This window comes from Rhinatrema bivittatum, chromosome 2, assembly GCF_901001135.1.
Source record: "Rhinatrema bivittatum chromosome 2, aRhiBiv1.1, whole genome shotgun sequence".
NCBI classification, from domain to species: domain Eukaryota; kingdom Metazoa; phylum Chordata; class Amphibia; order Gymnophiona; family Rhinatrematidae; genus Rhinatrema; species Rhinatrema bivittatum.
Genome location: NC_042616.1, coordinates 556,802,337 through 556,874,425, shown reverse-complemented (window position 1 = coordinate 556,874,425; position 72,089 = coordinate 556,802,337).

The following is a 72,089-nucleotide window of genomic DNA, read 5'->3' as shown; positions in this document are numbered from 1 at the left end:
TGGCCACGTGCGTAAAGTTCCGGGACACATGTAAGTCCAGGGGCTTCGGGAAAGGGGCAGGGAGGGGTGGGACTGTATGGGGGTGGGGTGGGGCTAGAGGCCGCTGTGCCAGGGGATCACATGCCGGCAGGGTGCTGGCAGGTGCAAAGGTAAGATAAAGTTTTGAGGGGGCTAGGTTAGGGCTACGGGGCGTGTAGGTTAGGGGTAGGGAATGGGAGGTTATTGTAGTGGATTGGGAAGTTCCCTCTCAGTCCACTCCGAAATTGGACTGACTGGGAGGGAACTGAGGAAGGCCATGAGCGTCACCGTGCGCAGAATGCACGTGTGCACCCACTTGTGCACGCCGACCCCCGATTTTATAACTTGCATGCACCTGCACACGCATGTTATAAAATTGGGCATCCATTTGTGCGCACAAGGTAGCGCGTTCACATTGCTTCTTTGAAAATCTACCCCCAAATATCTGGTAGTGGCCTACAGTGGAATGATCAAACTCTCAATAAGGTGTGCGGAATTCGTGAAGCAAAGTTAAAAGGCTGATTTTATTTTCTTTTAGTGTGAAAGTGGCACCTGCTTATAAATTAAAGGATGAGCTAGTGGTGGGTGGGAGAGGGGTGGGAGAGTTGGGAAATACAAACACACTAACTTCTGCTTATTAGCTGCCTTACTATTAAAAGCACAAACATACAAACACACTAAATAATATACCCCAATAGTTTACTTCTCCCCAATACTTTGAAAAAACAATTCCCAAGCAAAACTTACTGATTCCTTTCAGCCACCAGTAAGGTGATCCTCTCCTCTCAGTGTTTTTTAATATATTTATAAATGACCTGGAAATGGGAACAAGTGAGGGGATCAAATTTTCCGATGACACAAATTTATTAAATGTTGTCAAATCACAAGAGAATTGTGAGAAATTGCAAGTGGACATTGCAAAACTGGGAAACTGGACTTGCAAATTTCAAATGAATTTTAATGTAGACAAGTGCAAAGTGATGCATTTAGGGAAGAGCAACCCAAATTATAGCTACAAATTCAAGGTTGCACATTAGGAGTATCACTCAGGAAAAGAATCTGTGTCATTGTTGAAAATACATTGAAATCTTCTGCTCAATGTGCAGCAACAGTTAAGAAAGCAAATAGAATACTAGGGATTATTAGGAAAGGAATGAAGAATAAAACAGAGAATATCCTAATGCCTCTGCATTGCTCCATGGTGCGACCTCATCTTGAGTATTGTGTTCAGTTCTGGTCACCACATCTCAAGAAAGATACAGCAGAATTAGAAAATATAAAGAGAATTGTCTGTATAGGTGGTATAAAAAAACTTTTAAATAAATAAATAAAGGGGGTAGACCAAATCCCCTATTAAGAAAGGATATAGAGGTTAGGACTCTTCAGCTTGGAGAAGAGGATGACTGAGGGGAGATATGATAGAGGTCTATAAAATGAGTGGAATGGAAAGAGTACATGACGCTAGTCATTTGTTTATTTTTTCAAAAAATACAAAGATCAGGGGACACACTGGGTAATACATCTAAAACTAATAAGAGATAATAATTTTTTACTCAACGCATAAATAAGCTTTGGAATTAATTGCCAGATGATGTGGTGAAAGCTATTAGTAAAGCTGTATTTAAAAAAGATTTGGACAAGTTCATGGAAGAGAGTCCTTTAACAATTGTTAAGGAAGAGTTGCAGAAATCCACTGCTTGGGATCCAGCCAGGTACTTGTGACCAGGCTGGGCCACTGTTGTAAACAAGATACTGAGCCAGTATGTCAAGCCTTATGTCTTAAATCTTTAATTATTATACCAGCAAGTTTTACAATAATTCTTCATTTGGTGATATTTATTATTGAATGATTTTGAAATGGAAGAGCTTTTAGTGAGGAAAAAATTGATTTCTTAATGCCAAACATGCAGTATTTCTGAACCAGAATGCTTTAATGAGTAAGATAATCATTTAATCATACAAAAACTGATTTTAATGTTCACCTAACAGGGCAACCACAATTCTCTGTTCAGCTAGTTACAAACACAGCATGATGGGTTTTCTGGTATCCAGCCAGTCTTGCAGAAAAGTCAGCTGTGTATCACTGATCCATGGACAGGTTAGAATATTGTGAAATTGGTTTCAATACAGTTGCAGTCATATTCTGTCTTCTACATTTTTATTTTGTGCTGACTGCTACTCCAGTTGGTTATTGAGGATTTTTTTCCAGTTCACTATTGTATCAAATTATTTTAGTGTTTCATAATTCTAAGAGCATAAGAGTCAATTTTAAGACCTGCACACGCGCGTCCATGTGCATTGCATTCCCACCGCACACACATGGACGTGCTGATTTTATAACAAGCACACAGAGATGCACGCATGTTATAAAATGTGATGCTTGTGTGTGCATGTGCACCGGACTTTAACATCTGCACGTGCATGTGCGGGCGTTCCGCGACTTGCAGGGGGGATTTTCAAATTACGAGCGACGATGCGATCACCCTTTTTCCCAGTTCCATCCCAGTCCACTTCAATTATGGAATGGACTGGGAGCGAACTTCCCTGACCCTAACCCTATCTTTCCCCTCTCCTCCCCAACCCCTAACCTAACCCTACCTAGCCACAATTTTTTTTATTTTTATACTTACTGTTCCTCAGGAGCAGAAGTAAACTCCACGCCCAGGCCAGCTGCCGGTGTGCTTCTCCAGGACAGTGTCCAATGGGGGTTACGCATGTGGCCAGGCCCTTCTGAAACATAACCCTCATAATTCACGTGTGCAGGGCTTTTAAAATGTACTTGTTAATTATTAGCAGCTGTTTTGTTATTTTATGATTTATGATTGTGTGCTATATTTGTTATTGAAATATGTCCTAAGTCACCTTGGGTGGTTTGGAATGGAAGATGTCTGATAAAAACAATGATGATGTTATCTTTTTATTTGATGGGGAATTCTTGTGGCAAATTGTGAACTATTTAGTGATATACTCCAACTTCCAATGAGTGAAGAAAATAGCTAATGTTATATTTGTACACTGTGGGCCAGATTTTATAACATGCACGCGCAGCCGCGCGCATGTTATTAAATCCGGGGTCGGCGTGCGCACAAGGGGGTGCAAACTTGTGCACCTTGTGCGCACCAAGCCCTAGGGGAGCCCCGATGGCTTTCCCCGTTCCCTCTGAGGCCGCTCTAAAATCGGAGCGACCTCAGACGGAACTTTCTTTCCGCTCCCCCCTCCCTTCCCCTCCCTTCCCCTATCTAACCCGTTACCCAGCCAGACCTAAATCCCCCCCCCTACCTTTGTTGTCTTAGTTATGCCTGCCTCTGGCAGGTGTAACAATCTGTGTGCTGGCTGGCTGCCGGACCGCGATCCTCTGGCACGGCCGCCGTGCTGGAGGCCTCGGTTCCGCCCCCTTCCCGCCCCTTTTTCAAAGCCCCGGGACATACGCGCATCCCAGGGCTTGTGCGCGTCGCCGAGCCTATGCAAAATAGACTTGGCACGCGCAGGGGCACTTTCTTGGGGTTATGCGCATAAGTTAGGCGCGTAACCCTTTGAAAATCTGCCCCTGTGTGAACTGTGGTGACATACTTCTATAGCATTATGCCATAAAGTACATTGATTTCAACTTTTTTCAACTTCTGTTTTCAAATACAGTTTCTATGGCAAAGAATCTTGCAGAGTTCAAGTCACCAAATACCTGAATAAATTATGGGCTCATTGGGTGACAGGATCAAATTTTAAATCATTCATTGGTGCAAGTCTATTGAGATTTCTGATATGCTTTTTAAGCTCCTTCCAAAGTTATTTAATTTTCCATTTCTATTCCACCTTTCATGACTGGACAACCACTTCAAAGGGGATTACAATAAGGTTAAGAACGCCGCAGGCAGCAGATTACAAAGGATATGTAATTCGATTAAGGGGCTAAGGCATTGAATGTATAGACATTTAAGGCATGTTTTCCATGTATACATTGTCTGAAAATTGAAACACACATACACCCTCCCTGCCCTAATGCAGCTAAAAGCTTGCACATTGCTCTGCCAAGTGCATACTTTCAGCTGTATTAAGAAGCATTTCAAGGGGTGAGTTTTGATCTGGGTAGAAATTATGTGTACACTTAATTTTCCAAACTATTTGCAGTATTTTCAATTCAAAAAGTACCCACACACAAAGTTTCAAATGGCCACAAGTACTTTCTACCCATTGCAATATTCAATGGGAAAGTATGCATGAGCTTTCACTTTGAAATGTGGAGAAAAGCCTGCCAGTAAACATACGAGCAGACTTTATTCCAATGCAGATATGTTGAGAATTGCCCTTATTTACATTAATTTTGCTTTAGATGCACCTATTGTTAGGGATGTGCAGAAGAAAGAAAATAGTTTTTGTTCATTCATTCATTCATTCATTCATTCATTCATTTCATTGGGATTCAAATTTGTTTCATTAGTTTCAAAACAACAAGAAAAAAAAATATTCATTTCATTAATTCATTTGTTTTCCATTAAAATCAATGGGAAAAGTATTGCAGCCTATTTTGGGCTCCAGAATTGTGGCTCTTACCAATTCTCATGAAATTTGTGGGAAAAAAATCACCAGAAGTGGAAAGAACTCCAGGGTACTTAGACCATGGAAAAGCGGCATCAAAATTAACTTGAATAGCTGAAGACTCTGCAAAGGGGCAAAAGGGTAACAGTACTGGAAGGAGTTCCACAAGCAACAGTGAAAGCAACAAAGAAGCAGCAAGAGGGTGAAGAACACTCCAAGACTCCAAAAGAGGGCATCAGCAACAGTGACATGAAATCACGATGGCATTTTGAGCTTCAACCTGGCACCAAAAGTGACATCAGCATCTTGAGGCAGCATGGAGAGGGAACAAAGCAGAAAAAGTGACCAAAAAAACCAACCCAAAACAATGAGGCACTGATAAAGAGGCCAAGGAGCACAAAAAGTAGCTTCAAGTCTCCAAAGCAACATGAGAGATTCAAAGCTGCCCCTAGACTTGCAAGAACTACTCACGTTGTAAAGTCTAGGTTACGACAGCAAGGTGTAGTGTCAAAGAGAACGTCAAGGCTTTTATTTGCACTGATTACAACAACATGCCTTATATATTATGCCATGTACATTTGAAAAATAGTGGTCATTAGTGAACCTTTGGTTTGAAAATACATTTTCAAGTGTAAATGTAAAACATTTTTGGAATGTTTTAGTGTGTATTGGTGTTACTTGTCTCTAGTCTCCTCCTTCTCCACTCCCTTGCTTCCCTGTCTTCTTCTCCATACCTCCATCATCTCCATAAGTAACCCCCAATTTGTCCTAACATTTTATGCAAGGCAGGTGATATGTTTTAGGCCTTAATAACTGTGTGTTAAATAGGGATGTGCATCATTTTTTGACGGATGAAGATATCGTACGATATTTTCTAATCCGCCCTGTATCGGGGGTCCCCAAAAATGATAGGAAAACCCCACAACATTTTCATGTGGTTTTCTTATCATTTTGAGGGGGGGAGAAGGGCACACAGGAAAATAAAACCCAAACCCACCCGACCCTTTAGATCTAATTATTTACAATCCCCCACCCTCACAACCCCCTCAAAACTTTCCTAAAGTACCTGGTGGTCCAGCAGGGGTCCCGGGAGTGATCTCCTGCCCTCAGGCCATCGGCTGCCACTAATCAAAATGGTGCCAATGGCCCTTTGCCCTTACCATGTGACATGGGCTATCAGAGCCATTGGCCGGCCCCTATCACATGGTAGGAGCAATGGATGGGCCTGCATCATTTTTTAAGATGGCGCTGGCCGTCCATTGCTCCTACCATGTGACGCCACCGACGCCATTTTGTTTACTGGCACCTGATGGCCCAAGAGTGGGAGATTGCTCCCGGGACTCCTGCTGGACCACCATGTACTTTAGGAAACTTTTGGGGGGGTTGTAAATAATTAGATTTAAAGGGTCAGGTGGGGGGGGGGGGGTTTGACTTGGAACAGCCGATAAAAAAACCCCATACAGACCACGTGTTAGGATCTGTTCCTCCAGAGGGGTGGAGCTAGCAATCTTGTTATAATATACTCCGCCAGAGGAGAGGAGTTAGCAATCTGTTAGGATCTGCTATGCTGATGAGAGGAGCAAGCTGATGAGAATTAGCAGTCTGTTGTGCTCAGCTCCTGAAGTGGGAGGAGGGAGCACTCTAATGTAAATAGGTGAATCCTTGGGCCGATGGCATATAACAGCGCCCCCAGGAGGATATCCTGAGAGGGACCACCGGCTATGCTTGGTTATGGAGATAGACACAGACAGTTCTTTATTAGACAGTTTAGTAGAACCACCAGAGGTGGAAGTAGTGAACTGATGTGCCCAGCAGGACTGAAGTCCCTCAGATACTGGAACTGCGATCTCAGGGTTGCTGAGCTGTAGAGAGACTATAGATAGTGAGTAGACAGGTATGCTGTATACATAGCCAGTAGTAGATGACAACACACTCACATAGATTCTTAAAGAGGCTCAGTAGCTGGAAGGAGTTAGGCCCTCGAGGAGGGAGTACCTGATCCCAGGGAAAGCTCCGAGAGAGCGATGGCAACTCTCGAATGTCTGTATCTGTGATAGCTTCCAGGCAGTAAAGAATCTTCAGAGTATTCAGGAACATGGGCCCTCGAGGAGCGAGTACCAGTTCCTATCTGCAATCTGAAATAGAGAAGAGAGAGTGAGGCCCCCGAGGAGCGGGTACCTCTGGTAAGTCCGGGGAGGAAGAGTAGCTTGGAAGAATTTGTATTACTTGACCGAGTTCAATTCTTAGTCCTTGCTAACTCAAATCGTAAGCATAAGTGAAGACCTTTTATGTTGGAAGCGGATGACGTCAATATAGGGAGACGCCCCTGAGGTTCGCGCCCTTGCTGGAACATACTTTGGAGCACGCACCCTTCGTCATTAGGAACATGGCAGATTCGCAGCGTCGAGCCGGTCCAGAGACGCCGGGGAGAAGCAGCAAGGATATGCTGCAACAGCAAGCCGTCCATCAGACCCGGAGGGAGTCACCACAGAGGTGGAGAGGGTGGGGCGAGGGCGTAGAGCAGGCACAAATGCAACAGTACCCCCCTTCAAAGGGCGATTTCCTCTTTGGGTACCAGGCTTAGGTTTCAAAGGATGCGCGAGGTGGAACTGATGAAGCATCTCTTTATCAAATATATTGGTCTGAGGCTCCCAAATGATTAAATTGGGGCCGAAGCCTTCCCAAACCAGAAAGTATTCAAAATTATTGCCTCTGTTATGAACATCCAGAATTTATTTGATCTCGAGTTCAACTTTGTCTTCTACAATGATGACAGGTGGATCTTGAGATTTGGAAGAATTTTGCAGAGTGTTATTGATGATAACAGCAGCAATAGGTGGAGCTGCTGAGGACATCACTGAGGGATTCAGTGGAAGTGGTGGTGTAGAAGAATGTCCAAAATCCCCTTCTAAAGATGACTCTCCAGTAGACGTAGCTGGATGATAGTTGATAGCATCACTAGCGAGAATGGACTGGCTGGTTGCTAGAGATATCGTCTTTGGATCTATTATGTGCTGTGGTTCATCAGGCACATCTTCTCAGTGAAACAAAAGAGACAGCGCATCTGCTCTGATGTTTCAATCTCCATGTCAATACTTAAGCACAAAATCAAAATGGTTGAAGAATAAAGATGACCTGGCCTGTCTGTAATTCAAATGTTGTGCGTGACAAAGATACTCAAGGTTTTTGTGATCCATGAAAATGGTTATTTGATGTTGAGCGCCTTCGAGCCATGGCCACCACTTCTCAAATGCAAGCTTTATAGCTAGGAATTCCTTGTCCCCGATTCCATAGTTCTTCTCAGCTGGAGAAAATCTTCGTGAGAAGAATGAACAGGGTTGTAAGCGTCTCCTGCTTAGCTCAACACAGCCCCTACCCCCTCAACTGAAGGATCAACTTTGACAATAAAGGGTCTGTTGGGGTCTGGATGCCGCAACCATGGTTCTGTGGAGAAGGCAATCTTCAATTTCTCGAACACGGAAATGGCCTCCGTTGACCATTTTGAAGTGTTCAAAATGGTCAACGGAGGCCATTTCCGTCAAGGCCATCGCAGTCAAGGGTACAGTCAAAGAAAATAGTTCTTAATAAAGCTGTGATAATAATTAGTGAATCCCAAGAATCTCCTCAAGGTTTCAGGCTGATGGGTTGAGACCAATTCTTGATACTTTCAAGTTTGTGAGGGTCCATTTGAAAACCTTCTTTTGATACTATGTATCCTAGAAAAGGCACAGAGTCTTTGTGAAATTCACACTTGGAGATTTTGGCATACAGCCGGTGTTCGCGGAGACGGTTGAGTACTTGCTTGACATCTGCAATGTGGGTGTCCAAATCCTGGGAGAAAATTAATATGTCATCCAGGTAGACCACAACGTTCTTGTATAGCAGGTCCCGCAAGATATCATTCATCATATTTTGGAATTTAGCGGGTGCATTGCACAACCCAAACGGCATTTCAAGGTACTTGAAATGGCCGTCTCGTGTATTGAAGGCCATTTTCCATTCATTGCCACTTCGAATGTGGATAAAGTTGTAGGCCCCCTTCAAGTCAAGTTTTGAAAATATCTTGGCCCATTGCAGCCTATCAAACATCTCTGATATTAATGACTAGGGGTAGCGGTCTTTGATCGTGATCTCATTTAGACCTCGATAGTCGATACATGGACATAGGGTACCGTCCTTCTTCCCCACGAAGAAAAAGCCTGCGCCAGCTGGTGACTTAGATGGTCGAATAAACCCTTTCTGGAGATTTTCTTTTATGTATTCAGACATAGTTTTATTCTCCAGAGCTGTGAGAGGGTACACCCGTCCTTTAGGTGGTTCCGAATTGGGCTTCAGTCTTATGGCACAGTCATAGGACCTATGTGGAGGAAGAATATCAGCCGCTTCTTTAGAGAATACATCCCTGAAGGATGAGTATTCAGGTGGCAGTCCTAGACCCACTGGAGTCATAGGCATGCAAATAGTAGACAAGACCTCCTTGAGGCATTTCCCATGACATTCAGGGCCCCATCGTGAGAGATCCAGGGAGGCCCAGTCAAATTGGGGTTGATGCAAATGCAGCCAGGGTAACCCCAGGACTACAGGGTGCATGGCCTTTTCCAGTACAAAGAAGGAGATTTTTTCCGTATGAAGTGCTGAAGCGTAACTGGTACGGTCTCGCAAGTCACGTCACCCGGCAAGGGCTCCCCGTGAATGGAAGACAACAGTAGTAGATTTTTTAATTTGATGAGAGGGATCCTCAAGCATTCCACTAAACATGACTGGTCCATAGGTCAGAGAGACTGGAAGAGAAAGTGGAGGAGAGGATGCGATAAGTCCCAAGAACAGTCTTTCCGCCGGACTTGAATTCATCCGTTCTCCAGGCAAAATGGGACATGTAGAGACATCACATCCAGGCTGACCACAATACATGCACAGGCCGCGTTTTTCCCAGAATCTTCTATCTTTACAAGTCAAGTGACCATGACTGAGTTGCATCAGTTCCTAAGAACATAAGAACATAAGAAAATGCCATACTGGGTCAGACCAAGGGTCCATCAAGTCCAGCATCCTGTTTCCAACAGTGGCCAATCCAGGCCATAAGAACCTGGCAAGTACCCAAAAGCTAAGTCTATTCCATGTTACCATTGCTAATGTCAGTGGCTATTCTCTAAGTGAACTTAATAGCAGGTAATGGACTTCTCCTTCAAGAACGTATCCAATCCTTTTTTAAACACAGCTATACTAACTGCACTAACCACATCCTCTGGCAACAAATTCCAGAGTTTATTTTATCAATAGCAGGAATTGCTGGACCCATCCAAAATGCAGGGGTACTGACTTGTTTCAACCCAGGTACTACCTTAGGTGGGAGTTCCTTCACCTTGTCCCAGAACCGACAATCAATCCGAGTAGCTAAGGCTATCAATTCTTCCAGCGAGTCAGGTGACTGGCGAGCGGCCAGCTTGTCTTTCACGCGGGTATCCAAGCCTCTGCAGAAGAGCATCTTAAGACATTAGGGTCCCAGTGAAGTTCTGCTGCAAGAGTTTTAAATTCAATGGCAAATTCCGCCAGGGATCTGTTGCCTTGCTTCAAGTCCACTAAAGCAAACCCAGCAGCAGACATACGAGCAGGGTCATCAAAAATGGATTTAAACAAGTCCATAAATCTTCCTATGTCCTGCAAAATAGGGTCCTTGCATTCCACAAGGACCCTATGCCCACAACAAGGCTCTCCCATCCAAGTATGACAAAATGTAGCTGGTCTTAGAGAGGCCCATGGAAAACAGTGAAGGTTGTATGGTGAAATGTAAGCTGCACTGGTTCAAAAAGCCCCAAGTTTCTGGAATTCTCCGGAGAATCGAATAGGTGCCGCCAGTGGAACAGCTGTCTTTAAAGTTACCTCCTATAACTGACCTTCTTGTGTAGAAGCTGTGCCTTGTATCTTCTGTGTGTGAAGCTGATGAAATGCTGCAGTAAGTTTCTCCAAGGTTTCTTGCTGTTCTGAGATGCATTGAGCCAGGCCCGGTATAGCCTGCAAAGTGGAGAGGTGAGCTGGGTCCATGGGTTACTGACATCCAATACCTTAAGCTGGATTCCCAGGAGTACTGCTTCTCCAATTTTTAAAGCTGGATTCACTGGAGTTAGCAATCTGTTATGATCTGCTCCTCCAGAGGGGAGGAGTTAGCAATCTGTTAGGAACTGCTATGCTGATGAGAGGAGCAAGCAGATGAGAGTTAGCAGTCTGTTGTGCTCAGCTCCTGAAGTGGGAGGAGGGAGCACTCTAATGTAAATAGGTGAATCCTTGGCCGATGGCATATGACAGCGCCCCCAGGAGGATATCCTGAGAGGGACCACTGGCTAGGCTTGGGTATGGAGACAGACACAATCAGTTCTTTATTAGACAGGTTAGTAGAACCACCAGAGGTGGCAGTAGTGAGCTGATGTGCCCAGCAGGACTGAAGTCCCTCAGATACTGGAACTGCGATCCCAGGGTTGCTGAGCTGTAGAGAGACTATAGATAGTGAGTAGACAAGGTATGCTTATTCATAGCCAGTAGTAGATGGCACACTCACATAGATTCTTAAAGAGGCTCAGTAGCTGGAAGGAGTTAGGCCCTCGAGGAGTGAGTACCTGGTTCCAGGGAAAGCTCCGAGAGAGCAGTTGCAACTCACGAATGTCTGTATCTGCAATAGCTTCCAAGCAGTAAAGAATCTACAGAGTATTCAGGTACATGGGCCCTCGAGGAGCGAGTACCAGTTCCTATCTGCAATCAGAAATAGAGAAGAGAGAGTGAGACCCCCGAGGAGTGGGTACCTCTGGAAAGTCCAGGGTGGCAGAGTAGCTTGGACGAATTTGTATTCCTTGACCGAGTTTAATTCGTAGTCCTTATTAACTCAAATCGTAAGCGTAAGTGAAGACCTTTTATGTTGGAAGCAGATGACTTCAATACAGGGGGGCGTCCCTGAGGTTCGCACCCTTGCTGGTACATACTTCGGAGCACGCGTGCGTATCCTACGTCATTTATTTATTTATTAAAGGCTTTTATATACCAACTTTCTTGATACAAATCAAATCAACTCGGTTTACATCGAACTAAGCAGTAACTATAACCAACCAATCAACAAGAGACAATTTGAAGGAGCATAAAGTTACATTATAACAAGGATGCCTTAACTGGGAGTAGGAAATAAGAAATGGAGAATGAAGATAAAGTACTATATACAAGAGAGAATGGGAGGGAGGCAAGGAGCCGTCCTCATGATAACTTGTAAGCGTGATTTAGCGTGTGTTTATTTACATAATTGCTGGAACAATTATGTAAATAATTGTAAATAAACAATTATGTCATCAGGAACATGGCGGATCCACAGCATCGAGCCAGTCCGGGGACACCGGGGAGAAGCAGCAAGGAGACACCGCGACAGCAAGCTGTCCATCAGACCCGGGGGGAGTCGCCACAGAGGTAGAGAAGGTGGAGCGAGGGCATACAGCAGGCACGAAAGCAACACCGCGGGAAACGGAATTTCCTGCGGGTCCACGATACCAAAACCGGAACCGATTCCGGCACCCGATTCACATCTCTAGTGTTAAATAGTGTATGGAGGTGAGCATACTACAATTTTTAGTATGCACTCTCTAAATCCTCATTTCCATCTGATACTCCTTCACTGGCATGCCTTTTGTGATTATTTTAGTTCATGCATATTAGGAATGTGCAAAGCCTGAACCAAAAGGTTCAGGCTTTGATTTTGAGCTGCCACGGGAAATATTGTATTTCCCATGGTTCGGGCCTTTGAAATTTGGGGGAACCCGAATTTTGAGTTGGTGCGTACTAACTCCCGTTAGTGCATGCTAACATTTTAACGTTAGCATGCACTAACTCCTGTTAGTGCGCACAAACCCGAAATACAATTTTTCCTGAAATTTTGGGAAAAATTCATTTGGGTTTTTGGGTCCCTGAACCAGTACGAATTAGGCAATTTTGTTGAAATTGCCTAATTCGTCCTGAACGAATGCACATCCCATTAACATTTTATCAGATTGTTTTCGTATGCACAGTTGGGCCTTTGTCCATAGCACATTATTTATTTATTTGAATGTATTTCACATACCCTTCAGTGTTCAGGGCAGGTTACATAAATATCATACAAAAGAAAACATTTCATGACTTCATAATAACAAAATGCTGCTAGAAATATAATAAAACTCAGCGACCTAAAATAATGAAAACTGTGTAAGACAAGTATCAGTGGTATAATACTGTAGAAGAATTAGGAGGCTAGTGGACACACCTTGCAGATGTTGTGGTTATAATGAACTAATTTTGTAGCAACCCAGATAACAGACAGCTATGCAGAGAACTATGATACTACAGCCATTTAGATAGAAACATCTTTAAATAGCCAAAGTTCAAAGGCTTTCTTAAACTCTTTTGAATCTTAAGGAACATATAGGATTAGGACGAGAATTCAAAAAAACTGACCCAGCTATAGAAAATGCTCTTTCCTGTGTTACTGGCAATCGTATATTGCAAGACTATGGAATGTTTAGCAGATTTTAGTTAGAGGACTGAAGTATCCTTACAGGGATATAAAGCCTGAGGAGTGAACTGATCCAGGGGAAGCTAATGTTGTTAAGAAGACTGAGCTAGATCTTAAAATTGTTGCTCGCCATGCACGAGCAATACGGTTGTTAAGAAGCCGCTAAGTATGCGCATACATACCCATGTGTGAATCAAGAATAAGTGATTGGAAAGGGGGCGGAGCCAAGACATATGGGCATAAGTCGTATTTTAAAAAGGCTGCCTATGGCGCACATTAGCTTGTTTTCCATGTAACTTTACTTCTGGTCCTGATGAGGAGCAAGTCTGGAGATCTCAAGTTTTAAGGCATTTAGCACAGAGTGAGGGTTTGGGGTCAAGTAGGAGGCTTGCAGGATGAAGATCCAGAGGTGTTTTAAAGACCTCATTATGAACTGGTCAAACTTGTGGACTACTTTGAAAAACTAGTTTTTCCCTCACACAAGCATGTTTTAAAATCTGCCGGTATATGCACTTAAAAACTGCTAAAGCCCTAGCAGAAATATAAGCAGGACCTTTACTCAAGCCAACTCTTAAGACCATGCACATATATTCCTTGCAGGAGGGGTATCACATACTTGCAAGCACTATTTAAAAATTGCAGTGTGTCTCCGCTCGCATGCTGATATGCGTCTTTAGGGTGTACACACGTTTCTTTTAAAATTACTGTTACAATATTTTTTGTGCATGCTAAGCAGCCTTAGCCTGAACACTAAGCTTTAGTTCATAGACCTCATGGTGGTTGCTAGAAAAACAAGCATTTAAAAAATTCTGCTTGAGTGTAAACATGGACGTGCCAATTTTATAACATATGCTTGTGGACTGGGAGGGAACTGTCTTAAATTCCTTCCTACCCTGCCTCCCTTTTCCTCTCTCTAACCCGACCCCTAAAACCCTTCTACCTAGGGGTTTTTTTTTGTTTTTATACTTACCTGCTCCCCCGAAAAGTAGTATATAGCATGCACCAGCTGCCTGCTGGTGTGTGCTTCCCTGGGACAGGGCCTAATGGCCGCTGTCCCAGCCGGGCCTTCACACTGTTGGGTTTGTGACATATTGTAGACTCTTGGTTGAAGTGGCAATGACTCTTCCCACGGGGAGAAGACCCGTGGGGAACCACAACGATTGGCTAGACTCTTAGTAAGCAGACACTGAGGAAAGAAAGTTTTATTATGCTGCTGTTGAAGAGTTGAATCTTGCCCAAGGAATGGGCAGTACTGTAGTCCAGCGATAACACAGTAAGCTCAGACAGTCTCTGTAGAAGATGGTCTCACCCAGATGTAGCAAAGGTCTGGTAGTGTTTCGCAGCGCGGGATAGGCCATGAACCTGAAGGGTGGAATGAGGAGAGCTGGAGCATAGTATTACTCACAGAGTAGCAGTGCTGATAACTTCCTTTGGTAGTTGAATGAGGAAAGGGACCCGAGGCCCGAGGTGCAGGATACCTGAGCAGATTAGGCCCTCTAGGAGCGAGTACCTAGGAGAGATTAGAGTTCCTGAAAGAAAGCAGACAGGACACCCAAGGAGAGGGTGTCCTTATGGTTAGGCAGATTAACCCCAGAGGGCGAGTAGAAGCGAGAGACCCCCGAGGAGCGCGTACCCAGAGCTTCCATAGGAGCGAGATATACCGGAGGGTAGTGAGGAATCCAAGCGAGTTGCTTAGAAGCAGTCAGAGTAGCAAAACTGAAGTCCTTGCTAACTCGTTGAATTGGAGCGGAGCAGAGGTTTAAATACCCGGAGGTACTGACGTCATGCGGTGGAGCCTCCCCCGAGGTTCCCGCCATGATGTATTCATAAACATAGGCAGTGTGCGCGCGCGTGCCCTAGGAGACCTCAGGAAGAAGCATGGCGGATGGGGATGCCCATGCTGGCTCGGAGACGCCGAGGGTTTTGGCAAACAGCAGTGGAGGCAGCAATCCTTCCAAGGCAGGAGGAAAAGGGTAGAAGAGAGGTGAGGCAGAGCAGTCACAGCCGTCTGCGACCGACGGACGCAACACACCCCACCCCCAGAACATCCCTTTCACATAGCCAAGCAGTACAGTGCATATCGGGGGATAAGCACGTGGCTGGGCCATTTGTAATATGCACTTGTTATGTGAGCAGCCAGGCTACGCACGTATCCCCCAGTTTTTGTGCATGTGGGCATCTAAAAATTCTGCAGGATCAACTGAAGCAGGAAGTTATTAACGGCTGTAATTCAGCCTTCTAAATGTTACTGACTTCTGCAACAAAATATGTGGTGGCAAACAACTTTAGTAAATATTTATAGAAGACTTAATTCATCCTCAATTATGATGTTGTAAATTTTCCAGAAAAAAATATTGTTTGCTGAGTTAGGTTAATAGCTATTAATATTTTGTATATTAAAAGGTAGTTGAAAGACTCCATGTATCTCAAAGATGCTGAATACACCCCCTATTACATATGTTTTTAGACTGAACACTATTCTCCAACACCTAATTCATCATCAGTTTCATTGCAATATGCATGAGTTCCATTATCCCTATTTGCTCAATGGAAAAATAGCAACAAAACCAACCCACACTGCTAAAATAATTTTTAAAAAATCCCCTAGCTTGACATTATTCACTCTATCAGTGGACCTTCACCTGGCAGGAGCAAGCTCCAGTCACTCCTACCCTGCTAGTGCTATATTTAAAAATTACTTGTTACCAAGATTTAGATCCTGTTCTTTGGGATCTACCAGGTATTTGTGACAGAAACTGGTCACTGGCATCAGGATGCTGAGAGCTAGAGATTCAAGAAAAGTTGAGTTGAGCTGTTGAACCCGGAGAGGCCTGTGAGTGTTCAAACTTATACATCTGGTTATCTGTTCCTGTGAACTGGAGAGTATTGTAGAAGTTTTATTTAAAGTATTGTAAAGTTCATCTGCGTTGAGTACTTAGAAGACTGATAAAGTTGAGTTAACCGACCTGGACTGGATCTTAGTTTGCATTAGCCTTATGCTGTACAGTTTTATCCTGCAGAAATGTAAGTCAGATTGCTGTTTTGGTTCTATTTAAATAGTTCTTAATAACCCTCTGCTCATAAATATTGGTTTGGACAAACACATTGTAGGAAGCTTCTCAACATGGCAGGGGTTTACTTACTAAGCCGAGTTAAAACTGGCACAGTAACATCATTTAGCAATCAGTTTTAATGCTCACATTAGATTGATATGTATATATTTATTGGTATTTTTTATTTCTGAAAAAAATAAAAAAAACTCCAAACAATATTGTATCACATTCCAATTATTTTTTTATTATAAAAAAAAACTATGTACTGAACCGATATGGCACTTGTGTAAATTAATGTCTCAGCATCCCTATCTTTATGTGCCCACTGTAAACCGTTGTGACGGAAGCTACTTAACGACGGTATAGAAAAGTCTTAAATAAATAAAATAAATAAATAAATGTATTAGAGATGTGCATTCATTTTAAACAAATTAGACAATTTCAATGAAATTGTCAAATTTGTTATGGTTCGGGAGCGCTCAAAAATGAAAGGAATTTTTCTGAAATTTCGGAAAAATGTGTATTTCATGTTAGTGCGCACTTACAGGAGTTAGCGTGCATTAACTTTAAAATGTTAGTGCGCATAAACGGGAGATAGTGTGCACTAACACAAAATTCGGAAATCATGAAAAAAAATCTCAAACCGCAGAAAAAACAAAATAACCCATGAGGGACTTGAACCGAATAAAAAAAACAAACAAAATACATCTCTAGTATTTATATCACACTTTCTTCAAAAAAACATGCTCAAAGAATTACAACTGTTACCTAAGCAGCATCAAATCACATAAAAACAGCAGACAATGTAAAATAATGTAACGAGAAGCAGAAAATATCATTAGGGCTCTCAACTCTTCTTAGGCAGAAGGGAGCACCTGAGAAACTCAGTCTAGGTATTAAAGTATGTTGTGCTTATCCCTGAAATTGGGCAACAAAATATAGATTTACCTCTTGGGATCTGCAGCTACTTTCTTGAGATCCAGATTAGACACTGTCTGAAACAGGTGCTGGGCTCAATGGACTATTACTCTGACCCAGCATCACACTTTTTATGTTTCTATATAATTTGACATTTGATTCATGCACATTGTTTACATTTGTGCATTAAAATTTTGCATGTTAACCCCTTTAGTGAATTGGGAATTAGGTAACATGCACATTAATTGCATGTAAAGCATAACACATATTAATGATAGATCCTTATATAGTAACAATTTGCTTTCTTTTTTGTTACAGTGCAGAATTTGTGGAATTACACTTGTTACACTTTGACTCTACCACTCCCATTGTTTGTCAGCTTTTTCTTCCCTGTAGGTGTCATTGTAATAATTGCTTACTGAACTGTCAGAAGTGGCTTAAGGATAGAATTCAATAATTGTTGGTTGCTTGTCTATCTTTTTTTCAGTCACTCAAAGGACATGCTTCTCCAGATGGAGAAGCACAAAATGCTAGAGAGAAAGTGTTCCCTCAGCCCTCCTAGCAGCAGTCCAGTTGGAAGCCAGAGGGAGAACCTCGGCCATAGTCCCAAACTCTATTTTAGAGCCAGCTATTTTAATAAAGATTCTATTTACATGAGTGTGGATGTCTGCTGGTGTTTCTAGCATGAACTGTGTACTATAGCAGTACAATATCTGAGTGATTAACTGTTAAGTATTTTGAGGTTAAGAGAGAGGGAAATGAAGAGTGACGGAGAGCAAAATTATCCTTAAATGAGGATAACAGATGTGAACATATTGAGAGTGAATGGAGGCATAAAAATCAAGACCAGTACATTTTTAAAAGCCAAGTGCCATTATCTCTGATGGCAAAAGCATGTAAAGTGGCCTTAGTCATGCCAAAGTCTAGCCAGGTAGGTTTTTGTAGAGGAAGGTTTTTCAGATTTCCTTTTGATGGCCTTTGATAGAATAATATGGCACAATGTGTTCTTGGTAGGTCTCTTTGCCATTAGAGTTAAAAATGTGTCCAAACCCTCCTGTTGATTATAAGAGTTACATAGCTGTGGCTGCAGCAGTACTCTTGCCTGGAAATATTCCAAACTAACTGGGGTAATGCATCAAGCCGTGTTAGAGCACAAATGTACCTTATATCACGTATATTGCACGATATCGCTGTGATAGTGTTCTATCTTGGCAATAGAGCAATATTTTGCATCTCCCTGCCCAGATACCCTTCACTATTACAGTGACTTTCTTTGCATGTGATTTGCATTCATGAATGATGCAAATGCATGCAAAGAAGGTCATGCATAGTTAATTTGATGTTAATGTTTTATCTCGGCCAACTGAGAAGGAGGTCAGCTGCAACAAAATAACACCTATTGTAAATATTGTGTTTGGCGGGAGACCAGGGCCCCTAATGCAGGTCCCAAGGCTCCTGCTGCACATTTTAAGCAACACGAAAAATATGGCAAAAGGAGGGGTTGAGGGGGGTGGGGGGTCAGTGCTGATCCTCATCTTAATCCAGGGCCACCAATCAAAGTGGTCCCCACTTCCCCCCAAAAAGTAAAATGTAAAAAATGCATCCATGTGGTGATGGTCCCAGCCCCCCTCAAATCCTAGGAATAAATTAAAGGATCCAGCCCCTCCACCCCTTCCCATATCCACCCCCACCCCATAAGTGAAACAACCAACCACCCCACTAGTGATGACCCTCCTTCCCACCCCTCAAGTGACACAACCGATCCCCCCCTGATAGTAATGACCCCCTAAAATGACACAGCCATCCCCGATAGTGATAAATCCCTACACCTACCCCTAATTGACAAGGCCACCCCACAATTTAAAATATTTAAAATTGATCCTGAGCCCCACCCTAGACCCAAAAAGGAAAATAATTATAGTGTTCCATCCCCCTATACCCCTTCGCTCCATGCCCTGACCCCCTCTCATACCACCCTGAACCTTCAAATGGATCCCGCTGTCAGGGCCAGGTGGTCCCTTGCATTTGACTCAGTTGGTGCTATTTATCAAAATCACACCAACCTGACCTTATCCCAGTCATGTGTCCGGGGTAAAATCCAGAAATCAGACCCAGGCTGTGTGGCGTGAGTGCATCCTCGTTCCTTACCCCTATTCCTTACCCCAGGCCAAATATCCTTCTGACCACAGCATGTTATCTTCTGAATATTTCTAATTAAAAACTCAAATATATGGAGATACTCACTCTACAGAACCCCAAAAATCAAGGGCCAAATGAAATCCAACAGGAGAAAGTGTTCACATCACTCCAATCTTCAAGAAGTAGATGGTCTATTTATGGCCATTTTCTATTATACTTTGTAAAGATTACTCAAGGAATGAGTCCTGAAAATGCCCACTTAACTAAGACATTCTACTTATAGGCCTAAGAACAGACTAAAAATGCTGAAGTCAAGGCCAGTGCTTCCATAGGCAAACTAGACAGTCACTTAGAGTCCCAAAATGTTGCCAGCATGAGGCCCAGAGGGAGTGCTGTGTTGGAGCCTCTACTGCTCATAGGAGGGAGCTCTGTGCTGGAGCTGCTGCCAATAGGTGAGTTGTGGGGTGAATGACTGAAGGTTCACCTAGGGTGTCAAATAGTCTTGCACTGGCCCTGACTGGGTGAAATAGTGTATCAACAGTGATGCAGAGATTTAAATTGCAAAAGTGCAATGTACTGAAGAAAACATAGCAATTGAGTGAGGCTTAAATATTTGGTTCTCTAAGTCTCATCTTGGAGAGGAAAAGGATTCACACTGTGAATAAATACAGTGTGTGTATGTGGCATGCTGTTTAGTTTATTTCTTGATTTACTGCAAATCCAAGAAAATTTCAATGCAGTTTAAATGAAAAAATATAAGAATATACAGTTTACAAAATTAAGCATAAATACCCAAACACAAAACTCCAAAACTGATGAAACCTATACACATTTAGAAACTCAAATTAAAATCCCTACAATAATAAAAATCCCACATAAAACTGTGAATACATAAAAGCATAAAAACACAATAAAAGCTGGAACAGCCCATAATTTACGAAAAATCAAAAGATAAAGCATGCTTATCCAAATTAATACAAATTTAAAAATCTAACACTTGTGTAAAAAGCCAAAGCTTTACTCCTCTTTTTCCATAAACTGAACCATTAACTCTAGAAAATAAGCAGTACTAATACCAGGCACTAGTTAGATAGGCACTGGCATTACCTCAAAGTGGCATGCTTTTGAAGAACAGTGTGTGTGTGTGTGTGTGTGTGTGTGTGTGTGTGTGTGTGTGTGTGTACACCTCTGTACATTTCAGTAGTCTCTGCCTCTGTGTGATTGACCTTTTTAGTCTTCACACTGTGGTATATGTGTGCGAGTAAAGGAGTGTACACACTAACACTATCTCTAAAAGTCAAACACCTTTCCTTAGGAACTCCAGTAGTGACTGTGTCAAATTTACATGTTGACATAGAGAATAGAAGGAAGAGGACAGGACATTGCTATGGTAACAATGGATAAGATAGAGCGAGAGAGCTTTGCAGATTCAAGTACATCTGGTAGCACTAGTAGTATCAGCACACTCCCACCCCAACTAAAGAGAGATTATTTTCACAGTGGGAAATCACAGGCACAGGCAGCACCAAACAAGAAGAAGCCGGGGCCTGAAGGCATGTGCTGCCTCCTGTCCTTGTTAGCCCTATTATTGTGGTGCCGAGGCAGGAAAAGGCAGTCTGAAGAAGGTGGCCTTGGCACTGGCAGTTAAAAGGCAAGGGCAATATTAGAAGCAGAGCAGCAAAAAAGCAGTACAACACTCCTCCCTGATGCTTCCTACAAAAATGTATTGTTTCAGATAAAACATGTGAGGCCTTCTCAGTCTTGGAAGAGACAGAACAGCTAGTAGATAAGGAGAACATGGGGAGTTTATTTATTTATTTATTTGCTGTTTTTATATACCAACATTTGTTTAGTAACCTCACTTCGGTTCACAATTAACAGAAACATTGCAGCTGTGCCAAATAGAACGAACATGTGCAACAGTGCTTTACAATAAACAATAAACATTTACAATAAACAATAAACTTTACAATAAACTTGTTAATGAACATATGCAATAGTGCTTTACAATAAACTTGTTAACTGGGGGGGGGAGGGGAGAGAACAGTGGAACAATGAAAGGGAAAAATAATATAGAGGTACAAAGCAGATTGTTATCTCACTGAATTTATAAGTCTATAAATAAATAGAATGAATTTATAAGTCTATAAATAAATAGAATGATTTTTATAAAAACACAATTGGAAAAGAGAAAAGATGGGTATGAGAGAAAGAAATGGGATAGAAGTCATATACAATTGATATACAATTGATATACAATCGATATGAATAATTGCCAACAAAAAGTTAGGTGTGGAGATAAAGAAATAGGGGATGTACATTAGTGGGCAAGGCTGTAGGAGTAAGGGAGAGAGGAGAGCGTAAGGGTTAAGTATAAGCCTATAGGAAAAGCCATGTTTTCAGTTTTTGCTTAAATTTTATTGGGCATGTTTCTTGCCGTTACTCCGGTGTCATATTGTTCCAGCAGTTCGGTCCGGCTATGGTTATCGCACGTTTCCTAGTTGACTCAAGAGTGGTGGTTTATGTGTGGGGCATGTGTAAGGTGGCTGCATGTTGTGTTCTAGGGGTTCTGGAGTGTTTGTGGAAGTAAAGTTCATTATTGAACCATGTCATGTTTTCATTGTGTAGGGTCTTGTGTATTAGAGATCTCTAAGTATGGGAGTAATATGTTCCAATTTTCTGGTATTGGTGAGAATGTGTGCTGCTGCTGCATTCTGAAGAATTTGTAGTGGTAGAATGGTAGTTTTGGGTAGGTCTAGGAGAAGGGAATTACAATAATCAACTTTCGAAAAAATGAAGGATTGCAGTACAGTACGGAAATTGTGTTGGTAGAGTAATGGTCTTAATTTTTTAAGAGTGTGTAGTTTGAAGAACCAATCTTTAATAATGTTGTTGATATGTTTTTTAAAATTAAGGTGGTTGTCTAATGTGACTCCAGGGTTTTTAACAGTGTTAGAGAAGTCAGGAGAAGTGAGTGATGTGTGAGTGGCAGCAATTGTGTTCTTGTGATTCTGTGGGGAAATGACCATAAGTTCTGTTTTATCGGCGTTAATGGCCAGATTGATGCTAGTAAGGAGGGTACTAATGGCGGTGAGGGCAGTATCCCATGTTTTAAGGGCATCATTAAGGGAGTCAGTGATGGGGATGATAATTAGTACATCATCTGCATAGATGAAGTACATAAGGCCAAGTTCTGTTAGTAGGTGACAAAGAGGGAGGATATAAATATTAAAGAGAGTAGAGGAGAGGGCAGATCCTTGTGGTACTCCGTGATTTATATTGTATGGTTGCGATTCATGGTTTTCAAAATTGACTTTATATTGCCGTCCTTGTAGGAAAGCTTCAAACCATTGCAGTGGGGTGTTAGATATGCCTATTTCCTTGAGCCATGTAATGAGAATGTTGTGATTAATAGTATCGAAGGCCGCAGAAATGTCAAGCATGGCTAGTAGGAAGGATTGACCTTTGTCGAACCCCGTAAGTATGGTATTGATAAGAGAGATGAGTAGAGTTTCGGTGCTCATACATTTACGAAAACCATGTTGCAATGGTGAGAGAATTTCAAATTTTTCCAGGTGTTCAGTGAGCTGCGTGTTTACAATTTTTTCAAGGATTTTTGTTATGAAGGGAAGGTTGGAAATAGGTCTGTAGTTGGTTATGTCAGAGGCATCAGCTTTGGGCTTTTTTAGAATAGGTCTGATGATAGCTTGTTTAAGCGTGTTAGGGATTTCTCCGGAAGCTAGTGAGCAATTGATAATTTTAGCAATTGAGGGTGCTATGATTTCAGGGATGGAGAGAAGATGTTTGGTGGGTATGGTGTCACTTGGATGCGTGGCAGGTTTCATTTTTTTAATGGTATTTTGAATCTCTAGGGACGTGGTGGGTTCAAAGGCATTAAATATAGCAGAGGAATCATGTGGGATGGTTTTGGTCAGGGGATTATTGCCAGGGAACTGTGCCATGATTTTAACTATTTTCTCGTGAAAGTATTTAGCTAAGTTCTCACTTTTGGTTTGGGCATCTTTATTACAGGTGGGAGTGGTATTGATTTTAGTCATTTGTGTTACATACATGAAGAGAGCATTTGCATTAAATTGCAGGTCATGTATTTTTTTTGCATGGTAATTTTTTTTTGCGTTCAGGGTTTGTTCACGATAGATACTTAGGGTTGCTCTGTAAGTATTTCTTTTTGTGAGGGAGGGGTTGTTTCGCCAATCTTTTTCCAATTTCCTGAGGGTACGTTTTAGAGCTGTCAGTTCAGGGGTGTACCATGGTTTAAGTGAAGATTTGGAGTGGCCAATTATTTTAGTGCGAAGGGGGCAAAGGTCGTTGGCAATGTTCCCAGTGATATAATACCATGATGTGATTGCTGAGTTGATGTCAGCTAGTTCAAGATTATGAAGTTCTTTGTTAAATGCAACAGTGAGTTCATCGATAGAACATACTTTGCGGATCTGTATAGTTTTAGGTTCTGGGATTTGGGGTGAGGTGGTTCGTTTAAGGGTGAGGGTAGTGTGCAGGAGGTGGTGATCTGACCATGGAACAGCTGTGCTAATAGGGTCACTGGAGATGATGGGTTTGTTAATGAAAATCAGATCTAGAGTATGACCATTTTGATGAGTAGGGTCAGTGACGATCTGTGTGAAACCAATAGCTTTGAGGGATGATAGAAAGGTTTCACAGGCATTTGATAGTGGGAGGGAGTCTACAGCAAGAGGGGGGCTTTCCAGTCTATACCATTGAATGTCATATGTATGAAGGGTTAGGCCAGCCAATATAGTTTGTGATTCAATTATTAGAAATGTAGATAGCAGGGTGGCTGGTGGACGTGATGACCACCTGGTAATTTGCCTGCTTGGTGCGAAGATGACAGACCTCATGCATCACCTAGATAGGATTATGGACACTGCTGGGGAGGAGCCCACTGTCATGTACATGTTTGCACCAACGACATAAGAAAATGTGGGAGAGAGGTTCTGGAAGCCAAATTTAGGATTTTAGGTAGAAAGCTGCAATCCTGAACCTCCAGGGTGGCATTCTCTGAAATGCTTCCTGTTCCACGCGTAGGCCCCAGAGGCAGGCAGAGCTCCGGAGTCTCAATGCATGGATGAGACGATGGTGCAAGGAAGAGGGATTCAGTTTTGTAAGGAACTGGGGAAACTTTTGGAGAAGGGGGAGACTCATCTGAAAAGATGGGCTCCACCTTAACCTGAGTGGAACGAAGCTACTGGCACTAACTTTCGAAAAGGAGATAAAGCAGCTTTTAAACTTGAACAAGGGGGAAAGCCAACAGTTACTCAGCAGTGCATGGTTCGCAGGAATGTATCCTTGAAGGATACAAATGAAACAGGAGAGTTAGGGCATCTGAACAGAGAGGTTCCAATAAAAGGAAATGTAGTCCATATGCCTATATGTAAAAAATCACCTGAGCAAAAGATTTCCAAATTATCCCTATCAATTGAAAAGCAGGTTGTTAATACAAACGAAAAACACAGTTTGAAATGTCTGTACACCAATGCCAGATGTCTAAGAAGTAAGATGGGAGAGTTAGAATGTATAGCAGTAAATGATGAGATTGACATAATTGCCATCACAGAGACCTGGTAGAAGGAGGATAACCAATGGGACTGTGCTATATCAGGGTACAAATTAAATTGCAATGCTAGAAAGGATCAACTTGGTGGGAGTGTGGTACATTATGTTCAGAGGGGTACAGAGTCCATCAGGATAAAAGTCAAACAAGAGACTAAATGTTCAGTAGAATCTATATGGATAGAAATCCCATGGGTGTTGGGTAAGAGTATAGTGATAGGAGCATACTACCATCCACCGGGAAAAAATGGTCAGACAGATGATGAAATGCTAAGAGAAATCAGGGAAGCTAACCAATTTGGCAGTGCAGTAATAATGGGAGATTTCAATTACCCCTGGGTAAATGTAGCATCAGGACATGCTAGAGACATAATATTCCTGGATGAAATAAATGACTGCTTCAAGGAGCAATTGGTTCAGAAACCAATGAGAGAGGGAGCTATTTTAGATTTAATTCTTAGTGGAATGCAGAATTTGGTGAGAGTGGTAATGTGATGGTGCCACTTGGCAATAGTGATCATAACTTGATCAAATTTAAACTAACTGGAAGGGGAACAATAAGTAAATCTACAGCTCTAACACCACATTTTCTAAAGGGAAACTTTGATAAAATGAGGAAAATAGAAAAAAACTGAAAGGTGCAGTTAAAAAAGTTAAAAGTGTTCAACAGGCATGAACATTGTTAAAAATATAATCCTAGATGTGCAGTCCAGATGTATTCCATGCATTAAGAAAGGTGGAAGGAAGGCAAAACGATTACCATCATGGTTAAAAGGTGAGGTGAAAGAGGCTCTTTTAGCCAAAAAAAAAAATCCTTAAAAAATTGGAAAAAGGATCCATCTGAAGAAAATAGGAAAAAGCATAAGCATTGTCAAGTTAAGTATAAAACATTGATAAGGCAGGTGAAGAGAGCATTTGAAATGAAGCTGGCCATAGAGGCAAAAACTCATAACAAAAACTTTTTTAAAATATATCCGAAGCAAAAAACCTATGAAGGAGTCAATTGGACTGTTAGATGACCGAGGGGAGAAAGAAGCTCTTAGGGAAGATCAGGCCATTTCAGAAAGACTAAATGAATTCTTTGCTTCTGTGTTTACTAATGAGGATTTTGGGGAGATACTAGTTCTGGAGATGGTTTTCAAGGGTGATGAGTCAGATGAACTGAACCAAATCACTGTGAACCTGAAAGATATAGTAGGCCAGATTTACAAAATAAAGAGTAGCAAATCACCTAGACCAGATGGTATGCATCCTAGGGTTCTGAAGGAATTAAAAAATGAAATTTCAGATCTATTAGTTAAAATTTTTAACTATAATTAAAATCATCCATTGTACCTGCAGACTGGAGGGTGGCCCATGTAACACCAATATTTAAAAAGGGCTCCAGGGGCAATTCAGGAGACTATAGATTAGTGATCCTGACTTCAATGCTGGGAAATATAGTGGAAACTATTCTAAAGATCAAAATCACAGAGCATATAGAAAGACATGGTTTAATGGAACACAGTTAACATGAATTAAACCAAGGGAAGTCTTGCCTCACAAATATGCTTCATTTTTATGAAGGAGTTAATAAACATCTGGATAAAGGTTAAGCTGGTAGATGTAGTGTATTTGGATTTTCAGAAGGTGTTTGACACGGTCCCTCATGAAAAGCTTCTAAGAAAACTAAAAAGTCATGGGATAGGAGGCCATGTCCTTTTGTGGATTACAAACTGGTTAAAAGAAAGGAAACAGAGAGTAGGATTAAATGGCCAATTTTCTCAGTGGAAAAGGGTAACTAGTGGAGTGCCTCAGGGATCTGTTCTGGGACCCGTGCTTTTCGATATATTTATAAATGATCTGGAAAGGAATTTGATGAGTGAGGTTATCAAATTTGGAGCTGATACAAAATTTTTCAGAGTAGTTAAATCACAAGCGGATTGTGATATATTGCAGGAGACTGGAAGATTGGGCATCTAAATGGCAGATGAAATGTAATATGGAGAAGTGCAAGGTGTTGCCTATATGGAAAAATAACCCTTGCTGTAGTTACACAATGTTAGGTTCCATATTAGGATTTACTACCCAGGAAAAATATCTAAGCATCATAGTGGATAATAGGGATGTGAATCGTTTTAGGACGATTAAAATTATCGTCCGATAATTTTAATATCGTCTTAAACCGTTATGGAACACAATACAATACAGATTCTAACGATTTATCGTTATAAATCGTTAGAATCGTGAGCCGGCACACTAAAACCCCCTAAAACCCACCCCCGACCCTTTAAATTAAATCCCCCACCCTCCCGAACCCCCACCCAAATAACTTAAATAACCTGCGGGTCCAGCGGCGGTCCGGAACGGCAGCGGTCCGGAACGGGCTCCTGCTCTGAATCTTGTCGTCTTCAGCCGGCGCCATTTTCCAAAATGGCGCCGAAAAATGGCGGCGGCCATAGACGAAAAAGATTGGACGGCAGGAGGTCCTTCCGGACCCCCGCTGGACTTTTGGCAAGTCTCGTGGGGGTCAGGAGGCCCCCCACAAGCTGGCCAAAAGTTCCTGGAGGTCCAGCGGGGGTCAGGGAGCGATTTCCCGCCGCGAATCGTTTTCGTACGGAAAATGGCGCCGGCAGGAGATCGACTGCAGGAGGTCGTTCAGCGAGGCACCGGAACCCTCGCTGAACGACCTCCTGCAGTCGATCTCCTGCCGGCGCCATTTTCCGTACGAAAACGATTCGCGGCGGGAAATCGCTCCCTGACCCCCGCTGGACCTCCAGGAACTTTTGGCCAGCTTGTGGGGGGCCTCCTGACCCCCACGAGACTTGCCAAAAGTCCAGCGGGGGTCCGGAAGGACCTCCTGCCGTCCAATCTTTTTCGTCTATGGCCGCCGCCATTTTTCGGCGCCATTTTGGAAAATGGCGCCGGCTGAAGACGACAAGATTCAGAGCAGGAGCCCGTTCCGGACCGCTGCCGTTCCGGACCGCCGCTGGACCCGCAGGTTATTTAAGTTATTTGGGGGGGGGGTTCGGGAGGGTGGGGGATTTAATTTAAAGGGTCGGGGGTGGGTTTTAGGGGGTTTTAATGTGCCGGTTTTTTGATTTTTCGATTTTTCGATTTTTAACGATTTTTAACGATTTTTCACGATATTTTACCCCCCCAAACGGCAACAATATGATTCCCTCCCCCTCCCAGCCGAAATCGATCGTTAAGACGATCGAGGACACGATTCACATCCCTAGTGGATAATACTTTTCAATCGTCAGCTCAGTGTGCTATGGCAGTCAAAAAAGCAGATAGAATGTTAGGAATTATTAAGAAGGGAATGGTTAACAAAACGGAAAATGTCATAATGCCTTGGCATTGCTCCATGGTGAGACAGCACCTTGACTACTGTGTACAATTCTGGTCGCTGAATCTCAAAAAATATATAGTTGTTACCCAGGTAGAGAGTCCATCAAGCTAGGTTGAGAGAACATTGCACAAATCTCATCTTGGAGTGAGTTTCCTCACTCCTTAGGTCATCAAATCTTCACAAGAGACCACTTTTTTGTTCATATGTCTCATGTTGAATGTGAAAGTGGCCCCTAACCCCCTACTCTAATACTTAACCCTCACCTCGAGTTACTAGCTGGGCCTCCCATAGGGATACAAATACCTGTCTAGGGAGGCGGCACTATCAAGGCAGTGCAACAAACTGGAAAGTGTGTACTATTATTATTTATGATATCCACTCTAGAAAGCACATTTTAGATTTTCAGCTAACACTTTCGGTGCCTACCCAAGAGAACTTGCATATGTACTGGAATAATAAACACGTTGGCACTATGTACCAGAAGCATGTGCTATTCTGCCTTTCATACCCACCCAAGAGAGCTAACATTTGATTGTACAGTAGAATAGTATGCATTTTGGGCACCATGCACTAGAACCTGTTCACTATTCCACTTTTGGTCCACAAACCAGAGAGTATACATTTTAACATTTTAGCTTCCACTTTGGTTTGACTTTTATTTCAAACCTACCAAGCAACCAGCCTTTGCTGCATTTCCTGTCAGTGAAATTTTGAGCCAGCACCAATTGTGTAGGGATGAAGGAGTCATGGCTGCTTCCGGAAAACTTAGAGACAACACTAAGGATCTTCATGTCCACATTGTACACAACTGCATATTCAGCAAGTAGAAATCTTCCTCTTACTTTGTGACCTTTCTCGCCTGTGTGTGTGTGGAGGGGGGTGCCAATATATTTGACATGCCAGCTACGTATATATTGAAAAAGCATGCTTCATCTCCTGCTACTCCATAAGCTGCTGTTGAAATTGCCTAAATTGTTCTGGATGAATGCATATCCCTACTGCACACTATGATGATATTTGCAAACTTTGGGCCTCTTTCCAGCCAGCATGGCCCCCAGTGAGGGAGTCATGGGCCCAGTGAGGGACTCATGGGCCCAAGTGAGAACTGCTCTCCGAGAGCGACATGGAACAATGGTCTTCCCTTGGGAGGACACCAAGGTTGCTGCAAGACTTACTTTCACAGGATCCAAAATATACTGAGGTGTGTCAGGAGTCTCTTCGACCTCAGAGGAGCACGAGAGCGTGTCAGCCCGAACATTCTTAGAGCCGAGTCGATAGTGTAAGGTAAAGTCGAACCGATCAAAAAACAGCGAGCACCGGGCTTGTCTTGGATTCAGGCGTTGGGCTTGCTTCAAGAATGCTAGATGTTTATGATCGGTGTAAATCGTAACCGGGTGGTTGGCTCCTTCCAACCACTGTCTCCATTCCTTCAGGGCAAGTTTCATGGCTAGCAACTCTTTGTCACCAACACAGTAGTTTCTCTCTGCCGGGGAGAATTCCTTTGAAAAATATGAACAGGGCAACGATTGTCCAGAATCAGAGTACTGGCTCAGCACGGCCCCCACAGCCACATTGGAGGCATCGACTTCCACCACAAAGGGCCGGCTGGGATCCGGATGATGAAGGCAGGTGTCTAATAGGGATGTGAATCGTTTTTCAACGATTAAAATTATCGTCCGATAATGTTTATATCGTCTTAAATCGTTATAGAACACGATACAATAGAAATTCTAACGATTTATCGTTAAAAATCGTTAAATCGTGTTAGTGCACACTAACTCGAGTTAGTGCGCACTAACTCCCCGTTAGTGCGCACTAACTCGAGTTAGTGCGCACTAACTGAAAATGATACAAATAAACACTTTCCAGGTCACTGAAGGTCAGTTAGGAATGAATATGTGTTCCTATTGGCTGGCTGCCCTCTTATCTATTGATGTTACCAAGGTTACCACTGAGGTGATGGTTGGGGGGATGGGAAATGGAACTGGAAACTAACGAACACCAACAGAAAATGAAACAAAGTGTTCACACTTCCCAGGTCAGTAAAGGTCACTTAGGAATGAATATGTATGTATGTATTCCTATTGGCTGGCTGTGCTCTTATCTATTGATGTTACCAATATGGTTGGGGGGATGTGAAATGGAAACAGTTGGAAGCTTGACAAAAAAAGTAATGTAATGATCAGCACTCACGTGACTAGAACTTGTTTGTTTATTATTTTTGTTAGCAGGCACCTGAAATGCTAGTGCATGTTGAATTTGCCAATCACTGTGCATTTTAGAAAGGTGGTCCTGGCTGGAACTGTACACAGTTCAAATATATGTAATTGATTGTTGGTAAGTGTATTTTTTAAGTAGCCACACTGGCACCAGTATGTTTACTTTTCCTCCTACTTAACTCACTAGCTCAGCTTTGTAAGAAGGGCTTCTCTGCTTGTGTGTTGTTTTTGTTTGGTGTGAAGAGAGCAGAAACATCAGATCTTTATTCAATCTACTACAGTCATCTCTTACAGTGCCCTATCCCTATTAATACCAGGAGTGTTGTGATCTTCCTGCACACAGTGCCCTAACCCTGATACCAGTCTGAGACAGCTCCCTCCCTGCATTACTAGTGAGAGGCTGGCTTCACAGACAGGGGGGAGCTGCCTGACCCTCACTCCTGACTTCCCCCATGTCCCAGCTAGTGAATGGTGTGTGGGTGAGGGGGGGGGGGAGGATGGTGAAGTCTGAGACAGCTCCCTCCCTGCATTACTAGTGAGAGGCTGGCTTCACAGACAGGGGGGAGCTGCCTGACCCTCACTCCTGACTTCCCCCATGTCCCAGCTAGTGAATGGTGTGTGGGTGAGGGGGGGGGGGGAGGATGGTGAAGTCTGAGACAGCTCCCTCCCTGCATTACTAGTGAGAGGCTGGCTTCACAGACAGGGGGGAGCTGCCTGACCCTCACTCCTGACTTCCCCCATGTCCCAGCTAGTGAATGGTGTGTGGGTGAGGGGGGGGGGGGAGGATGGTGAAGTCTGAGACAGCTCCCTCCCTGCATTACTAGTGAGAGGCTGGCTTCACAGACAGGGGGGAGCTGCCTGACCCTCACTCCTGACTTCCCCCATGTCCCAGCTAGTGAATGGTGTGTGGGTGAGGGGGGGGGGGAGGATGGTGAAGTCTGAGACAGCTCCCTCCCTGCATTACTAGTGAGAGGCTGGCTTCACAGACAGGGGGGAGCTGCCTGACCCTCACTCCTCCGGGGTATTGTGATCTTCCTGCATGCAGTGCCCTATCCCTATTAATACCAGGAGTGTTGTGATCTTCCTGCATGCAGTGCCCTATCCCTGATACCGGGATGTGTGCAAGAAGATCACAACACCCCCGGTATCAGGAATAGGGCACTGTGTGCAGGAAGATCACAACACCCCCAGTATCAGGAATAGGGCACTGTGTGCAGGAAGATCACAACACCCCTGGTATTAGGGATAGGGCACTGTGTGCAGGAAGATCACAACACTCCTGGTATTAATAGGGATAGGGCACTGTGTGCAGGAAGATCACAATACCCCTGGTATCAGGGTTAGGGCACAAGTTCTAGTCACATTGACTGATCACATTACTTGTTTTGTCAAGCTACCAACTGTTTCCATTTCCCATCCCCCATATACTGTCAGTAGGAAACTTGGTAACATGAATAAATAAGAGGGCAGCCAATAGGAATACATATTCATTCCTAAACTGACCTTAACTGACCTGAAAAGTGTCAAATTGTATCATTTTCAGTTAGTGCACACTAACTCCCAGTTAGTGCGCACTAACTCCCGTTAGTGCGCACTAACTCGAGTTAGTGCGCACTAATCGGAAAAAACGATTTTTAACGATTTTTTAACTAAAAAATCGTGCCTAAGACGATTTTCTTGCCCTGCCACATGATTTCTATCGTTAAGACGATATGGAAAACGATTCACATCCCTAGTGTCTAACAAGAAGCTTTCCTTAAGGGTCTCAAAAGCTTGGCAGGCGGAAGCAAGCCAATCTACCACATTAGCCCCCTTTCGGGTGAGGGCAGTCAACGGGGCCATAATACGAGAGTAGTTAGGAATAAAGTGACGGTAGAAATTGGAAAAGCAAGGAAGCGTTGCAACGCTTTAAGACCCCTCGGCGGGGGCCAATTCTTAATAGCCGCCACTTTCTCAGGATCCATTTGAAAGCCTGCTGCAGAGACTATGTAGCCTAGGAACGGCAAGGATGTCTTCTCAAAGCTACATTTTTCCAGTTTCACGTATAGACCATGCTCCCTAAGTATTTGGAGCACTTGATGAACATGCTGATGGTGTGAGGGCAGGTCCTGGGAGTAGACTAACACATCGTCGAGGTAAACGATTACGCAGGTGTTCAGAAGGTCCCGCATCACCTCATTCATCAGGTGCTGGAACACCGCCAGGGCATTACATAAGCCGAAAGGCATCACGGGATACTCATAATGCCTGTCTCGGGTATTAAACACGGTTTTCCACTCATCTCCGGGGCGGATTCTGACTAAGTTGTACGCTCCTCGTAAGTCCAACTTTGTGGAAATCTTCGCTACCTGGAGCCGATCGAGGAGCTCTAGGATTAACGGGAGTGGGTAACAGTCTCACTTAGTAATGGAATTTAGGCCTTGATAGTCTATGCCTTCTTGCTGACAAAAAAGATGCCTGCCCCTGCAGGCGACTTAGACGGGCAAATAAACCCCTTGGCCAAATTCTCTGAAATGTACTCGGACATGGCCCGGGTCTCAGATAATGATAAGGGATATACCCTTCCTCGGGGGGTGGGGGGGGGGGGCATAGTACCAGGTAACAGGTCTATAGCACAGTCATACGGACGATGCTGCAGAAGGATCTCCGCCTTAGTCTTGGAAAATACATCCGTAAAGTCCTCATAAGGTGCAGGAGGACCTAAGGCCGAGTGCATCAATGGAAGTGCGGAAATCTTGGGCACTTTCATACAATTAGCTAGGCAGAAAGGACTCTATTTGACAATCTGTAGCGTATCCCACTGAATCGTGGGCGAGTGTTTCTGTAACCACGGCAACCCTATTACCACAGGGTGGACAGCCTTATCCAACACTAGGAAAGCTATCTCCTCCAAATGGATCATCTCGGTGCGGACAGTAATGGGTGCCGTGGACATCTGGACAGGGCCTGGAAGGAGCGTCCCTTGGATAGAGGTAATTCGTAATAGGACCTCCCATCTATGCATAGGAATTTGCAACTGGGAGACTAAGTCCTGCAGGATGAAATTACCTCCGGCTCCAGAATCCAGGAACACCATCATTTCAAAGGAGCCTCCGGGGTATTTCAGGGTAACAGGGACGGTACATTGAGGAGCTGTAGCACAGCCAAGGAGGAGCTCCTCCCGACCTCCTAGGCTTTGGCATTTTCAGCACGCTCCTGGCAGCGTGCCAAGAAGTGGCCCTTCTGACCACAATATAGACACAACTTCAACGAACGGCGACGTTGCCTTTCTTCAGCAGAAAGCGGGGCCCGTCCCAGCTGCATGGGTTCGCAGGTGCGAACATCTGGACGATAAATCTTGGGAGAGGACACAGGTCTCGCTGGCCCATGAGCTGGACTATGGCGAGAGGAATGCTGCTCCTTGGCCCGTTGTTGTACGTGGCTGTCAATGCGGGCAGCCATCTCTATCAAGGCATTGATGTCCTCCAGCAGATCTCGAGCAGCAATCTCATCCTTTATGCGTCCGGAGAGGCCTTCCAGGAAGATGGCCTTAAGACTACCATCTTGCCAACCTACTTCTTGGGCTAAAGTCCGAAACTCCATAGCATAATCTGTCAAGGAGCGAGCCCCCTGATGGAGTTGCAGCAGATCAGATGTAGCCGTGGCTACTTGGGCGGGCTCATCAAAGGCCTGGCAAAAGTAAGTGATGAACAGTTGTAAGTCTGTTAGCGAAGAATCATTGTTTTCCCGAAGGAGAGAAGCCCATATTAAGGCTTTCCCATCAAGCAAGGACAGGATATACGCCACTTTCACCGCATCCGAGGGGAACTGTCAGGACAACAGGGAGAATGGTACAAAACATTGGTTCAGAAAGCTGTGGCAGGTCCTTAAATAGCCAGCGTAGCAGGAGGCTGCCGGTAGCTGAGTCACAGGAGAGCTGTGTCCCTTGGGGGCCTTGCCAGTGGGAGGCAAGGTCTCCAGGCATGAGGATAGCCGTTCCACTGTAGCTGCCAAAGTATCAATGCAGCTCTGGTGCTGTAGCATCTGCCGGGCCATCCCGGGCAGATCCGAGGGAGCGGGCACATCCGCTGAGTCCATGGCCTTGCAATCTGTTATGGGAGTCTCAGTTTAGTGGACCCTTGGGCCGACCTGGAGGAGACTGGGAAAAGTGGTCAATGTCTCTAGTGAGTGGCAGGCCAGGAGGCAGATGTTCAGGCAGTACGTAGATGCTCTTCACCTGGAAGCTGGTACTCCCCTGGGTGGAGCTGGTAGGAGCCCAACCGCTGGGACTTAGGCGGGTTGTGGATCAGGACAGGAAACTGGAACCAGACTAGAACAGTAGAAATACTGTAACAAGGCTCGGGTTCTGGAACCAGGCAGGAACTGTAGCAAGACCTGGTTACTGGAACCAGGCAGGAACTGTGGCAAGACTTGGGTACTGGAACCAGGCAGGAACTGTAGTAAGACTCGGGTACTGTAGGAATCAAGCAGGAACCAAGCAGGTACTGTAGCAGGAACGGAGCGATATAGCAAGGCAGGTCACTCCGGGGCACAACGCAACAGGGAACCAGGAGGTAAACCCGTTGCAAGGCTGGATGTCCACGGCCGGCTTATCAAGGCCGTGGCGTCTGACGTCAGGAATTGGGTGGAGTCACCACTGGTGGGAAACGGCCTAGAAAAGCGCCCAAGTGGCGCACGGGCGCCTAGAAGCAGGTCGTCCAGGGGAAGCTTTGCGGCGGCACAGCCCCAGCAGGGATGCCACCAAACAGGCCGCAAACCAGGCCTCCGAAAGCAGGAGCAGGTCCAGGAGCACGGAGGCAAGGGTCTGGCCACGGCGCTCGCGGCCAGAACCACAACACTATCATTAAAATCATCCATTGTACCTGAAGACTGGAGGGTGGCCAATGTAACCCCAATATTTAAAAATGGCTCCAGGGGTGATCCGGGTAACTATAGACCAGTGAGCCTGACTTCAGTGCCAGGAAAAATAGTGGAAACTATTCTCAAGATCAAAATCGTAGAGCGTATAGAAAGCCATGATTTAATGGAACACAGTCAACATGGATTTACCCAAGGGAAGTCTTGCCTAACAAATCTGCTTCATTTTTTTGAAGGGGTTAATAAACATGTGGATAAAGGTGAACCGGTAGATGTAATGTATTTAGATTTTCAGAAGGCGTTTGACAAAGTCCCTCATGAGAGGCTTCTAAGAAAACTAAAAAGTCATGGGATAGGAGGTGATGTCCTTTCGTGGATTACAAACTGGTTAAAAGACAGGAAACAGAGAGTAGGATTAAATGGTCAATTTTCTTAGTGGAAAAGGGAAACAGTGGAGTGCCTCAGGGATCTGTACTTGGACCGGTGCTTTTCAATATATATATAAATGATCTGAAAAGGAATACGATGAGTGAGGCTATCAAATTTGCGGATGATACAAAATTATTCAGAATAGTTAAATCACAAGCAGATTGTGATACATTACAGGAGGACCTTGCAAGACTGGAAGATTGGGCATCCAAATAGCAGATGAAATTTAATGTGGACAAATGCAAGGTGTTGCATATAGGGAAAAATAACCCTTGCTGTAGGTACACGATGTTAGGTCCCACATTAGGAGCTACCACCCAGGAAAAAGATCTAGGCATCATAGTGGATAATACTTGAAAATCGTCAGCTCAGTGTGCTGCAGCAGTCAAAAAAGCAAACAGAATGTTAGGAATTATTAGGAAGGGAATGGTTAAGAAAACAGAAAATGTCATAATGCCTCTATATCGCTCCATGGTGAGACCGCACCTTGAATACTGTGTACAATTCTGGTCGCTGCATCTCAAAAAAGACATAGTTGCGATGGAGAAGGTACAGAGAAGGGCAACCAAAATGATAAAGGGGATGGAACAGCTCCCCTATGAGGAAAGGCTGAAGAGGTTAGGGCTGTTCAGCTTGGAGAAGAGAAGGCTTAGGGGGATATGATAGACGTCTTTAAGATCATGAGAGATCTTGAATGAGTAGATGTGACTCGGTTATTTACACCTTCGAATAATAGAAGGACTAGGGGGCATTCCATGAAGTTAGCAAGTAGCACATTTAAGACTAATCGGAGAAAATTCTTTTTCACTCAAAGCAGAGTAGAACTCTGGAATTTTTTGCCAGAGGGTGTGGTTGGTGCAGTTAGTGTAGCTGGGTTCCAAAAATGTTTAGATAAGTTCTTGGAGGAGAAGTCCATTAGCGGTTATTAATCAAGTTTACTTTAAGGAATAGCCACTGCTATTAATTGCATCAGTAGCATGGGATCTTCTTAGTGTTTGGGTAATTGCCAGGTTCTTGTGGCCTGGTTTGGCCTCTGTTGGAAACAGGATGCTGGGCTTAATGGACCCTTGGTCTGACCCAGCATGGCAATTTCATATGTTCTTAGGTTCTTAAGTCCATTACTTGCTATTAATTAAGTTGACTTAGAAAATAGCCACTGCTATTACTAGCAACAGTAACATGGAATAGAGAGTTTTTGGGTACTTGCCAGGTTCTTATGGCCTGGAATGGCCACTGTTGGAAACAGGATGCTGGGCTTGATGGTCCCTTGGTCTGACCCACTATGGCATGTTCTTATGTTCTTATGCATAAATCCCGATGTTATAATTGGGGAACACAGCACACGTAGGACATATTTATTTCTGGTCTTTATCATGTGTAAGTCAGAATAAAACTCTTTAGAGTCCTAAACTGACTGGGGGAGGGGTCTGAGTAAACTGGGAGCAGTGCAGGTTGAAGAACCAGAGAGGTCTGGATGACCTAGAGATGGACTGGGCAAACTGGTAAACTAATTGGTAAAATTGGATATTTCCTTCATGCGTGCATGTTATAAAATGTGCTCACTTTCACATGTAAAAAAGCCAGCAAGTCCTTAAGAAAAATACGCAAATAACATTTCCTTTTGTAACTGCTTAAAATCAGGAGCACGCATATGTGTGCTAGGCATATTTATACAATGTGTGCACACTGCACGGGCAATATACAATAGCCACGTCCATGTGTGCGCACCGGGAAGCGTCACACATGGATGTGCCAGGAAGTGTCGCACATTGATGTGCGCTCATAATTTTAAAAGTCTACCCCGTAGTTTACAAGTTCTCTGGGGACTGGGAAATACCTACAATACCTGAATATAAGTGACTTTGAAATGACAAAAAGCAGAATATAAATAAAATATAACATGAAACTGGGTACTGTTCCCTAGGACCCTGGCCATAAATAGATGATATTTCATACCATCCACTTTATTTCATATTACTGGGTTTTTTTGACTGCTTACTTAGTAAAAAAAAAAAAAAGTCTTTCAAGACAGATTAAAAGATTTTTTGTATTTTTTTTTCTTTAGAAATCTAGAGAACTTAGCAGTGTAGGTTTGAAAGGATAACTCTCCTTCATCTTGAACAACAATGAGTTTCTTTCATGTGCTTAATTATAACAATTTTAACAAAGAGAGTTTCTTCAGAACTTCCAATACTTTTACACTAAAATAAATAAATGTTCTTTTATACAGTATTTTCCACTCTAGTCTTTTCAATCCACCTCACATCCTCTCTCAAAAATTAAAAAAAAGGTCAAAAATAAGTTAGGACATTCAAAATATTTATACCAGAAAGGCTATATTCATGCATTATTTCATTTACAAGAATAGCGTTGGCTCAGCTAGCAAAATGCTCTTTGTTTTTAGAAAGGTGGATGATATTAAGGTTTTAAAAGGTTACCAGAAGGAAAATACATGCTGCTGTTCAAGATGAGATATTATTATTATTAGGGAATAACAATTTGTTCATGAATAAATTGTTTCTATAAGCACATTTGAAGTTCACATATCCAAAATGGGCTTCCAAGCCCCACATTGTGACATGGTAACACTTACCCTCTGCAGCCTGAAGCTCTCTGTGAATCTCCTGCAGGAGTTCTAGCTCTTTCTGGTACAATTTTGCCCTCATCTCCTCACTTCAGCATTCACATGGACTCGCTGTTTCCTTTCATTATAAAATAATGTAAACCATGTTAGAATTATGCAAGTTATCTCAATTTTCCTAAAATGAGCTAATAGTATCCCACGCTTCACTGTGTCAAATGTGCAAGTGACATCCAACTGTACCAATTTTCCTGTACCACCCTGCTCAATAGGGATGTTCATCATTTTTCTGATGGATGAAAATGCATCAGAAAAGCAATAGGAAAACCCCACAAAATTTTTGTATGGTTTTCTAATCATTTGGGGGGGGGGGGGGGTGAAGAAGGGGCACATAGAACCTCCCCCCCAAACCCGCTCCGACCCTTTAAATCTAATTATTTAGAATCCCCCACACTCCCGACCCCCCAAAAACTTTCCTAAAGTACCTGGTGGTCCAGCAGGGATCCCAGGAGTGATCTCCCGCTCTCTGGCCGTCGGCTGCCACTAATCAAAATGGCGCTGATGGCCCTTACCATGTGACAGGGGCTATTGGTGCCATTGGCCAGTCCCTATCACATAGTAGGAGCAATGGATGGCTCACACCATTTTTTAAGATGGCTCCGGCTGTTTGCCAATGTTGGAAAATTTGATATAGGGCCTCTTGATGACATCACACTCCCTGGATAAATAAGGCAAGGCCCGTTCCCTTGAACGGTGCCTTGGCAATCGGGTCGTACACGCCGGTGTCTCTAGTTTGCCTGTTCCTGAGTCTCTCATTCCAGTGTCTCCTGTTCCATTGTCTCATTCCAGTGTCTCCAGTGTCTCCAGTGTCTCCTGCTATAGCGTCTCCTGTTCCAGTGTCTCTTGTGTCCCCTGTTTCAGTGTTTCCTGTTCCAGTGTCTCCTGTGTCTCCTATTCCAGCATTTTCTGTTCCATAGTCTCTCCATCCCTGGTAGTACCCTTCAGACTGATCTCATGGTACTGACCATTGCTTGTTCACTGACTACTCCTGCTTCTTGCCCAGACCTGACCTCTGCCTGTTCACCAACTACGCTTGATCGCTGCCTGGAAACAACCTCTGCATTACTACTGACTACTCTGATCGCTGCCTGGAACCTGACCTCTGCCTGACTACTGACTACTCTGATCACTGCCTGGAACCTGACCTCTGCCTGACTCAACTACTCCGGATTGACTACAAGCACTGACCCCTGCTTCGGCTGACCACTCTGAACTGTTACACTGGCCTTGATCCTCGCTATCCACTCAGACACTCTCTTCTGGCCTCCTGCGACCTCTGGACATTCCTACTCTGACTGCGACCGCCCACCCTTGTTTGTGGTGGGCACTCCTCTACGCTTCCGCTCTAGGAGACCTTGCAAGGCCCACCTAAGACCAGGCGGCCTGGGTAACCAAAGGCTCAACCCGAGGGAATCCCGGGTTGCTATTGGCAAAGCTCCAGCTAGCCTCTGTCTCCTCCTGTGCTCTGCTTCCTGGTGGCAGGCGCTCTCCGGGTCCACCTTGTGGTCCACCTACAGCATAACAGGTTGTCAAGGCCATGGACTCGGCAGAGTCACCCACCTTGCAGGCCATCCATGGCCTTGCTGCTCATGTCCGAGAACAGCAACAAGCCTTGGAAGCATTGACTTCATCTGTGGCGAGACTATGGTCTCATTTCGAGGATTCTGTTATGGCCAACTCAGAGGGTTGGGCTCAAATCCCACCTCCACAGGCACCCTTGGTTCTTCCAGCTCCACCCTGTTTCAATGCCAAGGCTTCCTCAACCAATGTTTTATGAGATTCGCATTACAGCCTGCGTTGTTTCCGAATGAAACCACCAAGATCACCTTCATCCTCTCACGCCTGGAGGGGAAAGCCCTGGCATGGGCTTCCCCACTTTGGGAGCATTCTGATGACGTTTTCCATCACCTCTACCACTTCATTACCGTCTTCAAGTGGACATTCGAGGACCCCGGCCGACAGGCGGTTGTGGGTCATCAGCTTCTCCACCTTCATCAAGGCTCACATTCGCTCACCGAGTTCACAGTGGAATTCAGGACATTAGCCACGGAACTGGGGTGGCAAGAGGACTGCCTATGGGCAATTTATTTAGATGGCTTGTTTCCAGCCCTCAAGGATGAGCTGGCTGCTCATGAGATTCCAACATCTCTAGATAACCTGATTTCCCTGGTGGGGAAGATTGATCACCGCCTACGTCAGCGACACCAGGAAGTAATGTTCTCCCGGCCTTGAGCCCCACGCCCAGTCCATGCTACAAGCCCCAAGTTGAAGGCCTTACTGGCACCTCCTCCATCACCAGAGGAGCCGATGCAGATCAATCATGGGCGCCTGTCTCCTGAAGAGTGCCTTCACCATAAGAAGGAAGGCCTTTGTTTGTACTGCCGTGGCTCCGGACACCTCCTGCAATCATGCCTAGTACGTCTGGGAAACTGCAGAGCCTGAGCGCGGTGGGGGTCCTGAGCTTGTGCGCCTCTGTTACTGGCCCCCAATTATCACTCCCTGTCTCTCTCTTCAGGGAGTCACGCTCCTTTGCCACCACTGCTCTGGTGGACACTGGGGCAAGTGGCAACTTCATTCTGGACGATATTGTCACACTACTGCAGATTCCACTGCAACTCTGGAGATACCTCTCTACATCGCATCAATCCAGGGAGAGCATCTTCCTGGACGCATTATCCATTGCACCATAGCCTTCTGCCTCTCTGTGGGAACACTCCATGAAGAAGAGATATCACTATACATCCTGAAGCATTCTACGCACCCGGTAATCCTAGGATTTCCTTGGCTCCAAATACATGGATCTCACTTTGACTGGCAATCCTTGCAGCTAATCCAGTGGGGAACCCAGTGCAAGAATCACTGTCCATAACTCGACAACCCTTACCAGGTTACCTGATCCGTATTCTGAGCTCAAGGATGTCTTCTCTAAACAGAATGCAGACATCCTGCCTCCACTCTGTGAAGTTAATTGCCCCATTGAGCTCCTACCAAGTACCACACCTCCCAAGGGCAGAACCTACCCTCTCTTGTTACCAGAAACATGCTGTGTCCGAGAATATCAAGGAGAACCCAGATAAAGGATTCATAACATTCTCCAATTCCCTGGCAGGAGCCGGATTCTCCTTTGTGAAGCAGAAAGATGGCAGTTTACATCCTTGCATTGACTACTGTGGGCTAAACTCCATGACTCGCAAGGACCGCTACCCTCTGCCACTCATTAACAAACTCTTTGATTGCCTACAAGGTGCCCAGATCTTTACTAAGCTAGATCTCCGAGGGGCATACAATCTTGTATGGATCCAGCCGGAGGATATCTGGAAGACCACTTTCAAAACTAGGGACGGCCACTACGAATATATAATGATGCCTATTGGACTATGTAATGCCCCTGCGGTCTTTCAGCGCTTGATGAATGAGATCTTCCGGGACCTACTCTACTCATTTGTCATGGTATATCTAGACCAGCGCTTCTGGTCAAGATATACCACGACAAACAAAAAACAAACTTTGAAATGTTTGTATGCTAATGCCAGAAGTCTAAGAAGTAAGATAGGAGAATTAGAATGTATAGCAGTGAATGACATAGACTTAATTGGCATCTCAGAGACATGGTGGAAGGAGGACAACCAATGGGACAGTGCTATACCGGGGTACAAATTATATCGCAATGTCAGAGAGGAGCACCCGGGAGGCGATGTGGTGCTTTATGTCCGGGATGGCATAGAGTCCAACAGGATAAACATCCTGCACGAGACTAAATGCACAATTGAATCTTTATGGGTAGAAATCCCTTGTGTGTTGGGGAAGACTATAGTGATAGGAGTATACTACCATCCAGCTGGCCAAGATGGTGAGACTGACAGTGAAATGATAAGAGAAATTAGGGAAGCTAACCAAATTGGTAGTGCGGTAATAATGGGAAACTTCAATTACCCCAATATTGACTGAGTAAATGTATCATCGGGACATGCTAGAGAGATAAAGTTCCTGGATGGAATAAATGATAGCTTTATGGAGCAATTGGTTCAGGAACTGACGAGAGAGGGAGCAATTTTAGATCTAATTCTCAGTGGAGAACAGGATTTGGTGAGTGAGGTAATGGTGGTGGGGCAGCTTGGCAATAGTGATCATAATATGATCAAATTTGATTTAATGACTGGAAGGGGGACAGTAAGCAAATCTACGGCTCTCGTGCTAAACTTTCAAAAGGGAAACTTTGATAAAATGAGAAAAATTGTTAGAAAAAAACTGAAAGGAGCATCTACAAAAGTAAAAAGTGTGCAAGAGGCATGGTCATTGTTAAAAAATACCATCCTAGAAGCACAATCCAGATGTATTCCACACATTAAGAAAGCTAGGAAGAAGGCAAAACGATTACCGGCATAGTTAAATGGGGAGGTGAAAGAAGCTATTTTAACCAAAAGATCTTCATTCAAAAATTGGAAAAAGGATCAACAGAAGAAAATAGGATAAAGCATAAACATTGGCAAGTTAAATGTCAGACATTGATAAGACAGGCTAAGAGAGAATTTGAAAAGAAGTTGGCCGTAGAGGCAAAAACTCACAGTAAAAAATATATCCGAAGCAGAAAGCCTGCGAGGGAGTCAGTTGGACTGTTAGATGATCAAGGGGTTAAAGGGGCACTTAGAGAAGTGGTGTAGCCAGCCTATCTCTTAGTACCCGTTGACCCATGTCGAACCGCTGTTCACATGGAAACCTCCTCCACATCGACTTGCCACTCTTTGATGGCTTATGCTCCACTCTAGGGGCCAACAACCCATTCTAGGGAGCTCTTTCCTGTGCAAAGGAAAAGGAACTCTCCCTGGGTATAGCCAGCCTATCTCTTAATGCTCGCTGACCCATGTTGAATCGCTTTTCACATGGAAACCTCCTCCACCTTGGGCTTCAGAATTCTCATTTGTATATCTGCTACATCCACCAGATTTTAAAAGACCAGCGACAGCTCACTAGATGCCAACGGAAACACCCCACTCTAGGGGCAAACCCATTCTAGGGAGCCCTTTCCTGCACAAAGGAAAGAGAACTCTCCCCGGGGGTAGCCTGTCTTGCCCCTATCAAAACCACAGGGACCTGACTACCTCAGTTCTGCCAGCTTGTCTTGCCCCTATCAAAACCACAGGGACCAGACCTCTTCCGCCCTGCCAGCCTGTCTTGCTCCTATCAACTTTCTGCCACTCTGCCTTGCTGCCATACACCAGATGACTCACTCTACTCTTTGTGGTGTTCTTGCAACTATCATGGTTCCTCAGTGTAATGGTGCTAGTCTTTCTGCTCCTTTGTCCCTTAATCGGCGTCTTGTGTTTTTTTCTGACACTCTTTCTGCTTGCTATGTTCCCCGTTCATTGTGCTGTAGAATGTTGATGCCACTTGTCTTGCCAATTTGCCTGTCGTGTTGCCTTTGACTGTTCCTCCAACTATCAGTGCTCTCTTTTGAAGATGTGGTGTGTTTTTTACACTCTCGCTGCTGCTTTGCACCTCTCTTAAAGCACTCTTGCCACTCTTGGTACCCCTTTGCCCCTTTAAATTGCCTTAGGCTATTCATGCCACTTTGGTGCCAATTTGCCACAGTCTAAGTACCTTGGAGCTCTTTTCTCATTCCAATGATTGCTCCCCAGAAGTTTCATCAGGATTGATAAGAAAACCCCAATTCTGCAGCCAAAAATAGGCTGCAAATACTTCCCCCATTGACTGTAATAGGGAAACCAAAAATTAATAAAACTAATCAACGAATTGGTTTTTCCCCTTTGAAACTAATGCAATGAATTTGGGTCCCGGCGAAACGAAAAACGAATCAAAACAAATGTTTTCCTTCTGCACATCCCTAATGTTCCATGTTTGCATCAACCCATCCCAAACAAATGTGTACTTCAGCATGATAATTAAAAGGTGCATCACACAGTGGTGACACATACTGCAGTCCTCCAATGCAAAAGCATGGAAGAAATTCAATCAGGCACAAGAACTACAGTAATGTTCTACCTGTTGATTTTTATCACTATTTTTATCACTATAAGAGTTATAGTGGTTCAACTTTTAATGCACACGCCTGCCATGTTATTTTCTACATAAATCCTGTGATCTTGAGCTACTAGTGATGCATGAATAAATAGATTTTAGAGTAGGATAATTACAAATTGTCCTTTTAAGAAACAAAGCATTCTGTTCTTTAAAATATTTCTGCTAAAATAAATACCTGTATTTACTATTACTGTCTAGAAATACCTGCAGAGTATTTGTATCTTGTTCACTTCCAGAGCTGTCAGTCTTTTAGAAAATAATAGGACCTGACAGTACTGGGCTTAAGAATAATGTCTCAGTGTCTAACGTCCCAGCAGATACATACTATCCAATTTATCACTTTCCAAACAGTATGGATACACCATCTCATCTTAAATGCAAAAATCTTATCTAAAGTGAGATCCCCTGTGTGCTTAGTGAATTTAGTTTGCAATACCATGTATTTATTCAGATCTTTGTTTCAGTGTTAATCCTACCTGACAGGCACTCAGATCTTCTGACTAAACATTACTGCACAAATGCCACCATATGCTAATTAAAATGAAAGATTTCACTGGATTCTCTATACATTAATTCAGCTGAGATGTCTTAAAAATAAGATGAGTTTTAGGAAAGGCAATATAAATTAGGCTTGTAAATTACATGTATAGAATGTCAGCTTCCACCCATGAAAATTAATACAATGTAATTCATCTAAGAGTTATTCTGTTAACTCACATTATTTTACAGAAGACTTAAATTCATGTATACCCTATAATCACTATTTTAATTGTATCAAATAATTTGAGTTATATGATTAGAGAGATTAGTTCATTGACTTGATTTAATCATCCTGAGTGATTCTTTCAAATTTTTTTAGATAGAGAACCACTTTGAACATTAAGAGAACAACATACTAAGGTAAACAATAAAATCTATCATATGCTAAAATTAACATCTCATAGCATTGTAGAAACATAACAAAATACATCAAAATTCAGATGTATGGAACTCCTTGCCTCATGACATACGCATGGAGACCTACACTCCCAAATTCAAGAAAAAACTGAAAACCTGGCTCTTCCAGCAAGCCTATCCCATGACACCGCCCACCTCATAAAACTCCTCTGTAAACTATTCTTTGCTCTACGATTAAGAATGCTCTATGACTAGGAATGCCTTATGACCACCGATTTATGCCTTATGCTTTATGACCTCTGATTATTGTACATTGTTACTCATGTTCATAGTTCTTTATCTATCTATTTATTGATTTATTAATTTGCGTTGCCTTTCAGTATTATCTACTCTCCCTGTTAATTGTATTTCTATCGGTTATATGTAAGGGCTCCGCCCAAAAGTTCTTGTTTTGTGTAAACCGATGTGATGTGCGAACGGCTATCGGAATAGAAGAGACTTTAAATAAATAAATAAATAAATAAATAAATAAATAAATAATACAAAATAAAATAGGATCTTATTCAACAAACACAATTATATACAAATACAAAATAAAAAACAAAACAGAATCAATATTAACTAAACCCCAAAATCTTGCATCACTAGCCAAGCCTTGAGGCCAAGTTTGAACCGAATAATATCTGTAGACAATCTAATTTTAATAGAAAGAGTATTCCATAAACTGGTCAAAAAAAAAAAGAGAATGCATGATATATTGTGGAGGCAAGGGGAACCTTCTTAAATGAAACATAAGATGAGCAGCTTGTGAAACCTTTACTGCCTAACAGAAAGAAGAGTAAGCTATCAAAAGTTTCTAGACATATGATGGACCACCTAAATGTAGGGTTTGTTTATTTATTTCATTAGTATTCCACTTCTTAGCATTTCAAAGTAGATTATATTTAAAAGAAATAGAAACCTATGATGTATCTCTGACCTCAAATCAATGAAACATTCCCTTAGAAAAGAGGAAAAAAGATGGCATAGAAATCCCATGACCCCCCTGTTAAGCAATTACCAAATCTTGCTTCATAAATACAGAGGGGTAGGTTTTCGGGGGTTACGCATGTAACCCTTTGAAAATCTACACCAAACCCTCCTGCGCATGCCGAGCCTATCTTGCATAGGCTGCCAGTGTGCGCAAAGCCCCGGGACATGAGTAAGTCCCGGGGCTTTCCTGGGGGGGGGCGCATCGGGAGCGTGTCGGGGGCATGTCGGGGGCATACCGCGGCTGGCACATCATCAGCGGCGTGTCGGGGTGTGTCGCGGCCGGCGCGTCATCGGGGGCATTCCGGGGGCATGGCTGCAGCCTCCGGACCAGCCCCTGGACTGGACTGGACCATGGCGTGCCAGCGGTCGGCCCAGCACATGCAAGTTATGCCTGCCTCGGGCAGGCGTAACTTGTGCAACAAAGGTAGGGGGGGTTAGTTAGGGCCTGGGAGGGTGGGTTAGGTAGGGGAAGGGAGGGGAAGGAGCGGGGGGGGGGGGGGTGGAAGGGGTGGAAGGAAAGTCCATTAACGGCTATTAATCAAATTTACTTAGGGAATAGCCACTGCTATTAATTGCATCAGTAGCATGGGATCTTCTTAGTGTTTGGGTAATTGCCAGGTTCTTGTGGCCTGGTTTGGCCTCTGTTGGAGATGGGATGCTGGGCTTGATGGACCCTTGGTCTGACCCAGCATGGCAATTTCGTATGTTCTTATGTTCTTAATCTTCTAGACATATCTGCAGCATTCGACACAGTCAATCACAAGATATTACTAAATAGATTAAAAGAAATAGGTTTGACTGAAACCACTTATCAATGGTTCGATTCATACCTAAGCAACAGATCGTATAGAGTTAAAATAAACACCTTTGAATCAGAACAAATAAAAATTACCCATGGGGTTCCTCAAGGATCCTCATTATCATCAACTCTTTTTAATCTGTACATTCTTCCCCTTTGTAAGTTTTTATCAGGCATTGGATTAACCCATTTTATCTATGCCGATGACGTACAGATTTTAATCCCAATCATACATTCCACTGATTCAGCACTGAAACTTTGGGAAATTTATCTCACCTCTATAAAGAGACTCCTAGCTCAAATGAGCTTATCCTTAAACACATCAAACACTGAGCTTCTTATACTATGCCCCAAACTTAATATTCCAATGGAAATAAATGAAACAACAGTACCTAACAAACATCTGATTTCCTATGACGTTAAAGACGTTGGGGTCATCCATGACAGAAAATTAAATTATAAAAATTGGATTAATAGACTAATAAAAGATGGCTACTTTAAGCTACATGTTTTAAAAAATTAAAACCACTTCTCCACAAAAATGATATTAGAACAATCCTCTAGGTACTCCTTTTCTCAAAAATAGATTATTGTAATGCTCTTCTACTAGGACTCCTTGCCACCACTACTAAACCCCTTCAACTGTTGCAGAATTCAGTGGCCAGAATTTTAACAAATTTCAGACGATCCGAACATGTAACTCCAATTCTGAAAGATTTACACTGGCTTCCAATTACTTATCACACTCAGTTCAAAACGCTCTCATTAATCCACAAAACATTATACAACAAAAAAATGGAATGGTTCACTGCTGCATTACATTTTCATACCCCGCAGAGAACCACTCGTTCTGCATCTAATGCAATACTACCCATCCCTTACCCCAAATCAGCACATTTAAACTCTGTAAGACAAAGGGCCATATCGATCACAGGACCTCAGCTTTGGAAATCACTTCCCCAAGATTTAAGAATGGAGCCTAATATCAGAACTTTCAAGAAGGGTATTAAAACATGGCTTTTCCAACAGACATTCACATAACACTTACAGACATATTGAACCTCTCGCGTACCCTGGTTAAAACATATTTAGTTATTTTAATTGCTTAAGGGTATTTTATCATATTTTAATTGTATATTTACTTGTTGAAGTTTTTTTTACTGTATTTTATAATGTGATATTTTTGTATCTTAAATTTGAATTTGTATTTATTGTTAACCGATGTGATATACCATATGAATGTCGGTATTTAAAAACAAACAAACAAATAAATAAATAACTATATTTAGGTACTGTACATATTTCGCTATCCACAGAAGACTTATGATCTATGTTTGTACCTGAGGCAAGGGATGGAAAAATCATAAGATCATAAGGAGCAGCAGGGGTCTTTGAATGTTGATTTTCCTTGTTTAGAGCCTACTGCTCTAACCAGAAGACTACACCTCCACTTAATGTTCAAAGTGACTACAGTGCATAAATCCCTGATTTAAGAATGTAAGTGGTTCTTGGAAAATCAAACAGGGTCCATGTGCATAAAAGTGCATACTTGCTTTTTGCATGAAGTGTCAGTAGGCATTAAGGAGGGTAGAGATGGAAGTGATATGACTTATGTACCTGCTTTCATATTTTCAGAAGTATAGATGTAAGGTACCATATACAAATTACACCTTACTTTCAGCAGGTGTAACATGAGTGTGAATAATTCCCCTCGTATCTGAATGATTAAGGAAAGTTTTTAAAAGCAAACTTATGTGCATAAATTTGCTTTGAAAATCCTTGGTTATGTTTGCGTATACATGCAGACTGTATGCGCTGGCCATCCAGTGCTCCCTCCATGTGACAGGGGCCGGCCAATGGCACGGATACCCTGTCACATGGTAAGGGCAAAGGGCCATCGGCGCCATTTTGATTAGTGGCAGCCGACAGCCCGGGAGTGGGAGATCGCTCCCGGGACCCCCACTGGACCACCAGGTACCTGTAAAAAGTTTTTTTGGGGGGTCGGGAGGGTGGGGGAAGCTAAGGGATTAGTTTTAAAGGGTTGGGTGGGTTTAGGGGTTATTTTTGTGTGCCTCCTGACCCCCCCAAGCTGGCCAAAAGTTCCTTTTGGGTGCAACGAGGGTCCCGGAGCGATCGCGCGGGGAATCACGTGATGCCGCGTCACTCCAACGTGACGCCGATGTCACGTGCTCCTCGCAAAGGAGTTCAGAAATGGCGTCCTGACTCCCTGCTGTACCACCAGGGAGTTTTGGTAAGTCTTGGGGGGGGATTAAGGAGGGTGAGGGGTTTAAATTTTTATTTGCACGTATGGACATAGACTCAACTTATGGAATTCTCCATATGTCCATATTGACCGCAAATGGGACCCCCTTTCGACTTATGGACTTATGAACATAAACTTTTGCTCTGCACATCCCTACCGCCCTCCCCCAAAATGATAAGAGAACCGCCACGAACAATTTTGTGGGGTTTTCCTATCGTTTTGGGGGAGCCCCCGATTTCTGATGATTTTGAAAATATTGTATGATATTTTCAATCATCCGAAGCCCGATTCATATCCCTACTGCATAGGTAGTCAGCCAGTAAACAGAGTATGCCACTGTTAAGCAACTAATTCTGCTGCTAAGCATTGCCACTTTTATTGCTGCTGTTGTTACTCTATGCCATTCTTGGCACCTATGGGTGGTTCTTCTTCTGCTCTAGCTGTCTTTGAGGTTCGGCCCTGTGACATAGTGTGGGCAAAGGCTATCGACACCATTTTGAATAATGGCAGGCAACGGCCCAAGTACAGGAGGTCGCTCCCGAATACCCGCTGGACTTTTGGCAAGTCTTGTGGGGATCAGCAGGGTTCCCCAAGACTTGCCAAAAGTCCCTAGTGGTCCAGTGGGGGTCCAGGAGCAATCTCCTGCACTCGGGCCATCGCCTGCCATTATTCAAAATGGCGCTGTTAGCCTTTGCCTACACTATGTCACAGGGGCTACCGGTGCCATTGGTCAGCCCCTGGCACATGGTAGGAGCACAAGATGGTGCCAATGGCCATGTGGCAGGGGCTGACCAATGGCATCGATAGTCCCTGTGACATAGTAGGTCAAAGGCTATCAGCGCCATTTTGAAACCGGCAGCCGAGGGTATGAGTGCAGGGGATGGCTACTGGACCCCCCGCTGGACCACCAGGGAGTTTTGGTAAGTCTTGGGGGGGTCAGGAGGGTGGGGGTTTGTAGTTAATTTAATTTTAGCGGGGAAACAAATCAAAATCAACGTATTAACGAATCGGGGCGCCATACGGCCGAATGCTACGATCCACCCCCCAGGAATCTGAATCCTGAATGCAACGTTTGGCATCCCTCTGCACGTCCCTATGAATTATACCACAGCAAACGATAGAGGTTGAAGTTGTGCAGAACCTATTACTAAGACCATGCACCTCCATTATTACTGAGGAGTCAGATGATACTGACAAGGATGAGATTATTCACAGCAAAGCTGTAACAGCCAGCTCCTTCCCCTAATGATGCAATACAGAAATGACATTTTATTTATTTATTTATGTATTTCTTTTGTATACCGACATTCGATCGAGATATCACATCGGTTTCCAGATAACTAAAGGAATAGGGTGGTAACAGCCCTATTTTACATTATAACATGGTATTAAATAGATATAAGAATATTTTACATTATAACATGGTAATAAATATAACAAGAATATTTTACATTATAACATGGTAATAAATATAACAAGTTGTAACAGAACTAACAGGAGTACATGGAACATTAGACTATAGTATATAACATATGTACATAAATGGCTTGTTGATGAGGATAAATTATGGTAAGGAGAGCAGGGAGTGTAGAGGGGGGAGGGGAGAGGAAGGGATGTGTGGGAGGAAGGTAGTGATAGGGAGGGAAAGGGTGGTGGGAGATGCTTGTGTAGGGAGGGAAAGGTGTGGGGCGAGATGCTTGTGGAGGGGGCATGGAGTGGATGGTGCATGGAGTGGACGGGCATGGAGTGGATGGGCATGGACGGGCATGGAGTGGATGGGCATGGAGTGGACGGTTTTTCTCTGAATTTTCCCTGCCTAAGGCATTGTACCAATTGAGTTGGTACCATTTTCCCTCATTTGGAGTTTTGTGCTGTTCTGGCCATTGTGGTTAGCTGCTTTTCACCTTTTATGATGCTTTGGAGTCTTCATGCCTTTCTTTTTGCTGCTGTAATCCTCTACTTCTGTCTTGGGCTTTTTTCTGCCTCTTTTAGGGCTTTATTCCCTCTTCATTGTGCCTTGTGATATTTATATCACACTTGGTGCTGCTTTGCCCTTCTCTTGAAGGGTTTATGCTAGGGGTGTGCATCCGTTTTCCACGTATTTGTGATCCGCAACGTATTTTGTCCTATCTGTTAAATACGTGGGGAGGTAAAACGCATCGCGACTCCCCATGTATTTAACGGATTTCTGTTTTATTCAGCCACCTAAATAATAAACTCTACCAGATGTAATAGCAAAGCGGCAACAAGAGTGTCCAGAATACCCCAAGACTTCAAAAGTGGGACAAAAGGCACCAGTAATAGTAGCAAAAACTTGGCACCATTTTGAACACTGGCAGCAGATCGCCTTTGCCCTCACTATGTCACAGGGGCCGACCGTCGGTACCTGTGACATAGTGAGGGCAAAGGCGATCGGCACCATTTTGAGTCCTGGAATTGGATGGCCGGCGTGCAGGAGGTCGCTCCCGGACCCCCGCTGGAATTTTGGCAAGTCTTTTTTTAGGTTTAACAATTTTTATTGATGCAGATAACGGTAAGGTACAACAACAACCTTAAGATACAGAAAAATATAGAGTGCATCACAATTTTATGTCCCCCTTCTGCCCCCTCCACCCTTACCCCCCCCCCCCCAAAATCCTCTGCTAGATGTGTCCGCAACAGATTAAGTAAGGTAGAGCCCTCACCATCACCACCAATAACAACAGTATGCGTAATCAATGTTACAGTGAAACGAGATGGATATAAGTGTCATGTATGGATAGAATGACATTGGATCCACACCCAGCCCTGCAGAGGCAGACCACTAGAATTCGCAAGGATAAACTGCTAATTACAAGGAGAACACATCAACAATGGTCAGGTATAACAGATATGGCATTCATGCTTGAGATATAGATGTCCAGGAGATCCGCCATGTCAGATAAGGGTTCCAAATGCGGTGAAAGGATTTCAGCCGCCCGTATTTTTCCGCTGTGAGTTTGTTCAGGGTACAAATTTGGTCCGTCCTATTTTGCACCGCAGCCAAGGATGCACCTGGTTTATTCTTCCATTGGCGCGCAATTTCAAGTCTCGTTGCTATGCACACTTGTGTACAGAAGTCCGAAAAGGCCTTGGAAGCTTCCCGATCAAAGTCACTCAGCAAGGCACCCTCAGCTGCTAAACTTATCGGGGAAGCAAGCACCTCAGATAACCAACATTCCACTTTCCTCCAAAGAGGCTGTATACAGTCCCCAGCCCACCACATATGAAAAAACGTGCCCTTGGTATCACAGCCCCTCCAACATTTCCCGTCATGCCTAGGTAGGATCTTCCCCAATCTGTCAGGGGTCATATACCAACGATATAAAAGTTTATAACCATTTTCTACAAGCAATGCGGATACTGAAGCTTTACTAATACACAAAAGAATACGATCCCAGTCCTGCGTAGATATATCCCGTTTAAGATCAACACTCCATGCCAAGACATGACCAGTGTCTGCCAGAATCCTAGTATTTAGTAATTTATAAATCTTTGAGAGCAACCCCCTCGTTCTCTGTGGATTAGAGCAGTACCCTTCAAAGAGAGTTTTCCCCTTAGACAGGTCTGCTGACACTCCATTGGTGGAACAAAAATGTGCAAGCAGATGGTAAGCTAGGAATTCAGTGGCTGGCAACCCCGAGTTTTCCTGTAGGGAATTGAAAGAGAGCAATTTATCACTCCCCCATATGTGTGCCAGCCGAGTTATGGATCTGATTTTCCAGGCATGGAATGCTGAGTTTGGAAGGCCTGGCCCAAAGTCCTTGTTATAATATAGACTAGTTAAGTAAAAATATCTCTTAGAGCCCACTAATTGTGTCTTCCACTGAGCCCACATGGATATCGTATGTTTGGTGGTAGGCAACATAGCCTTGCATTCCAGCCACGTGGAACGCGGTTGCCAAGGCATTGCATCAAGTTTCATCTCTGGTACCCTATCCTGCTCTATAAGGACCCAGTGCTTCATAGCCGGCCCCCCGTGCCATTCAATAATGGGTCTTACTTGGCCCGCCACAAAGTACCATTGAAAGTTAGGTACGCTAAGACCCCCTTCCAATTTGGTTTGATACAGCACCTGTCTCCTAATGCGCGGTGGATGCCTGCGCCAGATAAAACTGAAGATGCGCCTTTGCCAAAGTTTTAGTGCCGCATTTGGAATAGCAATAGGGAGAGACTGAAATAAGTAAAGTAGTTTGGGTAGAATGGACATTTTTACAGTAGCTATACGTCCCAACCATGATATAGGCAAGCGATGCCACTTATCTAGGTCAAAAAAAATTTTCTTAATGAGAGGCGGGTAGTTATAGCTAAAGAGGTCTTTCGGGTGGCTAGTGAGATAAATTCCCAAATATTTGAGCGTGTGGTGTACCCATCGAAAGGGGTGTAAAGGCTGCAAGAATATGAATTTTGGCAAGTCTTGTGGGGCTCAGGAGGCCCTCCCAAGCTGGCCAAAAGTCCCTGGGGGTCAAACGGGGGTCCTGGAGCGACCTCTTGCACGCTGGCCGGCCGATGCCAGGACTCAAAATGGCGCCGATAGCCTTTGCACATACTATGTCACAGGGGCTACTGGTGCCATTGGTCAGCCCCTATCACATGGTAGGAGCACAAGATGGCACCGGTGACCATGTGACAGGGGCTGACCAATGGCACCGGTAGCCCCTGTGACACAGGCTATTGGCGCCATGATGAAACCAGCAAACGAGGGTGTGAGAGTGCAGGAGATGGCTTCTGGACTCCCCGCTGGACCACCAGGGAGTTTTGGTAAGTCTTGGGGGGGTCAGGAGGGTGGGGGGTTGTAGTTAATTTTAATTTTAGCTGGGACACGAATATAACTCGCCGTATTAACGCATCGGGGTGCCATACGGCCGAATGCAACGCATTTGCTCCCCGACGAATCCGAATCACGAATGCAACGTATGACATCCCTCTGCACATCCCTAGTTTATGCCACTATTACTGGTGCCTTTTGTCCCACTTTTGAAGTCTTGGGATATTCTGGATACTCTTGTTGCCGCTTTGCTATCACATCTGGTAGAGGTTTGCTGCTATCACATCTGGTAGAGTTTTGCCCCATTGCCTACCATTTTGATGCCACTTTGACACAGCCTTGATGCTATGGATTGCCTTTACCCTTCTGATGATATCTATTCACAAGTTTCAGTAGAAATGATTAGAAAGCCTAATTTGGAAGACCAAACTAGGTGTCTTGCTTCTTTTGTTGACTTTAATGGGAAATGAATAAAGGGATGTGAATCGTTTTTTAACGATTAAAATTATCGTCCGATAATTTTAATATCGTCTTAAATCGTTATAGAACACGATACAATAGAAATTCTAACGATTTATCGTTAAAAATCGTTAAATCGTGTTAGTGCGCACTAACAGGAGTTAGTGCGCACTAACTGAAAATGATACAAATTGACACTTTCCAGGTCAGTAAAGGTCAGTTAGGAATGAATATGTGTTCCTATTGGCTGGCTGCCCTCTTATCTATTGATGTTAACCAGGTTCCCACTGAGGTGATGGTTGGGGGGATGGGAAATAGAAATGGAAACTCAGGAACACTAACAGAAAATGATACAAATTATTGTCACTATCCAGGTCAGTAAAGGTCAGTTAGGAATGAATATGTATTCCTATTGGCTGGCTGCCCTCTTATCTATTGATGTTACCAAGGTTCCAACTGAGGTGATGGTTGGGGGGATGGGAAATGAAAACTGTTGGTAGTTGACAAAAAAAGTAATGTGATCAGTCAATATGACTAGAACCTGTGCCCTATTCCTGATACCAGGGGTGTTGTGATCTTCCTGCACTCAGTGCCCTATCCCTGATACCAGTCTGAGACAGCTCCCTCCCTGCATTACTAGTGAGAGGCTGGCTCACAGACAGGGGGGAGCTGCCTGACCCTCACTCCTGACTTCCCCCATGTCCCAGCTAGTGAATGGTGTGTGGGTGAGGGTGGGGGAGGATGGTGAAGTCTGAGACAGCTCCCTCCCTGCATTACTAGTGAGAGGCTGGCTTCACAGACAGGGGGGAGCTGCCTGACCCTCACTCCTCCGGGGTATTGTGATCTTCCTGCACACAGTGCCCTAACCCTGGCACCAGGGGTGTTGTGATCTTCCTGCACACAGTGCCCTATCCCTAATACCAGGGGTGTTGTGATCTTCCTGCACACAGTGCCCTATTCCTGATACCAGGAGTGTTGTGATCTTCCTGCATGCAGTGCCCTATCCCTGATACCGGGATGTGTGCAAGAAGATCCCAACACCCCCGGTATCAGGAATAGGGCACTGTGTGCAGGAAGATCACAACACCCCTGGTATTAGGGATAGGGCACTGTGTGCAGGAAGATCACAACACTCCTGGTATTAATAGGGATAGGGCACTGTGTACATGAAGATCACAACACCCCTGGTGCCAGGGATAGGGCACTGTGTGCAGGAAGATCACAACACTCCTGGTATTAATAGGGATAGGGCACTGTGTGCAGGAAGATCACAACAACCCTGGTGCCAGGGTTAGGGCACTGTGTGCAGGAAGATCACAACACTCCTGGTATTAATAGGGATAGGGCACTGTGTGCAGGAAGATCACAACACCCCTGGTGCCAGGGTTAGGGCACTGTGTGCAGGAAGATCACAACACTCCTGGTATTAATAGGGATAGGGCACTGTGTGCAGGAAGATCACAACAACCCTGGTGCCAGGGTTAGGGCACTGTGTGCAGGAAGATCACAACACTCCTGGTATTAATAGGGATAGGGCACTGTGTGCAGGAAGATCACAACACCCCTGGTGCCAGGGTTAGGGCACTGTGTGCAGGAAGATCACAACACTCCTGGTATTAATAGCGATAGGGCACTGTGTGCAGGAAGATTACAACACCCCTGGTGCCAGGGTTAGGGCACTGTGTGCAGGAAGATCACAACACTCCTGGTATTAATAGGGATAGGGCACTGTGTGCAGGAAGATCACAACACCCCTGGTGCCAGGGTTAGGGCACTGTGTGCAGGAAGATCACAACACTCCTGGTATTAATAGGGATAGGGCACTGTGTGCAGGAAGATCACAACACTCCTGGTATTAATAGGGATAGGGCACTGTGTGCAGGAAGATCACAACACCCCTGGTGCCAGGGTTAGGGCACTGTGTGCAGGAAGATCACAACACTCCTGGTATTAATAGGGATAGGGCACTGTGTGCAGGAAGATCACAATACCCCTGGTATCAGGGTTAGGGCACAAGTTCTAGTCACATTGACTGATCACATTACTTGTTTTGTCAAGCTACCAACTGTTTCCATTTCCCATCCCCCATATACTGTCAGTGGGAAGCTTGGTAACATGAATAAATAAGAGGGCAGCCAATAGGAATACATATTCATTCCTAAACTGACCTTAACTGACCTGAAAAGTGTCAAATTGTATCATTTTCAGTTAGTGCGCACTAACTCCCATTAGTGCGCACTAACTCGAGTTAGTGCGCACTAATCGGAAAAAACGATTTTCTTGCCCTGCCACACGATTTCTATCGTTAAGACGATATGGAAAACGATTCACATCTCTATAAATTAATAAAATGATTGTGACCTACAAAATGAGAAATGAACTGAAAATAAATTTTTGCCTCGGCATATCTCTAGTAGACATCATTCAGCTTACTTAGAAAAACCATATTGTATGGTGCAAGTACAAATGAAGCAAAATAACATTTCACAGAAATTTGTTCAGTCTTTTACAAATAGTTATTGTTTCCTGGTAGAGCTGGCTGATAGCACCTGGTGCTGCAGTTGTCATGTATTTTCAACTGAGTGCACAGGGAAATAAAAATTCATAACCATTGATTGCCCCTGTGTATCCTTGGATCCATAAACCTCTTGAAATATTCATAAAGATCTTAAAAGAGTCCCCATGGTGCCCATTTGTCTGCTGTGCATTTATATATCTTTCCATTCTTCAATAAAATTGTCAAACAAAAAAGGAACATTTGAGGCTCTTTATTAACGTCTAGTGAAATTCTACCTTTGTTGCACTGAACTTAAAAAGGAATCCAAGATGATAATTAAATTGTGGCTTGGGGTTGAACAGAGGTCTAAATTAAATAAAGAAACCTAGGTTTGTAAGTAATGGAAGCAGGAAAATAAAACTAGATGTAAGAAAATGCAATTTTTTTCTCTTCTTCTTTAATTCTGTTTTAATATTCATATTACTACTTAAAAGTTTTCTAGAGCACTACTAAGCAGCATTGTGCAGCTATACAGAAACAGTCCTTGCTCCTTGGAGTTTATAATCAAGTTGAGACACACAGACAAGAAAAACAATGTCTAGGAATTATTTACTTAGGGATTATAGCAAAATATGTTGAACATGAGAGAGCCCAAGTTCAGGAAGAGTTCTGGAGTTACAAGCAATCTTGGAAGTCAGTCTTCAAGCAGGACTTGAAAACAGCCAAAGATGAAGCAAGACACACCAACTCAAGAAGACAATACCACAGATACTGTATATTAAAAAAAAAATGCTAACAACCAGCCATCAAACTTCACTTGGTATTGTATAATGCATGATCAGCTTCCTTAGAGCAGTCATGACCCTATTATCTCTTTTCCATTATATAAAGTCTCACTCATGATTAGGGTTGTGGGAACAATATGAAATCAAACTTGAATCATGCCTTTTTTAATAAGGTTTTAATTTGCTAAATATTTTGAATTTTCATTAGATCTGCAGGTGAAATTCATTGAATGTGATGCATTGGATTTTCTCACAAATTTGATGGAATTTCAATTCAAATATTCATGATTTATTAAAGATTTCAAAGACAAATTTAATTGTAGGAGATATAACAGGAAGGAAACATTACATGCCTGAACAATTCACATGAAACAGAGTACATTAGAACAAATAATACATCTCAACACATTGGTAGGCACAAAAAAAAATGTATATTGAATAGGGATGTGAATCGTTTTTGAACGATTAAAATTATCGTCAGATAATTTTAAAATCGTCCAAAATCATTAGAGTGCACGATACAATACAAATGCCCCCGATTTATCAGCAGGGGCATTTGTATTGTATCGTTAAATAGGGTGCGGGAAAACCGGCACACCAAAAAAACCCTAAAACCCACCCCGAACCTTTAAAACAAATCCCCCACCCTCCCGAACCCCCCAAAATGTTTTAAATTACCTGGGGTCCAGTGGGGGGGGTCCCGACGCAATCTCCAGCTCTCTGGCCACGGCTGCATTGAGAAATGGCGCCGGTGGCCCTTTGCCCTTATCATGTGACAGGGCAATGGTAGCGCCGGCGCCATTTTGGTTCCTGGCTCCCGACGTCACGCATGCAGGAGATCGCCCCTGGACCCCCCGCTGGACCCCCAGGGACTTTTGGCCAGCTTGGGGGGCCTCCTGACCCCACAAGACTTGCCAAAAGTCCAGCGGGGGTCTGGGAGCGACCTCCTGCACGCGGGCCGTATTTCCAATCTTCAAAATGGCGCCGGCGCTACCTTTGCCCTCACTATGTCATACGGGCGACTCACTATGACTCATGGTGAATCTAAGATTAATATCAATTGTATTCTGAGACACGAACCATACATAGATGTATTCCAAATGAATTTCTTATAAATTTGGCTACAATAGCTATTACAAAAGGTAGACCAATAGTTTCAGCGATTGGTTCGCTATTAGAACCTATTTCGTCATTCCTCGATACATTTCTTAAGACATGAGTTTCTGAAGCTCCTTCATACATCCGTGACTCTTCAGATTTCATCCTCAAATTGGAAGAATTTAACGATTTAGGAGAAGTAAACGAAGGTATTATTATGGTGACACTAGACATTGAAGCATTATACACAAACATACCTCAATTAGCAGCAATAGAAATTATGACACAAATTTTTGAGACACGAACCATACATAGACGTATTCCAAATGAATTTCTTATAAATTTGGCTACAAAAGCTATTACAAAAAATTTTTTCATTTTTAATAATGGCGTATATCAGCAAATTAAAGGAGTAGCAATGGGGTCTAAAATGGCCCCATCAGTTGTAAATTTATATGTAGCTCAATTCGAAAAGAAATACTTGGATTCTCATGGTTTTCAAAGAAATATACTATTGTGGAAAAGGTTTATAGATGATGTTTTTTTAATATGGAAAGGTGATATGAAGACATTAGAAGAATTTTATAATTGGTTGAATACAATTGATATTAATCTTAGATTCACCGTGAGTCATAGTGAGTCCTCAATCCCTTTTCTAGATATACAGATTAAATTAGAAGATGGTAAATTCATTACAGTTATATACAGGAAACCTACCGACACTAACAAATTGCTACACTACACAAGCAGTCACAGTAAATCCTTACTGAAGAATCTTCCTTACTCACAATTCTTGAGATTGAGGCGACTCTGCACAACTGATTCTATGTTTGGTAAAAGATCGATTGACATGAAACAAAGGTTTTTGGAAAAAGGGTACCCATTGCGACATATTCAGAATGGACTAAATAAAGCACAGAAACAGAAACGTATTGATTTATTGAATAAAAAAAGAAGAGAGACGAAAGCTACAGATTGTCTAGTTTGCCCTATCACTTATAGTGATATGTCACATAACATTAACACGGTTCTCAAGAAATTTTGGCCAATTATGCAGGTGTTGCCTGCTTTCAAAGATAGGAGATTAATGATTGCCAACAAAAGAGATAAAAATCTAAAAGATTTATTGGCTCCTTCAGCACTACCGATGAAAACAAGCATAGATAAGAGACCCCGGGCCACCGCCCATGTGGAAACTGCTCAGTGTGCAGAGTTAATTTGAAAACAGATGTTTTGCACTTTCCAGGAAGAGATACTGGATAGGGGTGTGCATTCGTTTTGAACTTATATGTAAAACGCTACTTATTTATTTTTTTTAACTTAAAAAAGTGATGAGGTGAAAACGATCGGATTTCCAACTTATTCAACATAGCTATGTTGAATACGTTGGAAATCGCGATCGTTGATCCTAAATAAAAATTTAAACCCCTCACCCTCCTTAATCCCCCCGGATTAAGGAGGGTGACCAAACGGAACTTTTGGTCAGCTTGGGGAGGTCAGGAGGCCCCCCCAAGCTGGCCAAAAGTTCCGTTTGTGTCCAACGAGGGGTCCGGGAGCGGAACCGCGGTGGACCACGTGACAGCCGCGTCACTCCGACGTGACGCGGACGTCACGTGCTCCTCGCAAAGGAATAGAGGAATGGCTTCCTGACTCCCCGCTGGACCACCAGGGAATTTTGGTAAGTCTTGGGGGGGGATTAAGGAGGGTGAGGGATTTAAATTTTTATTTAGGGAACCGGTGCACGTATGGACATAGACTCAACTTATGGAATTCTCCATATGTCCATATTGACCGAAATTGACCCCCCTTTTCGACTTATGGACTTATGAACATAAACTTTTTGTCTGCACATCCCTAATACTGGATACAAACTGAAAACCTTTACCAAATGCAAAAGCAAGGGGGTAGTTTATGCTGCAATATGCCCATGTGATAAATATTACATTGGTAAGACTATTAGGGAATTTAGTAAGCACATATTGGAGCACAAAAGCAGTATTAAAAGGAGTGTCAGGTCCAAACCCCTAGTGGATCATTCTTTAGAATTAGGTCATACATTCGAGCAGTATAGATTCTGTGTAGTGCAGCAACCGAGTCTAAATTGGAGAGGAGGAAATTTAGACAGATTGCTATTACAGGTAGAGCAGAAATATATATATGAGTTCAACACAATGACACCAAATGGTTTGAACTTGGAAACAGATCTTTCTGTATTTCTTTAACTAGCATTGTTTGCACAATATTTATTAAAGATGTTTTTTGCATAAAAAAATGCATTTTCCTCATCTATATACAAGTATCTTCATATTGGTTTATTTTGTAACGTCCAATAATAGCATAGAATATTGACAAATGGCATTGAAATTTATTTAATATGCATTTTAGTATTTCATTCATCATGTTAAGATTTCATTTATTACTTTAAAGTTTTTATATACTGCATTCTTTTATATATATTCTTTGGTTTATATACTTTTTTATATTAAAGAGATAGCTAAAATTATAAATGACATTTTTATACATACACATGTAGTTTCCAATTTTATTTAAATTGGTTGTTCATAACATGCCATTGATCAAATGATAAGTTCATTTTTTGAAACAGGGTTGTGTCTGTCAGACAGCTGATAATAATTTATAAAGAACACACCCACAGAGTTGATTGACACTTGAGGACACACCCACACAAGTCCAGCCTTGCCCTCCCCTCTAGCTCCCCCTCTCCCACCCTTCCGGTATCCTCGCTTCCCACTCCCCTCCCCTGTATTATTGCTCTATTGTGCTATTGTTTTATTATCTATTTATCTGTTTTACTGTTTTATTGTTACATTGTAACTTTCCTCCGTTTGAGTTTTTTGTAAACCGGCATGATGTGTTTCACGAATGTCGGTAAATAAAAGTTAATAAATAAATAAAATAAATAAAAAAATAAAATAAATATAAATCATTTTTTTAAAGAATAAACATTATTTTTAGAATCTAAGTGAGTTTTTAAAGTATCCTTAGATCAATATGAGCTTAATTAGAAACTTGGTAAAAAATTTAGTGAGTCTCCGGTCCCGATTTTTGGCGCAAAAAATGGCGATTTAAAATGGAAGAATTCAAGCGTTGAGCTCAGTATGAGCAGAGACCTGAAATTGTGTGCTGCTGTATAAGGTAAAACGTTCTTTTTAACTCCTTTTTTACAACATTTTTATTGACTTATTTCTCACTATTAGATCTTAGTTCCCCTTGTGTCCTTTAATTTAGTTAATAAGGCTGTTTCTCTATTTTTGGGATTTTATAGAGTTTTTTATACCTGCAAGGTGTTTTCCTCCTTCAATACAACACAAAATAGTGGGCAAATGATCATTTTGTTTTTATAGTTAAGGGTGAAACAATGTGATTGTAACATTTTCAATGGCTTGTTTATTTAGTTTTATAATCTTTTAAGTGCAGTATATATTAACAAATTGAACTTTGGGTTTTGAAATCTTAAAATGTGGGTTAGCATGATTAGAGAATTATATGTGTTTTTATTTTTAATTTTATTCAGGAATGAATCAGGAATGCAGTAAGAATGACTGGCATGCATTAAGATGATATTTAATTTTTTAAGTTGTCATATACACTTTTTCCAGTTGACTCTGGCATTTGCTGACAATCATTGATTTTATATTGGATGAGAATCTAACCACTAAGTTCTGATTACGACTGTGGATTTTTGAAGGTAAATTTATTTTTGTACCTGCCAAGAAATATATATAGTGTTAAATATTAGGTTCTTAAGCAGGAATGGATAATTTATTTGACAAAATTCTTTAGATAGGTATATGTTTGGGTATGTTTGTTATTAATAACAAAAAAATATTTGTCACCATTTTAATATTTCAATATCTGAGATCTTAGTGAAGGATTAAAAAAAGTTTTTATTATTTTTTAATAATGACTTTTTAATATTTATAAGATCTTAATGATGTTGGTAATTGGTTTGGTGGTTTTAGATATTGATGTTAATTTATATTTGATTTGTTTGTAGCCCCTGAGGCAGCGGCTTTTGAGCCGCAAAACTCGGCCTGAGTCGGGTGAATTTTTAACACGTCTCTGTTTGAATAAACAATTGAAAAAGATCCAGGCATCTATTTTTTGTGTTTATCCTGATGGCTATCATAGATCACCTACCTCTTTGCTTTCTTGGACCATCCCTTCTGAGGGCCATGTCTTTTTCACCCTGGAAAGACGTACTGAGTTTCACGGATGGTGAACTGAATGAATTATTACCACCTGAACCCTTTTTCAAACAAGATGAAGTGTTTGATGATTTAAAAAAAAAATGGGAACAGACGATCAGTATCAGCAAAGGTTTAATAAGAAGCTCTCTTCATGCATCTACATTGTTGGATTACTGCCGTTTTAAACACATTCCAAGAGGGCTATGGGTTAATAAACCACCAAGCATGTTTCGGGAGGATTCGACTTTTATGAACTGCTGGGAGGCAATTCTCAACAAATGCTCTTTAGACTTAATGATTCTGATTATTAAATCTTCGAAGCAAAGAGAAGAAAAGTTAAAGAGCGAATTAGATGAACATTTAGATTATTTGAAGAAACATGATTTGTGTTTTGACCTCATTCATGAGGATTATAGAAATAATGTTGAGAATTTTACTAAGGATTTGAAAGCTACTAAGTTTGAGAAATTCAAACGTGATGAAGGCGATTATACTAATAATTGTGTTTACTCTTGGCAGTATTCAAGTAAACAGAATTACAACAAACAGAAACATGATTATGTAAATAATGCTAATAATAGGTTTAATAATCATGAAAGAAATGAGAAAAGACAACAGGACAGCCCAAACCAAGACAGGAATGCCAAAAGAGTTAGGAGTGATACTGATGCAGACATTAACGCATCAGCATCCCTATTTAGTACTGTTAACAAAGAAGGTCATCTAATGAGGGTACAGGAGATTGGGAGGCTTTGGAGAAAAGAGTCTGTCAAGGACATAGAAAAAGATTTACCAGTTGGGGAAGCTATGGTTAGTAAACCTTCTACATCTTTTTTTAGAGGGAGAGGCGAGTGGAGGGGGAGAGGGAGAGGAAGAGGGAGAAGAGGTAGCTACAATAATCTGCTCACAACGAACCAAGATTGGAGATATCAATACCAGACGACAACAAGACAACATTAATATTATTAATTTATCATCAAGAAAATTAGACAATGATGAAGTTAATATTCTCAGTAAAGGTTTGTCATTCATCCCCACCCCCTCATATAACCCCTTTCGCACGAGAGTAGAACTTTTTAAATTTATTCGGAAGCTTAAAATCATTGATTTTTTTGAAAGTAAGGCAGTAGAGAATACTGACCTCTCAATTGTCAAAAAACCCAGCAATTGGATTCCTCCAGGTATGCCTAATCCGATCATACAGACCTTTTAAACTTTAATTTTACAAGAAATTAGCAATATGGAAAATATAGGCAATGATAAGAAATGTTTTAACATTACTAAAAAGGAGAGAGAAGCAATGAACAGATTGAGAAGTGATAAATCGGTGGTTATTAAATCAGCAGATAAAGGAGGTTTTATAGTTCTTCAGGACACCGTTAAATACATCAAAGAAATAGAACGACAGCTTTCTGATCGATCATTTTATTTGAAACTTGAGAAAAATCCCACTACTGTGATCAAAGAAGAAATAGATTCCCTGTTAAAGAATGCAAATGATAGGGGTTTCCTTACAAATAAAGAATTAAGTTTCTTAAAGGTCGATAACCCTATTTTGCCAACCCTCTACACTTTACTCAAGGATACATAAATCCTTGATTGATCCTCCGGGTAGACCAATAGTTTCAGCAATTGGTTCGCTATTAGAACCTATTTCGTCATTCCTCGATACATTTCTTAAGACACGAGTTTCTGAAGCTCCTTCATACATCCGTGACTCTTCAGATTTCATCCTCAAATTGGAAGAATTTAACGATTTAGGAGGAGTAAACGAAGGTATTATTATGGTGACACTAGACATTGAAGCATTATACACAAACATACCTCAATTAGCAGCAATAGAAATTATGACACAAATTTTTGAGACACGAACCATACATAGACGTATTCCAAATGAATTTCTTATAAATTTGGCTACAATAGCTATTACAAAATTTTTTTTCAGTTTTAATAATGGCGTATATCAGCAAATTAAAGGAGTAGCAATGGGGTCTAAAATGGCCCCATCAGTTGCAAATTTATATGTAGCTCAATTCGAAAAGAAACACCTGGATTCTCATGGTTATCAAAGAAATATACTATTGTGGAAAAGGTTTATAGATTATGTTTTTTTTAATATGGAAAGGTGATATGAAGACATTAGAAGAATTTTATAATTGATTGGATTAACGCGGCCGAAAAGTGGGTAGAAAGCGGGTTAGGAGCAGGGTGACCGTGGCCGCACTTTACTGTATTGACCTGAGAGTTAGGAGACAAACACACACTAGTTCTTTTATTAGACAGTATACTGAACCACCAGAGATGGCAGTAGTGAGCTGGTAAGCCCAGCTGGGCTGTAGTCCCTCAGATACTGGAACAGCGCCCCTGGAGGCTGAGCTGAAGAGAGACTGAGATATAGTGAGTAAGCAGGGTATGCAGATGGTAACACTCACACAATGTCCCAATGAAGCCCAGGAGCTGGAAAGTATAGGCCCTCGAGGAGCGAGTACCTGGTTTCAGGGAAAGCTCAGAGAGAACGATGGTAACTCACTGATGTAGCTGATATAGTTGGTAGTGAAGACTGTTACCTGAAAAAACAGAGAGCGAGGCCCCCGAGGAGTGGGTACCTCTGGTAAGTCCAAGGAGGCAGAGTTGCTAAGGTAGCAAAACCCTTGCTAACTCGATGTGTTAGTAAAATCCAAGACCTTAAATATCCATCGCGGGTGATGCCATCTTCGGTGGACGCCCCCGTGGTTCGCACCAATGCCGATACTTCAATTGGGGCCGCACCGCACGTGCACCCCTAGGCCTCCAGGAAACATGGCGATTACAGCATCGAGCCTGTCCGGGAACGCCCAAGGACAAGTGGCAGGAGAACGTCGCGGTAGCCAATCTTCCCATGGACGGAGAGGGAGGCGCCAGAGAGGTAAGGAGGGCGGAGAGAGGGCGTTGGGCACCGACGGACACAACAAAAATGGTTTACAATTATTTCAAAATAAAAATAAAGAAAGAAGTAAAAATAAAGAAGAAAGAAAGACAAAAGACATAGCTAGACGATTATAAAAGTTAATGCTTCTTTATTTATTTATTTTTATTTACTTATTTATTTGAAATTTATTTATTGCCTATCATCTTTATAAATAGTGCTATTGCAAGTTGTGATTGCTGAGGGATATGTGGTCCATAAGTTCATTATAGTGCATTGTGAATATTGGTTGGGGCCAGAGAGTTACATTGCTATTTGGAAATAATAATGTAGAGAAATATTAGTATTTGAAGATAATATAAGAACCATTTATTTAGCTAATCCCACTGTTTTGAATCAAAATAAATTGGGGTGGTCATTAAATCCCATATAGGCCTCAAACTGATGTATGTAAAATGAGAACATAGCAGGAACATGAGAATAATCACCATGGAAACTTTAATTCAACTCAGTGATTGTTATAAACTACTTACCCTTAATCCTATCTATCAGATGATATATTCCTTTATTTGTGAGCCAATCAAATTTAGAGAAGAACTCTACACCTGGGATAAATGGAAAATTATTACAAACTGGAGTTAACGGGGATGAATTAATCTATTGGTAAAGCATGAATAGCCTTCTCCCAAATCTGAAATTTCACTAGTGAGTATGAATTAACAGTCTCTTTTAGGAGTTGGTATAGGGAGAAAAGCAGGCACCCCAATTTATTTGAACTAAACACTGAATTGTCATTCTCTATCTAATGCTTTGCCCCCTTGCCCACTCTTCTGCAGGTGGATGATTTTAATTATGCAGCCCAGTAAAATAACTTGAATCAAGGAAGAGTTAGTCCCCCTGAATGAAGTAAGTACAGTAAATTTAAAGAGATTCAGGAGAGCTAATTTTGAAGGAATTTAGGCCTAGATTCACTAATGCCGCAAGGCTTAGTGAATCCCGGTGCTAATGGGGGCGGGGGACGGTCCTGAGCTAGTCGGCAGCGATCGCACACAGCGGTGCAATTGCTGACGGCGTCGCGCTGAATAACTACACCATAAAAGGTGTAGTTATTCGGCACAATGCCGTCAGCGATCTTATGGTGTAGTTATTCACGCTGAATAACTACACCATAAAAGGTGTAGTTATTCGGCACGAAATAGGCAGCAAAACGGCTCCTTACCTTTTTGCTGTCGGCACCGTCTTCGCAGAGTCGCCCCAGTGATGCCCCGACTCCTCCTCTTCCGGGGCTGACTCCGCCCCGATGTAGCTAGTGCAGGCGTGCGCTAAGCTTTCTAGCCATTGCACGCTTGAACTGGTAGCCTTAGAAAAAATGGCCCTTAGTGAGCACCCTATTCATTTCAGTAAGGAAATCTTCAGGAACATTATGTGGAAGCATATGGGAAAGAATAAAGTCATGTTGAAGGGATAACCAATTTGATTGCACTGATATAACCAATTAAAGATCCAGCAAAATGGTGACAGTGAGCTAGATCAGCTTTTAGCTGCAATGTAATATGAGGAAATTTAAAGCTTACAACTAATCCAGTTCTTGTGGAATAAGAGCACTCAGACAAGATGTAGTGAATGATTGTCATGTGAAAGGAAAACCTATTTTAATGTGGTTCTCTACATCATTTTAAATCCCTAAAGCAACAGCACATGACATAGGACTCGATTCACGGAGTTTTTCCCCTATTGACATAATGGGAAAAATGTCTTGGTGAATCACACCCTTAGAAATAGATTTTCAGCCATTCAGCAGCCAACTAGCTGGCTGTTTTAAGGCTGGCCAACTTCAGGCACATTTTCAAAACAAACTCACTGGCTAGTTTGTGGTTGAAAATTCTCCTAAACTTAGCCTTTGTTCTCTAGTTAGGATCCTAGGCTAAACTTAGTCAGCTAGATTAAAGTAAGGTACCCTTCCATAAAAGGAAAGGTACCTAACAGTGAACTAGTGCTAAAAATTAGAGCTAACTAGCTAAATTGCTCTCTCTGATCCAATCATGCCTCTGGAATCACCTGAAATTGAGCAGCTAAATCTAACCATCAAGTGAAACTAGACAGCTAGATTTTGCGGATCTGTGGGACTAGATTTTCAAAGGAGTCAATCTAACTATCTAGGGGTAGATATTCAAACAAAGCCAGTTAAGTAAATTAACAGATAAGACATTTCTGGTTAACTTACAAGAGATATTCAGGAACATGGCTATGCTGCTGAATATCCCCAAATAAGTCACTAGTTAGTTGGCTTAGCCTTATCTGGCTGACTTTAGACCAACTATTGAGTAGATCTAGTTTATCTGATTAACTTAACTGGATAAGTCTGTATATCACTACTTATCAGGCTAATACTTAGATGCATTAAGCTGCAATATTTTATCACAGAAGGGATCCCACTATCATGGGAGAGTGTGACCGCAATAGTGGGGTGCCTCATCCAAAAAAACATTGCAGCTATATGGTCTCATGATCAAACACCAACCTCATGGCACCATCATCAGCTTAAAGGGCTGCTGGCAAAAAAAAAAAAAAAAAAAATTGCAGCAAAGAGGGGAGGTTGAGTGTGGGTCAGGGCTAACCCCTTGTTCAACCCGGGGCTGCCACTCAAGACAGTCCTGATTCCCTACAACGTTTAACAAAAAAAAAGATCCTGCGCAACAATGACCCCCCCCCCCCAAAGTTCACCAAATTACAAGGTTCCAGACCCCCACCCCCATGAAAGTATACCAAATTACACAGACCTATTCTGGACCCACCCTACAAAAGTGCAACTAACTCCTAGATCCCCCACCCTTCCAAATGTATCTAAAAAGAATCTGCTGCAGGCCCCGCCCCCCCTTCCTATACCCACCCCCTCTCTGAAGGGTGAACATGAAGGGGGTGGGGTCCAAGACTCTAAATTTCATATTTAATTTTTGGGGAAATGATGGGTATGAAAAGGGGGGGCCTGCAGCAGATATTTTTGGGATGGTTGGGTTGGGGGCTAGGGGTCAGTAGGACTTTGTAATTTGATGAACTTTCAGGAGGTGGGAATCTGAGGCTGGGACTGTGTAATTTTGTGAACTTTCAGGGGGGTAACCTCCCAATGTATGTCCATAATTAGATAATTAGATCTCTTTGAAAATCCACCCCTTAGTGTCGCTAACTTTAAACCCAGATTATCCCCATATGTACTGCAAGCAGACAGTAGTTTTAGAATCAGGATTAGGGATGTCTTTTACAAATCCTCAAACTCTTATATTGATAAGCTCTTTTTGTATAGTGGCTTGTAAGATTGTATTTCATATTAGTTTTGTTATTGCTTTGCTATGTTTTATATGCTTATGGTATTTTACATTTTGTTGTAATTTTGAATACATTTATAAAATCACATTTGTGTTAGAAGCTGTTTTGAGCAGTCTTTTTAGAGGGGAAAAGCTGGGATATAAATGTAAATATATAAAGCAAAGCATTATCCATGTGTTATGCGCAGCAGTCCGCAGTCCAACCCTGCAGCCCACTGCCCCTATCTTTCCATAAGGCCCGGCCACATGGTCTCACGCCACCGTACTCCTCCTGCCCGTGGCAGGCCTGGTGTGGCCATCCCTATGTAGCACAGTGGGAGTCTGCACCTCGCTGCTCTGGCCTTTAGTTCCCCAAGGTGGTCAGACACCATTGGGGCTCCTCTCCTCCCAGCGTCTAGTCTCTGCCTTCTAGACGTGCATGCGGCCATTTCCCCCACACCTAAAGGGCCAGTGGCGGGAATAGTCGACAGCAGTCCCCCAATGACGTCAGTAGAGCTGGCCTATTGAAGGCCAGCTCCCTCTCTTCTCTGGGCTTGACAACCAGTTTTCTCGCCAATGGTTGTGGGCTTCCTGCTCCTGTGGTTCCCTGGAACTGACACTCTGCCTCTGCTTCCTATTTTTGCTGTTCTATTACCAGGTTCCAGCACTTCCTTGACTTGATCCTCTGGCTGACCTTCTACCTGGTTTTCGACTCCATCTGATCACTGCCTGCCCTGACCTTCTCCCTGGTTCACATCTCTGTCAAATCTCTGCATGTCCTGACCTCAGCCTGCACCTGACACTGTGCTTCTCCACTCTTGGCCTGCCACCTTATACCACGTAGGATTCATCTACCCGGAGGCTCACTTCTAAGACCAGCTGGCCCTGGCACCCGAGGGCTCAACCTAAGAGGAACATGGGCTGGTATTGGTGAAAATCCAGCTGTGCCTCCGCTCCGACTTGCTCCACCTGCTGACAGTGGGGACCTGGAAGGCTCCTCCCTGCAGGTTGCGTCAACTCCCCCTCAGTCTAAGGGTCCACATCACCAACAGGTTGCCAAGGCCATGGACTTGGCAGATGCTATCGCTCTTCAGGCCGTTTCAAGACTAGCACATAAGATCCAGGAGTAGCAGCACTTCCTAGAGGCTCTGGTAGCCTCCATAGAGTGCCTTAATGTCCTGATGGATGCTATGGTGATTCAAGCCATCACCTCCAGCAGCAAACTGTTGTGGCTCAACCTGCCAGGAGGGTGGAGTTAGCAGTCTGTATCGACCAGCTCCTCCGAGGGGAGGAGTTGGCAGTCTGATATGGCTAACCCCGCCAGGAGGGCAGAGTTGGCAACCTGGTATGTGCTGGTTCCTGTAGAATGAAAGAGCTAGCACTGTTATAATTCTGCTTTGGAGTTGAGCAATCTGAGACAGATTCACTAGGGAGTTAGTACTTAATATAATCTCTGTACTGAAGTAGCAATCTGTTATGGATCTGTTTCCTTGAAGAATGAGTAACAGTGATTATACTCTGTAGGCAGAATAGTGAACTAATGTGGTTAGCTCCCACAGAGTGGTAGATGATATAATACCGCTCTATTAGTGTAAGGAATGAACACTTAGTAAAAATGGTGAATCCCTGGGCCGATGGCAAATGACAGCGCCCCCAAGAGGAGATCCCGAGAGGAACCACCGGCTAGGCTGGAGTATTGAGACAAACACAGATAGTTTTTTATTAGACTGGAAGTAGAACCACCAGAGGTGGCAGTAGTGAGCTGATGTACTCGGCAGGGCTGAAGTCCTTCAGATACTGGAATAGTGATCTCTGAGTTGTTGAGCTGTAGAAAGAGATTATAGGTAGTGAGTAGACAGTGTATACTGGATAAATAACTGGTAGTGGAATATACACTCACAATAGTAGATGTCTGTAAGGTCCTCTTATGCAACAGAGAGTCTTCAGTATTCAGGAACAGGAGCCACAGGTGAGTACTGGCTCCTGTAAGCAGTCTGAAATAGGAACTCACAATAACTGTGTATGAGATGGCTTCTGGAATAGGAGAGAGTTTAGGAGAGTAGAGGAACATAGGCCCTCATGGAGCAAGTACCGGTTTCTATCTGCAATCTGTAATAGCAATCCATAATATATAGGTATGAGATATCTTCTGAGAAAGAAGAGAGTTTGTGAAGGGTTTTAGGAACATGGGCCCTCGTGGAGCGAGTACTGGTTCCTATCTGCAATCTGGAATAACTCATGATCTCCGTACCTGCGATAATGTCTTAGACAGAAAGGAGTCTTTGGGATTAGGAGCGTAGGCCCTTGTGGAGCGAGTACCGGTTCCTATCTGAATAGAACTCACAGTGTTCACATCTGTGATCACTTCCAGGCAATAGGAATCTTCTGAGTCTTCAGGAACATAGGCCCTCAGGGAGCAAGTACAGGATTCCGACCTGTATCTGAAATCAAGAAGAGAAAGAGCGGGGCCCCCCGAGGAGCGAGTACCCCTAGGTAAGTTTGTAGAGGCAGAGCTGCGGAGAAAGATTCCTCCTTGCTAACTCGATTTGTAGTTGTAAGCAAAGACCTTTTATGTTGGAAGCAGATGACATCACTACGGGGAGACGCCCTGAGGTTCGTGCCCTTGCTGATACAAGTCTGGAGCGTGTGCGTACACACCTTTACGTCATCAGGAACATGGCAGATTCGTAGCATCAAGCCAGCCTGGGGACTCCAGGACACTGAGACAGAGAGAAGCCGCGGCAGCATCTGTCCATCAGAGC